At 60.1% G+C, this 51188-nt stretch overlaps 5 protein-coding genes, 1 long non-coding RNA gene and 4 other non-coding genes across 14 annotated transcripts; 2 read left to right on the top strand and 8 right to left on the bottom strand.

The window, feature by feature from the left end:
* Window positions 1-350: 350 nt before the first annotated feature.
* On the bottom strand, window positions 351-6381 carry LOC131574332 (actin nucleation-promoting factor WAS-like). The gene is given in 9 exon segments (XM_058828771.1): window positions 351-396; window positions 753-952; window positions 2159-2196; window positions 2851-2889; window positions 3294-3390; window positions 4345-4394; window positions 4397-4430; window positions 4986-5165; window positions 6231-6381. Coding segments are annotated over 9 exon segments (786 nt in total). The 5' UTR covers window positions 6333-6381.
* A 4691-nt stretch (window positions 6382-11072) lies between these two features.
* LOC131574334 (TBC1 domain family member 25-like) lies at window positions 11073-18202 on the bottom strand. Its single transcript, XM_058828774.1, has 8 exons — window positions 17893-18202; window positions 17455-17564; window positions 17221-17372; window positions 15903-16024; window positions 15603-15812; window positions 12515-13637; window positions 11931-12403; window positions 11073-11786 (listed from the first exon to the last, which is right to left on the bottom strand). The coding sequence occupies exons 1-8, from the start codon at window positions 17977-17979 to the stop codon at window positions 11073-11075; spliced, it is 2991 nt and encodes a 996-aa protein (XP_058684757.1). The 5' UTR covers window positions 17980-18202.
* Window positions 18203-18322: 120 nt separating this feature from the next.
* On the bottom strand, window positions 18323-33298 carry LOC131574335 (GRIP1-associated protein 1-like). The gene is made up of 22 exons (XM_058828775.1): window positions 33233-33298; window positions 32383-32449; window positions 32223-32284; window positions 31292-31318; window positions 30658-30765; window positions 28642-28813; window positions 27914-27987; window positions 27054-27089; window positions 26448-26479; window positions 26271-26318; window positions 25384-25483; window positions 24521-24613; window positions 24067-24126; window positions 23926-23970; window positions 23194-23280; window positions 22192-22248; window positions 21971-22070; window positions 21020-21129; window positions 20107-20241; window positions 19935-20028; window positions 19067-19200; window positions 18323-18725 (listed from the first exon to the last, which is right to left on the bottom strand). Exons 1-22 carry the CDS (start codon window positions 33272-33274, stop codon window positions 18654-18656), a joined length of 1755 nt encoding a protein of 584 aa, XP_058684758.1. The 5' UTR covers window positions 33275-33298; the 3' UTR covers window positions 18323-18653.
* Window positions 33299-34188: 890 nt separating this feature from the next.
* On the top strand, window positions 34189-34379 carry LOC131574339 (U2 spliceosomal RNA). Its single transcript, XR_009276472.1, has one exon. It is a non-coding gene; the product is annotated as a U2 spliceosomal RNA (small nuclear RNA).
* Window positions 34380-36391: 2012 nt separating this feature from the next.
* On the bottom strand, window positions 36392-36582 carry LOC131574338 (U2 spliceosomal RNA). The gene has a single exon (XR_009276471.1). It is a non-coding gene; the product is annotated as a U2 spliceosomal RNA (small nuclear RNA).
* A 731-nt stretch (window positions 36583-37313) lies between these two features.
* LOC131574336 (uncharacterized) lies at window positions 37314-40376 on the bottom strand. 5 transcript variants are annotated; one of them, XR_009276468.1, is made up of 9 exons: window positions 40356-40376; window positions 39946-39979; window positions 39489-39530; window positions 39101-39169; window positions 38877-38908; window positions 38527-38612; window positions 37873-37904; window positions 37635-37659; window positions 37314-37384 (listed from the first exon to the last, which is right to left on the bottom strand). It is a non-coding gene; the product is annotated as an uncharacterized LOC131574336 (long non-coding RNA). The 5 variants fall into 5 exon arrangements; XR_009276467.1 differs by having other exon boundaries at window positions 40336-40367; XR_009276470.1 differs by lacking the exon at window positions 39489-39530 and having other exon boundaries at window positions 40356-40369.
* On the bottom strand, window positions 38698-38823 carry LOC131574341 (small nucleolar RNA SNORD22). Its single transcript, XR_009276474.1, has one exon. It is a non-coding gene; the product is annotated as a small nucleolar RNA SNORD22 (small nucleolar RNA).
* Window positions 39805-39880, bottom strand: LOC131574340 (small nucleolar RNA SNORD26). Its single transcript, XR_009276473.1, has one exon. It is a non-coding gene; the product is annotated as a small nucleolar RNA SNORD26 (small nucleolar RNA).
* A 668-nt stretch (window positions 40377-41044) lies between the features above and the next one.
* Window positions 41045-42402, bottom strand: LOC131574333 (ubiquitin-like FUBI-ribosomal protein eS30 fusion protein). The gene is made up of 5 exons (XM_058828772.1): window positions 42355-42402; window positions 41680-41762; window positions 41451-41595; window positions 41310-41365; window positions 41045-41205 (listed from the first exon to the last, which is right to left on the bottom strand). Exons 2-5 carry the CDS (start codon window positions 41752-41754, stop codon window positions 41080-41082), a joined length of 402 nt encoding a protein of 133 aa, XP_058684755.1. The 5' UTR covers window positions 41755-41762; window positions 42355-42402; the 3' UTR covers window positions 41045-41079.
* Window positions 42403-42535: 133 nt separating this feature from the next.
* On the top strand, window positions 42536-50105 carry LOC131574337 (Bardet-Biedl syndrome 1 protein homolog). Its single transcript, XM_058828776.1, has 14 exons — window positions 42536-42599; window positions 42696-42763; window positions 43178-43212; window positions 43870-44163; window positions 44291-44337; window positions 44676-44714; window positions 45307-45379; window positions 45882-46010; window positions 47037-47143; window positions 47961-48081; window positions 48164-48335; window positions 49361-49429; window positions 49934-49993; window positions 50086-50105. Exons 1-14 carry the CDS (start codon window positions 42580-42582, stop codon window positions 50103-50105), a joined length of 1254 nt encoding a protein of 417 aa, XP_058684759.1. The 5' UTR covers window positions 42536-42579.
* Window positions 50106-51188: the final 1083 nt, after the last annotated feature.

The raw sequence follows: 51188 nt of genomic DNA, 5'->3' as shown, positions 1-51188 counted from the left end.
CACTGGGGTCACTCTGGGGTCACTCTGGGGTCACTGAGGGTCACACCGGGGTCACTGAGGTCACTCTGGGGTCCCTCTGGTCACTCAGGGTCACTCTGGGGTCACTCTGGGGTCACTCTGGGGTCACTCTGGGGTCACTGAGGTCACTCTGGAATCACTCTGGGGTCACTCGGGTCACTCTGGGGTCACTCTATGGGGTCAGGGGTCACTGTCACTCTATGGGGTCACTCTGGGGTCACTCTATGGGGTCAGGGGTCACTGTCACTCTATGGGGTCACACTGGGGTCACTCTGGGGCCCCTCCCCCACACTGGGGTCACTCTGGGGGGGTCTCAGTGGGGGAGGGGTCACCTACATCAAATCCCCCGTTGGGGTCCCACCGATGTGCCCGACGTGCCTGGGGGGAGGGGAGAGAGATGAGACCCCCCCCAGACCCCCCCCGAGACCCCCCCGACACCCCCGTGACCCCCCCAGACCCCCCCAGCCCCACAGACCCCAAACCCCCCGGAGACCCCCAAAAAACCCCCAAAAAAAACCCCCAAATTCCCTCCCCACTCCCCAGACCCCAAAAATTTCCCCCCAGACCCAAAAAAACCTCCCAGCCCCTCCCCACTCCCCAAAATCCCCCTCAAAACCCCTCCCCACTCCCCAGACCCCAAATACCCCCCCAAAAAACCCAAAATTCCCCCAAACCCCCCCAAAAAACCCCCCCAAAATCCCCCCCAGACCCCCCAAAAATCCCCCCAGACCCACTTGAAACCGGAGGGGGCCCCAATATCGGCCTTGGAGATTTTCTTGCGCCCCCCCCCCTTTTTCTGCTCCCCCCCGGGGGGGCTCCGGCCTGGGGGGGGGTCCCCGCTGTGGGGAGGGGCCCGAGGGGGGGTTGGGCAGCCCCCGGTAGCGGCTGGGGGTGATGTCGGGGTTGGGGATGGGCACAGCCGGAATTGGGGGGCCTGGAGGGGGGAAAAATTGTTATGGGACCACGGAATTCCCACAAAGAGACCCAAAATCTTCCCTGAGAGCCAAAAATCCACCCCAAAGACCCCAAAATCCCCCCCAGAAACCCCAAATCCACCCCAAAATCCCCCCCAGAAACCCCAAATTTACCCCAAAGAGCCCCAAAATCCTCCCTGAGAGCCAAAAATCCCCCCAGAGAGCCCAAAATCTCCCCCAGAAACCCCAAATTTACCCCAAAGAGCCCCAAAATTCCCCCAAAGAGCCCCAAAATTGCCCAAAATCCTCCGAGAGCCAAAAATCCACCCAAAGACCCCAAAATCCCCCCCAGAAACCCCAAATTTACCCCAAAGAGCCCCGAAATGCTCCCTGAAAGCCAAAAATCCCCCCCAGAGACCCCAAAATCCCCCCCAAAGACCCCAAATTTACCCCAAAGAGCCCGAAATGCTCCCTGAGAGCCAAAAATCCCCCCCAGAGACCCCAAAATCTCCCCCAGAAACCCCAAATTTACCCCAAAGAGCCCCAAAATTCCCCCAAAGAGCCCCAAAATTGCCCCAAAATCCTCCGAGAGCCAAAAATCCACCCAAAGACCCCAAAATCCCCCCCAGAAACCCCAAATTTACCCCAAAGAGCCCCAAAATGCTCCCTGAGAGCCAAAAATCCCCCCAGAGACCCCAAAATCCTTCCCAGAAACCCCAAATTTACCCAGAAGAGCCCTGAAATGCTCCCTGAGCCAAAAATCCCCCCCAGAGACCCAAAATCCCCCCCAGAAACCCCAAATTTACCCCAAGGAGCCCCGAAATTCCCCCAAAGAGCCCCAAAATCGCCCCAAAATCCTCCCTGAGAGCCAAAATCCCCCCAGAGAGCCCAAAATCCCCCAGAGGCCCCAAAATTATCCTGAAGAGCCCCAAAATCCTCTCTGAGAGCCCAAAATCATCCCAGGGAGCCCAAAATACCCCAAAGAGCCCCAAAATGCTCCCTGAGAGCCAAAAATCCCCCCCAGAGACCCCAAAATCCTCCCCAGAAACGCCAAAATCTCCCCAGAGACCCCAAAATTATCCGAAGACCCCAAAATTCCCCCCAGAGACCCAAAATTGCCCCAAAGAGCCCCAAAATTCCCCCAGAGACCCCAAAATCCTCCCCAATTCCTTTCTGGGACCCTCCCAAGCCCCCCCAAAATGGGGCAGGACCCCTCCCCCACTCACCATCAGGGTTGGGGGTCCTGGGAGGCTCCCCCGACGCTCTGGGGGGGCACAGGGAGGGTCAGGGGGGTGAGGACCCCCCCGTGACCCCAAAATTCCCCCAAAATCCTCCCCAGTGACCCCAAAATCCCCCCAAAACCCTCCCCAGTGACCCCAAAATTCTCCCCAGGGAGCTCAGAATTCCCCCAGAGACCCCAAAATCCCCCCAAATCCCCCCAGTGACCCCAAAATCCCCCCAAAATCCCCCCAGTGACCCCAAAATTCCCCCAAATCCCCCCAGTGACCCCAATATCCCCCCCCAGTGACCCCCAAATCCCCCCAAAATCCCTCCCAGTGACCCCAAAATCCTCCCCAGTGACCCCAAAATCCCCCAAAATCCCCCCAGTGACCCCAAAATCCCCCCAGTGACCCCAAAATTCTCCCCAGGGAGCTCAAAATCCCCCCAGTGACCCCAAAATCCCCCCCAGTGACCCCAAAATCCCCCAAATCCTCCCAAAATCCCCCCAAAATCCCCCCAGTGACCCCAAAATCCTCCCAGAGACCCCAAAATCCCCCCCAGTGACCCCAAAATCCCCCAAAATCCTCCCATGACCCCAAAATCCCCCCAAAATCCCCCCAGTGACCCCAAAATCCCCCCAGTGACCCCAAAATCCCCCAAATCCCCCCAAAATCCCGGGGGGGGGGTCAGGACTCACCGTGACCGGGGGGTGGGGGAGGGGGCAGCAGCTGCTTCTCTGTTGGGGGGGAAAAATGGGGGGAGGGGTCAGTGGGGGAGGGGCTGGGGAGGATTTTGGGGTCCCCAAAGGATTTTTTGGGGGATTCCCGGTGGATTTTGGGGATTCCAAGGGGATTTGGGAGGGTTCTGATGGATTTTTGGGGTCCCAGGTGCATTTTGGGGGGTCCCAGGTGCATTTCGGGGGTCCCAGGTGCATTTTGGGGTTCCCAGGTGCATTTTGGGGGTTCCCAGGTGCATTTTGGGGTCTCCCAGGTCCATTTTGGGGGGTTCCAGGTCCATTTAGGGGGTTCCCATGTGCATTTCGGGGTTCCCAGGTCCATTTTGGGGCTCCCAGGTGCATTTTGGGGCTCCCAGGTGCATTTTGGGGGTTCCCCAGGTGCATTTTGGGGAGGGGTCTCTCACCCCCCCGCTGCTGTCGCCGCCGCAGCCGCTCCTGGAGCCGCCCCTCAAACGTCGCCGCCTCGGCCTCGGACGCGAAGTTCAGCCCCGCCCACCCCTCCTGAGCCAATCAGGAGCGGCCGTGGGCAGCCTGACCACGCCCACTTACCCAAACCACGCCCACTTTCCCTTATATGGCATTGCCCCATTGATGATAACCACGCCCACTTTCCCTTATATGGCATTGGCCCACCCATTGATAACCACGCCCACTTTCCCTTATATGGCATTGCCCCATTGATAACCACGCCCACTTTCCCTTATATGGCATTGCCCCACCCATTGATAACCACGCCCACTTTCCCTTATATGGCATTGGCCCACCCATTGATAACCACGCCCACTTTCCCTTATATGGCATTGGCCCATCCATTGATTATTGCCACGCCCACTTTCCCTTATATGGCATTGGCCCATTGATGATAACCACGCCCACTTTCCCTTATATGGCATTGCCCCATTGATAACCACACCCACTTTCCCTTATATGGTCATGTCCTGATTAACAAAGGCCACGCCCACTGCCACGCCCATTCCCTTATATGGTTATGACGTTAATACAAAGGCCACACCCATTCCCTTATATGGTCATGTCCTCATTAACAAATGCCACACCCGCTGCCACACCCATGCCCTTATATGGTCATGCCCTGACTAGAGGCCACACCCACTGCCATGCCCATGCCCTTATATGGTTATGCTCTGATTAACAAAGGCCACGCCCACTGCCACGCCCATTTTCTTATATGGTTATGCTCTGATTAACAAAGGCCACGCCCACTGCCACGCCCATTTTCTTATATGGTCATGCCCTGATTAAGAGGCCACGCCCACTGCCACACCCATGCCCTTATATGGTCATGCACCATCAAGCACAGGCCACACCCACACAAAGTGACCACGCCCATTCGCTCTGGCCACGCCCACTCAATTAAACCACGCCCAAAATTGGCCCTGCCCATATCCCCGTTGGCCACGCCCCCTCTTGGCCACGCCCCCGGCCCCGCCCACTCACGTGGCTGATGAAGGTGTGGAAAAAGGGGGTGGGGGTCTTGTAGCCCATCCCCCCTGCAGCTCCTGCTCCCACCAGAGCTCCCCAGCCTGGGGGGGAGGGGGGATTTGGGGTCAGGGACCCCCCAAAACCCCCAAAAACCCCCCCAGGACCCCCCAAAACCCCCCCCAGGACCCCCCAAAACCACCAAAAACCCCCCAGGACCCCCAAAACCCTCCCCAGGACCCCCCAAAAACCCCCCCAGGACCCTCCAAAACCCTCCCCAGGACCCCCTAAAACCCCCCAGGACCCCCCAAAACCCCTCCCAACCCCAAACCCCTCCTCCATCCCAGGATTTTGGGGATTCCCCCAGAATTTTGGGGACTTCTCCAAATTTTGGGGGTCCCCACTTGGATTTGCGATCCCCCCACAGGATTTGGGGACCCCCCCAATTTTAGGACCCCCTCCCAAAATTTTGGGGACCCCTCCGTGATTTTGGGACCCCCCAGAATTTGGGACCCTCCTCAAATAAGAAAATGACAAAACGGAAGCACCGGGGGCTGTCCTGGACCCACCCCCCTGAATTTTAGGGACCCCCCCAGGATTTTGGGGACCCTCCAGGTTTAGGGGACCCCTCCCAAGTTTTGGGGACCCCCAGAACTCACGGGCAGGCGGAAGATGCGGATGAAGTAGGAGCGGCGGGGGCTGTCCCGAACCAGGCAGGCGACGCCGCAGCCCCGAAGGGTCCAGGAGCCCCCCGGGACCCCCCCGGGACCCCCCGGGACCCCCCCGGGGACCCCCCCGGGCTCGGCCACCAGCAGCTGGACCACGGCTGTCACCAGGGTCTGTGGGGACATGGAGGGGTGGGACCCCCGGCACCCCAAAATCCATCCTGGAGACCCCAAAATCCCCCCAAAATCCATCCCGGGGACACCAAAATCTCCCAAGATTGACCCAAAATCCATCCCAGGAACCCCAAAATCCATCCCAGGGATCCCAAAATCCATCCTGGAGACCCCAAAATCCATCCCAGGGACCCAAAATCCATCCAGGGATCCCAAAATCCCTCCCAGGGATCCCAAAATCCATCCCAGGGACACCAAAATCCATCCCAGGGACCCCAAAATCCATCCCAGGAACCCCAAAATCCCCCAAGATTGACCCAAAATCCATCCTGGAGACCCCAAAATCCCCCAAATCCATCCCAGGGACACCAAAATCCATCCCAGGGACACCAAAATCCCCCCAAAATCCATCCCGGGGACACCAAAATCCATCCCAGTCCATCCCAGTTCCTCCAGTCCTCCCAGTTCCCCTCACAGTCCCCCTCAGTCCCTCCCAGTCCATCCCAGTTCCTCCCAGTCCTCCCAGTTCCCCTCCCAGTCCCCCTCAGTCCCTCCCAGTGCTCCCCAGTTCCCTCCAGTCCCTCCCAGTCCCCCCCAGTGCCCCCCCAGTCCCTCCCAGTGCCCCCCAAGCCCCTCTGAGTTCCCCCCCAGTTCCCCCCCAGTCCCTCCCAGTTCCCTCTCACCCCTCCCAGTGCTCCCCAGTGCCCCCAGTCCCTCCCAGTCCCCTCCCAGTGCTCCCCAGTGCCCTCCCAGTGCTCCCCAGTGCCCCCCCAGTCCCTCCCAGTTCCTCCCAGTGCCCCCCAAGCCCCTGAGTTCCCCCCCAGTCCCTCCCAGTGCTCCCCAGTCCCCTCCAGTGCTCCCCAGTGCCCCCCAGTCCCCCCCAGTCCCTCCCAGTCCCCTCCCAATGCTCCCCAGTCCCCTCCCAGTGCTCCCCAGTCCCTCCCAGTCCCTCCCAGTCCCCTCCAGTCCCCTCCCAGTGCTCCCCAGTCCCCTCCCAGTGCTCCCCAGTGCTCCCCAGTCCCTCCCAGTTCCCCCCAGTCCGTCCCAGTTCCCCCAGTTCCTCACCACGCATTTCCTGCCCAGCAGCTCGAAGATCCTCAGGTTCTCCTGCTGCTCCAGCAGCTCCGAGGGGACGTTGTCCCCCCCCTGCCGCCCCCCCCGGCTCATCCCCAATTCCAGGGGGACCCCAAAAATCCCCAAAAACCCCCAAAAAAACCCAAAAAACAACCCCAAAAAAATACAAAAAAATCCCACTCAAAAATACCAAAAAATAACCAAAAAACCCCAAAAAAACCCTAAAAAACACCCCAAGAAAATACCAAGAAAACCCCAAAAAATTACAAACAACCCAAAAACAAAACCCAAAAAAAATTCCAAAAAATTCCCCAAAAATACCAAAAAATAACAAAAAAAAACCCAAAAAACACTAAAAAAACACCCCAAGAAAATCCCAAAGAAATACAAAAAAATACAAAAAAACCCAAAAAAAACTCGCTCAAAAATACCAAAAAATAACCAAAAAACCCCCAAAAACCCCTAAAAAAAACCCCCAAAAAACCACAAAGAAATATTAAAAAAATCTAAAAAAAATCTAAAAAAACCCCAAGAAAATACAAAAAAAAAACCAAAAAAACCCAAAAATGTCCCCAAAAAACTCAAAAAAATAAACCCTAAAAAAACCCAGAAAACCAAAAAAAAACCACCCCAAAAATACAAAAAACCACCAAAAAAAAAGCCCTAAAAAAACCCCAAGAAAATAAAAACTCCAAAAAACACCCCCCTAAAAAATCCCAAGAAACCCAAAAAAACGAACAGGAAAAACCTCCAAAAAATAACCAAAAAAACACCAAAAACCCTAAAAAATAAAACCCCAAGAAAATACAAAAAAAACCCCAAAAAAAACCAAAAACCCTAAAAAAAAACCCCAAGAAAATACAAAAAAAAACCCAAAAAACCCCCAAAAAAACCTAAAAACAAACCCCCAAAAAAACCTCCAAAAATACCAAAAGCACCCAAAAAAACCTAAAAAAAAACCCCCGAAATACAAAAAAAACCCCGAAAAACACAAAAAAACTCCAAAATAACCCAAAATACCCCAAAACACCAAAAAAAACCCACAAAAAAGCCAAAAAAAACCCCAAAATAAAACCCCAAAAGGCCCCAAAAGCTCCGGGGGCCCCGAGGTCTCTTCCGGGTGGAAGCGCCCAAAGGTGGTGGGGACGTCACCTCCGGACTGGGAGGAACTGGGGGAACTGGGAGGGACTGGGGGGCACTGGGAGGGACTGGGAGGGACTGGGGGGCACTGGGAGGGGAACTGGGAGGGACTGGGGGAACTGGGAGGGACTGGGGGGCACTGGGAGGGACTGGGGGGCACTGGGAGGGACTGGGGGGCACTGGGAGGGACTGGGAAGGGGAACTGGGAGGGACTGGGGGGCACTGGGAGGGGAACTGGGGGAACTGGGAGGGACTGGGGGGCACTGGGAGGGACTGGGGGAACTGGGAGGGACTGGGGGGCACTGGGGGGCACTGGGAGGGACTGGGGGAACTGGGAGGGACTGGGGGGCACTGGGAGGGACTGGGAAGGGGAACTGGGGGAACTGGGAGGGACTGGGAGGGACTGGGAGGGCACTGGGGGGCACTGGGAGGGGAACTGGGGGAACTGGGAGGGACTGGGAAGGGGAACTGGGGGAACTGGGAGGGACTGGGGGGCACTGGGAGGGGAACTGGGGGAACTGGGAGGGACTGGGGGGCACTGGGAGGGACTGGGGGGCACTGGGAGGGGAACTGGGAGGGACTGGGGGGCACTGGGAGGGACTGGAAAGGGGAACTGGGAGGGCACTGAGGGACTGGGGGGATTGGAGAGGGAAACTGGGGGAACTGGGAGGGACTGGGGGGCACTGGGAGGGGAACTGGGAGGGACTGGGGGGTACTGGGAGGGGAACTGGGAGGGACTGGGGGGCACTGGGAGGGACTGGGGGGCACTGGGGGGCACTGGGAGGGGAACTGGGAGGGACTGGGGGGCACTGGGAGGGGAACTGGGAGGAACTGGGAGGGACTGGGGGGCACTGGGAGGGACTGGGGGGCACTGGGAGGGGAACTGGGGGAACTGGGAGGGACTGGGGGGCACTGGGAGGGGAACTGGGAGGGACTGGGGGGCACTGGGAGGGACTGGGGGGCACTGGGAGGGGAACTGGGGGAACTGGGAGCACCCTCAGCCAGCAACAGGAGCCAAACTGGGAACACTGGGGAAATCCCAGTCCCGGCCCCGCCCCTGCCCACACCCTCCCAGTTCATACTGGGAACTCCCCAGTCCATACTGGGAACGGCAAATCACTTCCCAGTCCATACTGGGATCCCCCAATTCCTTCCCAGTCCATACTGGGAGGCCCAAAACCCTTCCCAGTTCATACTGGGAGCCCCCAAACCCCTCCCAGTCCATACTGGGAGCCCCAAAACCCTTCCCAGTCCCTCCCAGTCCCCACCGGGAGCTTCCAATTCCTTCCCAGTCCATACTGGGAGCCTCCAGTTCATTCCCAGTCCATACTGGGATCCCAAACTCCTTCCCAGCTGATACTGGGAGCCCCCAAACCCCTCCCAGTCCATCCCAGTCCATACTGGGAGCCTCCAGTTCACTCCCAGTCCATACTGGGAGCCCCCAAATCCTTCCCAGTCCATACTGGGATCCCCCATTTCATTCCCAGTCCATACTGGGAGCCCTCAAACCCCTCCCAGTCCATACTGGGAGCCTCCAGTTCATTCCCAGTCCATACTGGGAGCCTCCAGTTCATTCCCAGTCCATACTGGGAGCCTCCATTTCATTCCCAGTCCACACTGGGAGCTCCCAGCCCCCTCCCAGTCCATACTGGGAGCCCCCAAACCCCTCCCAGTCCATACTGGGAGCCTCCAGTTCATTCCCAGTCCATACTGGGAGCCTCCAGTTCATTCCCAGTCCATACTGGGAGCCCCCAGCCCCCTCCCAGTCCATACTGGGAGCCCCCAAACCCCTCCCAGTCCGTCCCAGTCCATACTGGGAGCCACACCAGTACCAGGCATCGTTTATTGGCGCTTCCGGCACCTCCGGGACCCCCCCGGGACCCCCCCGGGCTGGGGGGGGAGGGGCAATAAATAAAGGGGGGGGAGGGGAGAAGGCACCCAGGGTGGGGGGAGGGGAGGGGCAGGAACTGGTTTGTACTGGTCCATACTGGGAGAAGGCCTATGGGCATCAACGCAGCAGTGGGGACACCCTACCGGTCCATACTGGTCTGTACTGGTCCGTACTGGGAGGACGCAAGGCCACGCGGGTGAAGAGATCCTGGGCGAGCTCCGGACTGGTTTGAACTGGTTTGAACTGGTTTGTACTGGTTTGTACTGGTTTGTACTGGGAGGACGCAAGGCCACGCCGGTGAAGAGCTCCCAGTTTGGCTGCCGGACTGGTCCGTACTGGCCCGTACTGGTCCGTACTGGTGCGTGCTGGGATGGCTGAAGGCCACGGCAAGGCACTGGTCCATACTGGTCCATACTGGTCCATACTGGTCCGTACTGGTCCGTACCGGTCCGGCACAAAGCGACGCGTGTGGGGCTCCCAGTTGGGCTCCCAGCCCCATACTGGTCCATACTGGTCCATACTGGTCCGGCCCAAGGCCACGCAGCTGCTGAAGCTCCCGGCCGGGATGCCGCGCTGCTCCGTACTGGTTTATACTGGTTCATACTGGGATGGCCCATGGTGGTGCAGAACCCAGCAGGGAGGCACTGGGCTGTACTGGTTTATACTGGGAGGGGTCGTGGGGAGGTCTGGGGGTCCCTGCTGACCCCAGGGTGGCCCTGGGGACCCTGAGGTGGCCCTGGGGACCTCGTGGTGGCCCTGGGGACCCTGAGGTGGCCTTGGGGACCCTGAGGTGGCCTTGGGGACCTCGTGGTGGCCCTGGGGACCCTGAGGTGGCCTTGGGGACCCTGAGGTGGCCCTGGGGACCTCGTGGTGGCCTTGGGGTCCCCAAAAGGACCCCCCTGACCCCAGGTGGGGTCCCCACAGTGTCCTACAGACCCTGACAGTGACCAAAGGGTCCTCAAGGTGACCTCAGGACCTCTCTGAGATGTTTCATGGGGTCTCCACCTTGTCCTACAAACCTCCAGTGATTTTAGAGCCTCTCACAACAACCTCAAGACCCCTTCGAGATGTTCCATGGGTTCTCCATGCTGTCCTACAAACCCCCAGTGACTTTGGGGACCCTCAAGATGACCTCAGGACTTCTCTGAGATGTTTCATGGGGTCTCCACCTTGTCCTACAAGCCCCCAGTGACTTTGGACAACTTCAGGACCTCTTTGAGACGTTTTATGGAGTCTCCACCTTGTCCTACAGACCCCCAGTGACTTTGGAGACCCTCACAACCACCTCAGGACTTCTCTGAGATGTTTTATGGGATCTCCACTTTGTCCTACAAACCTCCAGTGATCTTGGAGACCCTCAAGATGACCTCAGGACTTCTCTGAGATGTTTTATGGGGTCTCCACCTTGTCCTACAAACCTCCAGTGACTTTGGGGACCCTCAAGATGACCTCAAGGCCTCTCTGAGATGTTTTATGGGGTCACCATACTGTCCTACAGCTCTCCAGTAACTCTGGAGCCTCTCACAACCATCTCAAGACCCCTTTGAGACGTTTTATGGAGTCTCCACCTCGTCCTACAGCTCTCCAGTAACTCTGGAGCTTCTCATGATGATCTCAAGCCCTCTCTGAGATGTTTTATGGGGTCACCATACTGTCCTACAGCTCTCCAGTGACTCTGGAGCCTCTCACAACCACCTCAAGACCCCTTTGAGATGTTCCATGAACCCACCACCCACCAACACCCCCCCTCCCCATCCCCCACCCCCACCAAAGACCCCAAACACACCCTCCCCCACCCCCCATTACCCCGATGGAGACCCCAGCTGCTCTCCCCCGGGCGCGGACCCTCCCCACCCCTCCAGGTACCTGGCGAAGAGCCCCTTGGCGCGGCGCAGGACGCGGGGCAGGTGGTGGCGCCGCACCAGGCGGTCGAAGTGCATGGCCACCTCGTTGTAGTCGCCGGCGCGCGCCATGACGGCGTCGCGCTGCTCCAGCAGCATGGCGAGGCAGACGAAGAGCAGGAAGGGGTTCCCCTGGCCCAGCTCTTCTGGCGGTGGCAGAGGAGCTCCGTCGTCCTCCACCGTCACCTCCTCGTCCGAGGAGGAGGAGCCTGAGGAGCACGAGGAGGAGGAGGAGGAGGAGGAGGAGGAGGAAGGCTCTTCCCAAGCCCAACGGCCGCCCCAAGGGTCTTCGGGGGTGGTGGGGTTGGTTTTGGGGTGGTGGTGGTCGTCCTTGAGGTCGTGGTGGTCGTGTGTGGGGTCGTCGTGGTCTTCCTTGGGGTTGTGGTGGTCATCCTTGGGGTTGTGGTCATCCCTGGGGTCATGGTAGTCATCCCTGGGGTCATGGTGGCCATCTCTGGGGTTGTGGTGGTCATCCTTGGGGTCATGGTGGTGATTCTTGGAGTTGTGGTCACCCCTGGGGTCATGGTGGCCATCCTTAGGGTCATGGTGGCCATCCTTGAAGTCATGGTGGCCATCTTTGGGGTCATGGTGGCCATCCCTGGGGTCATGGTGGCCATCCTTGAAGCCATGGTGGCCATCTTTGGGGTCATGGTGGTCATCCCTGGGGTCATGGTGGCCATCTTTGGGGTTCTGGTGGTCATCCTTGGACTTGTGGTCATCCTTGGAGATGTTGTGGCCATCCCTGGGGTCGTGGTGGCCTTCTCCAAAGCTGTGTCCATCTCCAAGGTCACCCTGAACCTCTCTGAGGTCACCTCGTCCTCCTCTGGGGTCACCTCGTCCACCTCTGGGGTCACCTCGTCCTCCTCTGGGGTCACCTCGTCCTCCTCTGGGGTCACCTCGTCCTTCTCCTGGCCCATGGCCCTCTCTGTGGTCACCGTGTCCTCTCCTGGGGTCACCCCCAGCCCCCCAGCAGAGGCTCTGGGGTCTCTGCTCCATCTCCAGGGCGTCCGTGGCCTCCTCCACCCTCCTGGGGCCACCCCAGGAGTCCTCGGGGGCTTCTCCACCATCCCTGGGGGGTCTCCCCTGGACCTTCCTGGAGCTCTCGGAACCTTCCTGAACCTTCTTCAAGCTCCTGGGACCCTCCTGGCTGTCCCCGGCACCACCGGGGACGTCGCTGGAGCTCTTGGAGTCATCTCTGGAGCTCCTGGAACCTTCCTGGATGCTCTTGGAACCTTCTAGAAGATCGCTGGAGCTCTTGGGACTCCTGAGAACATCACTGGAGCTCTTGGGACCTCCTTGGATGCTCTTAGAACCTTCTAGAACATCATTGGAGCTCTTGGAACCTTCTAGAACATCACTGGAGCTCTTGGGACTCTTGAGGACATCACTGGAGCTCTTGGGACTTTCCTGGATGCTCTTAGAACCTTCCAGAACATCATTGGAGCTCTTGGGACCTTCCTGGATGCTCTTAGAACCTTCCAGAACATCACTGGAGCTCTTGGGACCTTCCTGGATGCTCTTAGAACCTTCCAGAACATCGCTGGAGCTCTTGGGACCTTCCTGGATGCTCTTAGAACCTTCCAGAACATCGCTGGAGCTCTTGGAACCACTGGCAACATCTCCAGAACCCTCCAAACCACCCCCAGAACCCTTCAAACCCCCAAACCCAGCTCCAGAACCTTCCGTCACCCCACCACCACCAGCACCATCCTCCTCCTCCACCGCCACCTTCCTCCTCCTCCTCCTCCTCCTGGGCGGCCGCGGCCGCAGCCCCCTCCTCTCCCTCCACCCCCTGCCCGCCCTGCGCGCCCCCAGGGGCGCCCCCAGCAGCGGCACCCCGGGGCGCGGCGGCGCCGGCGCCGGCGGCAGCGAGCTCCAGGTGATCTCCAACACCTTCAGGGCGTCCTCGAAGGCGAACTCCCGCTTGAGCTCCAGCAACAACCAGCGGTAGCAGAAGAGCAGGTCGTGAGCGCCGCGCGCCGCCAGGAACGCCCAGAAGGCCGGGTCGGCGCGGCGCAGGAGCCGCCGCAGGTGAGCGAACGCCCGCGAGAGGCCGCGGCCGCCGGGGCGGAAGCGCGGCGCGAGGCGGCGCATCAGGGAGCAGAAGCACAGGTAAGCTTGGGCTTCGTCGTCCAGCACGGCCAAGAGCGGCGCGGCCACGTCCGACATGCCCTGGCAGTAGGACAGGCGCGGGTGGCCCAGGGCGAAGGTGGTCAGCAGGGCCTGGAGGGCGGCCAGGTGAGGGTGACCCTCCTCGGGGCCGCCGAAGTAAGGGTGGGCGCGGTCGGTGCGCACCACGTCCTTGCGGACGGCGGCGGCCACCTGGGCCAGCTCGGCCGGCGGCGTGCGGGTGGCCAGGGCCACCTTCAGAGAGGAGTACTCGGCCGCCTTCAGGCGCAGGTGGGACAGGCGCTCCTGGCCCGTGAGGCCCGAGGGGAAAACGTTCAGCAGGTAACGCCAGACCACCTGCAGAGGGGGAGGGGACAGGTGAGAGGGGGAGGGGACAGGTGAGAGAGGGGAAACGTTCAGCAGGTAACACCAGACCACCTGGAGAGGGGGATGGGACAGGTGAGAGGGGGGAAACGTTCAGCAGGTAACACCAGACCACCTGGAGAGGGGGAGGGGACAGGTGAGAACACCTGGAGAGGGGGAGGGGACAGGTGAGACCACCTGGAGAGGGGATGGGACAGGTGAGACCACCTGGAGAGGGGGAGGGGACAGGTGAGATGGGAATGGGACAGGTGAGAACACCTGGAGAGGGGGAGGGGACAGGTGAGACCACCTGGAGAGGGGGAGGGGGACAGGTGAGATGGGAATAGGACAGGTGAGGACACCTGGAGAGGGGGATGGGACAGGTGAGAGAGGGGAAAACGTTCAGCAGGTAACGCCAGACCACCTGGAGAGGGGGAGGGGACAGGTGAGACCACCTGGAGAGGGAGAGGGGACAGGTGAGATGGGAATGGGACAGGTGAGAACACCTGGAGAGGGGGAGGGGACAGGTGAGAACACCTGGAGAGGGGGAGGGGACAGGTGAGACCACCTGGAGAGGGGGATGGGACAAGTGAGGACACCTGGAGAGGGAGATGGGACAGGTGACAATGGGAAAACGTTCAGCAGGTAACACCAGAGCACCTGGAGAGGGGGAGGGGACAGGTGAGATGGGAATGAGACAGGTGAGAACAGCTGGAGAGGGAAATGGGACAGGTGAGAACACCTGGATGGGGGGAATGGGACAGGTGAGAGCAGAACCATGTCCAGCAGGTAACACCAGAACACCTGTCCAAGGGACACTGAGGCTCAGAGAGGCTCAAAGGTGACCCCAGGTGGAATCAGGGAACTCTCAGGTGTCGCTCAGGATGGACCTGAGGATCCCCAGGTGTGACATCAGATCCCCAACTGTGATTCAGGTGACACCAGAACACCCCAGGTGTGACTCAGGTGACACCAGAACACCCCAGGTGTGGCTCAGGTGACAGCAGAACACCCCAGGTGTGATTCAGGTGACAGCAGAACACCCCAGGTGTGATTCAGGTGACACCAGAACACCCCAGGTGTGACTCACGTGACACCAGAACACTCCAGGTGTGTCCCAGGTGTGCCCACAACCCCTCCAGGTGTGCCCCAGGTGCAATCAGGACCCTCCCAGGTGCGTCTGACTGTACCCCTGCCCCCCCAGGTGTGATCAGGAACCCCCCAGGTGTTCCCCAGGTGTGATCATGACCCCCTCCAGGTGTATCTGACTGTACCCCTGCCCCCGCAGGTGTGATCAGGACCCCCCAGGTGTGATCAGGACCCCCCCAGGTGTGATCAGAACCCCCCCAGGTGTGATCAGAACCCCCCCAGGTGTGATGAGGACCCCCCCAGGTGTATCTGACTATACCCCTGCCCCCCCAGGTGTGATCAGAACCCCCCCAGGTGTGATCAGGACACCCCCAGGTGTGATCAGAACCCCTCCAGGTGTGTCTGACTGTACCTACACCCCTCCAGGTGTGATCAGGACCCCCCCAGGTGTGATCAGGAACCCCCCAGGTGTGTCTGACTGTACCCACACCCCTCCAGGTGTGATCAGGACCCTCCCAGGTGTGTCTGACTGTACCCCTGCCCCCCCAGGTGTGACCAGGACCCTCCCAGGTGTGATCAGAACCCCCCCAGGTGTGATCAGGACCCCCCCAGGTGTGATCAGAACCCCCCCAGGTGTGATCAGAACCCTCCCAGGTGTGACCAGGACCCCCCCAGGTGTGATCAGGACCCCCCCAGGTGTGACCAGGACCCCCCCAGGTGTGATCAGAACCCCCCAGGTGTGATCAGAACCCCCCCAGGTCTGATCAGAACCCCCCAGGTGTGATCAGGACCCCCCCAGGTGTACCCCAGGTGTACCCCAGGTACAATCCCACCCCCAGGTGCACCCCAGGAGCTTTTCCCGTGTCTCACCTTGCGCAGGCCGGGCTCGACGCCGCCGTGGAAGACGTGCAGCCGCAGCTCCTGGGGCCGCAGCAGGCGCCCACCTGGGCCCAGGTACGACCTCAGGTCGGCGTCGCTCAGGGGGGCGCAGGGCGGGGGAGGGGGAGGGGGCGGCGACACCGCCGGGGTCCCCTCGGGCCACGCCAGGGCCGCCTGCGCCCGCGCCAGCGTCCGGCCCACCTGCGGGGAACGGCACAGGTGCGCTGGGACGGCGCCGGAAGCTTCTGGAGGGGGCGGGGAGAAGCTTCACCTGTGGCCAGGTGTGCTCACCTGTGCCAGCAGCGCCTGGGTGAAGGGCAGGGCGGCCGCCAGCAGCGAGCGGCGCTCGGGGAGAGGCTCGGCCGCCGCCACCTCCCGCGGGCTGATGATGTCCCAGTCCTCCAGCAGCGGACCTGGGGATGGCACACCTGAGCTACAGGTAACTGAGAGACCTGGGAGCTCTGCCTGACATACCTGAGAGACCTGGGAACCCCGCCTGACACACCTGAGCTACAGGTAACTGAGGGACCTGGGAGCTCCACCTGACACACCTGAGCTACAGGTAACTGAGAGACCTGGGAGCTCCACCTGACACACCTGAGCTACAGGTGTAGAGACCTGGGAACTCTGCCTGACACACCTGAGCTACAGGTAACTGAGAGACCTGGGAACCCCACCTGACACACCTGAGCTACAGGTGTAGAGACCTGGGAGCTCTGCCTGACACACCTGAGCTACAGGTAACTGAGAGACCTGGGAACCCCACCTGACACACCTGAGCCCCGCCCTGGGACCCTCCCCCTGGCACTCAGCACCGCCTGACACCCAAACAAAAGCACCTGAGTGTCCCAGGGGTGGGTCCTCAGGTGTGTCCCCACTCTCCCAGGTGTGTCCCCACTCTCCCAGGTGTGTCCCCATTCTCCCAGGTGTGTCCCCTTGTGCCCAAGTGTGTCCCAGCTATGTCTGTGACTATCCCAGGTGTACCTCAGGTGTGTTTTCCCTTTCTAGGTGTATTCCAGGCGTGTCCCCTTGTGCCCAGGTGTGCCTGTGAATGCCCCAGCTACATCCCAGGTGTGTCTCCCACCACCCAGGTGTACCACAGGTGTGTCCCAGCTATGTCTGTGACTATCCCAGGTGTATCTCAGGTGTGTTTTCTCTTTCCAGGTGTATTCCAGGTGTGTCCCTTTGTGTCCAACTGTACCACAGGTGCGTCCCAGACTATTTCTCCCACCCAGGTGCGTTTGTGAGTGTCCCAGGTGTATCCCAGGTGTGTCCCCCACCACCCAGGTGTACCACAGGCGTGTCCCAGATGATTTCTCTTACCCATGTGCGTTTGTGAGTATCCCAAGTACATCCCAGGTGTATCTCCACCCACCCCATGATGTCCCAGGTGTATCCCAGATGACTTCTCCCACCCAGGTGCGTTTGTGAGTGTCCCAGGTGCATCCCAGGTGTGTCTCCACCCAGCCCATCATGTCCCAGGTGTATCCCAGATTATTTCTCCCACCCAGGTGCGTTTGTGAGTGTCCCAGGTGCATCCCAGGTGTGTCTCCACCCACCCCATCATGTCCCAGGTGTGTCCCAGGTGTGTCCCAGGTGTGTCACTCACTGTCGGGGGGGTTCCTGACGTCCAGGCGCAGCCTCAGGGTGGGCCGGGCGCAGGTGAAGGCGTTGGCCAGGTCACCATCGCTCAGCAGAGGCACAAAGGTGTCCTGGCCCTGCCCATCCCGCGCCGCAAAGCTCAGCACGAAGCTTTTCTTCCTGAAAGAGCGACAGGTGAGGTCACCTGGCTGTTCCAGGGGGGTCCCAGGTGGGGTTTTGGGGGAGGAAGGGTCGCGCTCACCCCTGCAGGTCGAAGGCTCGGGCCAGGATGTGCTGCAGCACATCCAGCGAGGTGATCTGCGGGTCCACGGCGAACGAGCGGAACTCGGGGGGCTGCTGCCCCTCGCTCTTCTGCGGGAGGAGCGTCAGGAAGTCCCGGAGGGTCCCGGGAGGTCCCGCAGGGGTCCCGGAGGGTCCCGGAGCCCCCCGGCCCCTCACGGCGACCCAACATGGCGGCGCTCTCCCCTCACCGCGACAACGCGAAGCGCCTCCCGCGCCGCTGATTGGCTGTCGGGCCCTCACGTGACCCGAGAGGCGGGAAAATTTCCCGCCGGCGCCACACCCGCCTCGCCGAGCTGATTGGCTGCCCGAGCCCACGTGACCCCACCCTTAACTCCGCCCACAAATTAGCATAATGACCGCGCCCGCGCGAGGCCCCGCCCATAACCACGCCCCTTACCTTGACGCGCACGCGCACAACCTCGCACTCCTCCTCCAGCGAGGCTCCGCCCCCCGGCGAGACCCCGCCCCCCGCCGCCGCCGCCATGTTGGGGCGGGGTCTCGGGGGGGATCGGGGGTTTTGGGGGGGTTTCGCCGCCGCCGCCGCCCCCCCCGAACCGGGGAAGGGGGGGGGGCTGCTGTTACATCACCGTGCTGACGTCACGCCGCGCCCCCCCCTCCCCCGGCCGCTCGGAGGGCGGTTGTGAACGGGGAGGATCCGGAGCCGCGCCCGCGCCCGTGCCCGTCCTGCGGCCGCGGCCGTAGCAACAACATCCGGGGCAGCGCGCGGAAATGACGTCACGGGGCAGGCTCCGCCGAGGCGGCTCCTCCGATGACGTCACCGAGCCCGCCCACTCTCCTCGCAACGCAGCGAAATGACGTCACAGACAGCGATTCACATCGGGTTTATTGGGGTGGGGGGGAAAGAGGGGGGCGCATGCGGGACCCCCTTAAACGGGCAACGCCAGAGTGGGGACCACCTCCTCCTTAAAGGGGCAACGCCGCGGCGGAGACCGCCCCCGGTCTTAAAGGGGCAACGCCCTCCTGAGCAACACCCCCCCCCCCCTTAAAGGGGCAACGCCACGGAAGTGTTCCGCCTTAAAGGGGCAATGCCAGGGAGGCCCAGCGCTTCCTTAAAGGGGCAACGCAGCAGCGGCCCGGCCGGGGGGCGGAGCCTGCGGGGGGGAAACAGGCCCCGCCCACAAGGAGAGGCCCCGCCCCTCACGGGGGTCCCGGGGGGGTCGCTTGTTCCTTCCTGAGCTGCGCCAGCTCCTGGGACAGCGACTCCAGGTCCTGGAAAAGGCAGAATGGGGAGGGGGAACAGACCACGCCCACTGCGAGGCCACGCCCTTGCCATGGCCACGCCCACATCTTAAAGCCCCACCCCCACTTTAAGCTGTTTTTTTGTGCCCGTAAATGCAGTGATGTCATAGATTATGTCACACCCCCAAATTTAAAACCACGCCCCTTTAAGAGCCACACCCCCTTCCCCAACAGCCACACCCCCATAAGCCACACCCACCCTTCAGCCACACCCATTTGAGACCACGCCCATCTCAAACCACACCCATGGGCTCCGCCCTGGAAAGCCACACCCCGATAGGCCACGCCCCGCTCTGGCCCCACCCCCTCACCTGGGCCAGGTGCAGGTTCTTGGTCAGCTGCTCTTCCAGAAGGTTCTGCAGCTTCTTGTTCATCTCCCGCAGCCCCTCCTCACCTGGCCCCGCCCCCGCCCCGCGCCGGGGGGGCCCCGCGGGACCTGCGGCCTCTGGGGACACACGGACAGGTGAGACAGGGGGACAGGGAGGGGACAGGGGGACAGGTGAGACAGCGGGACAGGGGGACAGGTGAAACTGGGACAGGTGGAACTGGGACAGGTGGAACTGGGACAGGTGAGACAGGGGGACAGGGAGGGGACAGGTGAGAAGGGACAGGTGAGACAGGGGGACAGGTGAGACAGGTGAGACGGGGACAGGTGGAACTGGGACAGGTGAGACAGGGGGACAGGTGAGAAAGGACAGGTGAGACCAGCCAGGTGAGAGGGGACAGGTGAGACCAGCCAGGTGAGACCAGCCAGGTGAGAGGGGACAGGTGAGACCAGCCAGGTGAGACCAGCCAGGTGAGAGGGGACAGGTGAGGGAACAGGTGAGACCAGCCAGGTGAGACCAGCCAGGTGAGAAGGGACAGGTGAGGGAACAGGTGAGACCAGCCAGGTGAGACCAGCCAGGTGAGACCAGCACAGGTGAGACCAGGACAGGTGAGACCAGCCAGGGGAGACCAGCCAGGTGAGAAGGGACAGGTGAGGGAACAGGTGAGAGGGGACAGGTGAGACCAGGACAGGTGAGAGGGGACAGGTGAGACCAGCACAGGTGAGACCAGCCAGGTGAGACCAGGACAGGTGAGACCAGCCAGGTGAGACCAGCCAGGTGAGCAGGACCAGCCGTGCGTGAAGATCCGCGTGCGGCGCCAGGTGAGTCCCAGGTGTCCCCGCGGGCGCCTCACCTGTGCGGCTGTCGCGCACGAAGCTCTGGATGATGGCGCTCTTCCTGCACAGATCCTCCGCCATGGACGCGCTCGACACCTCCAGGTGCCTCACCTGCCCGGGTAAAGCCAGGTGAGCCGTGCCAGGAGCCCCTCCCAGCCCCTCCCAGTCCCTCCCAGTGCTCCCAGTTACCTTCTCCTCCAGCAGCCAGCGCTCCTGCTGGCTCTGGGCCAGCCGCTGGAACAGCTCGGCCACCTCTGCCGGGGACAGGCCCCCCCCGCCCGGGACCCCCCCGGCGCTGCCGCCCCCGGGGCTGCCCGAGCCCGACTGGGCCAGGGGGGCGTGGTCAGGGGGCGGGGTCACACCCTGGCCACGCCCCCTCCCCGTGGGTTACACAATAAGCCACGCCCACAATGCCACGCCCATCTAAGCCACGCCCCCCAAAGTGGCCACGCCCACCAAACCACACCCATCTAAGCCACACCCACCAAATCATACCCCAATTAAATTTTTACACCCTAATTAATCCACGCCCACCAAACCACACCCTTTGTGGCCACGCCCACACACAAAACAAACCCCAATTAAATTTTTACACCCCAATTAAGCCATGCCCTAATTAGCCACGTCCACCAAGCCACACCCATCTAAGCCACGCCCACCAAATCACACCCCAATTAAATTTTTACATCCCAATTAAGCCACGCCCAAATTAGCCACGCCCACCAAGCCACACCCTTTGAAGCCACGCCCACACACAAAACACCCCAATTAAATTTTTACACCCCAATTAAATTTTTACACCCCAATTAAGCCATGCCCCAAAGTAGCCACGCCCACCAAGCCACACCCATCTAAGCCACACCCACCAAATCACATCCCAATTAAATTTTTACACCCCAATTAAGCCACGCCCCCAATAAACCACACCCTCTTAAGCCACGCCCCCGGGTTAATACCAAGCTCAGCTGTTAAGCCACGCCCACAGAGCCACACCCACGTGACCCCACCCATATAAACCACGCCCATTCCCAGGCCCCGCCCCCTTTTAATAAGCCACGCCCAGTTTTTCTAAGCCACGCCCCCGCGCCGAGGCCACGCCCACCTTGGTGCTGCCGGGGGCGGAGCCATCGCGGCCCAGCGAGGACACGGAGCTGCTGTCACCGCCCGGGCCCCGCCCCGGGGAGCCCCCGTCCAAACCCAGCTCCTCCAGCCCTGGGGGACCCCAAAATCTCGTCAGGGAACCCCGAAATGTCATCGGGGGATCCCAAAATCTCGTCAGGGAACCCCGAAATGGCATCAGGGAACCCTAAAATGTCATCAGGGATCCCCAAAATCTCGTCAGAGAACCCCGAAATGTCATCGGGGACCCCAAAATCTCATCAGGGAACCCCAAAATCTCGTCAGGGAACCCCGAAATGTCATCAGGGGATCCCAAAATGTCATCGGGGACCCCAAAATCTCGTCAGAGAACCCCGAAATGTCATTGGGGACCCCAAAATCTCATCAGGGAACCCCGAAATCTCGTCAGAGAACCCCTAAATGTCATCGGGGACCCCAAAATGTCATCGGGGACCCCAAAATGTCATCGGGGATCCCCAAAATCTCGTCAGAGAACCCCGAAATGTCATTGGGGATCCCAAAATGTCATCGGGGACCCCAAAATGTCATCGGGGACCCCAAAATGTCATCGGGGATCCCAAAATCTTATCAGAGAACCCCAAAATCTTATCAGGGTCCCCAAAATCTTATCAGGGACCCCAAAATCTTATCAGAGAACCCCAAAATCTCATCAGGGAACCCCAAAATCTCATCAGGGACCCCAAAATCTTATCAGGGTCCCCAAAATCTCATCAGGGAACCCCAAAATCTCCTCAAAACCCTCCCAGGATTTGAAAGTCCCCTCCAAAAACTCCCCTGAGACCTCCCCAAATCCCTTTGTAACCCCTCCAAATCTCACTCAGGACCCCTCAAAATCCCTCAGGACCCCCCAAAATCCCTTCAGGACCCCCAAAATCCCCCCAGGACCCCCCAAATTTTGGGGTTCCCCCCTGACCCGAGCGGGTCCTGCTGGGCACCAGCAGCTCCTGCAGCCGCTCCTGCAGCCGCTCCCCCCGGCGCCGCTCCAGCTGCAGCTGCCTCCTCAGGTCCTTCAGCTGTTTTGGGGGGGGAAGATTTTGGGGGGGGGTTTTAGGGGGTGTTTGGGGGTCCCCCAAATCTCTGGGGGGGTCCCCAAAAGTTTTAGGGGGTCCCCAAAGCCCCCCCGGGGTCACTCACGGCGGCGCTGCCTTTCTTCTCCAGGATGCGCTGCCCGTCCCGCACGTCCTTCAGCTCCTGCGGGGTTTGAGGGTTTGGGGGATTTTTGGGGGGTCCTGAGGGGTTTTGGGGGGTCCTGGGAGGGTTTTGGGGGTCCTGGGAGGGTTTTGGGGGACCTGAGGGGATTTTGGGGGACCTGAGTGGGATGTGGAGGGGTTACAAAGGGATTTGGGGGGGTCTCAGGGGAGTTTTTGAAGGGGACTTTCAGCTCCTGGGAGAGTTTTGAGGGGATTTGTGGGGTCCTGGGAGGTTTTGGGGGGTCCTGAGGGGATTTTGGGGGGTCCTGGGAGGGTTTTGGGGGACCTGAGGGGATTTTGGGGGGTCCTGAGTGGGATGTGGAGGGGTCACAAAGGGATTTGGGGGGGTCTCAGGGGAGTTTTTGGAGGGGACTTTCGGCTCCTGGGAGGGGTTTTAGGAGATTTTGGGGGTCCTGGAAAGGTTTTGGGGGGTCCTGGGAGGGTTTTGGGGGGTCCTGGGTGGATTTTGGGGGTCCTGAGGGATTTTGAGGGGTCCTGAGTGGGATTTGGAGGGGTCACAAAGGGATTTGGGGTGATTTGTGGGGGTCTCAAGGGGTTTTGGGGGAGTTTCTGGAGGGGACTTTCAGCTCCTGGGAGAGTTTTTAGGGGATTTTGGGGGTCCTGGGGGGTTTTGGGGGGTCTAGGGAGGGTTTGGGGGGTCCTGGGGGGATTTTGGGGTGTTCTGAGACAGTTTTGGGGTTTTGGGGCTGTTCTGTGGTGGTTTTGGGCTGTTTTGGGGAGATTTTGGGGCTGTTTTGAGCTGTTTTGGGGCTGTTCTGGAGGAATTTTGGGGCTGTTTTGAGGCTGTTTTGGGGGAATTTGGGGGTGTTTTGGGGGTATTTGGGGGTATTTGGGGTTATTTGGGGGTGTTTTGGGGGGTATTTGGGGGTGTTTTGGGGTATTTGGGGGTGTTTTGGGGCTGTTTTGGGGTGTTTTGGGGTCACACCTGTCTCAGGGCACGTCCCTCGGCCTCGTGCAGCTCCCGCTGCCGCTGCTCCTCCCCCAGCGCCGCCCGCAGCTGCCCCAGCTCCTCCTGCAGGGGAAAATCACCCAAAATTTACCCAAAATCACCCAAAATCCCCTCAAAATTACCCAAAATCCCCTCAAAATCACCCAAAATCCCCTCAAAATTACCCAAAATCTCCCAAAATTTACTCACAATTTACCCAAATCCTCCAAATCCCAAAGAAATTCCTCCAAAATCCACCAAAGTCCCTCCAAAATCCCCCAAAATTTACCCAGAATCTCCCAAATTTACCCAAAATCCCCCAAAATCTACATAAAATTTCCCAAAATTTACCCAAAATCCAAAAAAATTCCCCAAATCCCAAAAAATCCCTCCGAAATTTAACCAAAATTGCCCAAATCCTCCAAAGTCCCTCCAAGATTTACCCAGAATCTCAAGATTTACCCAAAATCCCCAAAATTTACCCAAAATCTCCCCATAACCTCCCAAAATCCCCTAGAATTTACTCAAAATCCCTCAAAATTTACCCAAAATCCCCCCAAATTTACCCAAAATCTCCCCATAACCTCCCAAAATTTACCCAAAATCCCACAAAATTTATGCAAAATCCCCCAAATTTTATCCCAAATCCCCCCAAATTTATCCCAAATTCCCCAAATTTACCCCAAAACCCCCCAAATTTATCCCAAATCCCCCCAAATTCCCACTGACCTCGAGCTGCCCCCGCTGCTGCTCCTGCTCCTCCCGCAGCCGCTCCTGGGGGGGCACGGGGGGGGTTTTTGGGGGGTCCCTGATGCCCAGGGGGGACCCCCAAAAGTGGGGAGGGGTCCCTGGGGGGTCTCTGGGGCTCACCTGGGCGGCCTCGGCCTCGTGCAGGCGCTGGCGCAGCTGATCCCGCTCACCTGAGCACACCTGGGGACCCCAAAATCTCCTTGGGGACCCCAAAAAACCTTCCCAGGACCCCAAAATCCTTCCCAGGACCCCAAAATCTCCTTGGGAACCCCAAAATCCCTCCCAGGACCCCCCAAACCCCTCCAGGACCCCCCCAAACTCCCAAAATCACCCAATACAGACCCCCCAAACCCCCCCAGGACCCCCAAAACCCCTCCAGGACCCCCCCAATCCCCCCCAGGACCCCCCAAACCCCTCCAGAACCTTCTCAAACCCCCCCAGGACCTCCCCAATCCCCCCAGGACCCCCCAAACCCCCAAAATCCCCCAATACAGACCCCCCAAACCTCTCCAGGACCCCCCAGGACCCCCAAAATCCCCCCCAAACCCCCCCAGGACCCCCCAATCCCCCCCACCTGCAGCTGTGTCTCCAGGCTCTGCCTCTGGCTCCGGCTGTCCCGCAGCTCCCGGGCCTGGGCCTCGCTCAGCTCCCGCAGCCCCCCCTGGGCCTGCCACAAACACGGGGGGCTCTGGGGGGCTCTGGGGGGCTCTGGGGGTGCTGGGGGGTTCTATGGAGTCTCTATGGGGTCTCTTTGGGGTGCTATGGGGTGCTGAGGGGTCTCTGGGGGGTTCTATGGGGTTTCTGGGGGTCTCTGGGGTCTCTATGGGGTGCTGGGGAGTCTCTGGGGGGTTCTATGGGGTCTCTATGGGGTCTCTGTGAGGTTCTATGGGGTCACTATGGGGGGCTGGGGGTCTCTGGGGGTTCTATGGGGTCTCTGGGGGGTATCGGGGGTTCTATGGGGTCTCTTTCAGTCCCTATGGGTCGCTATGGTCTCCATGGGTCACTATGGGGTCCCTATGGGATCTATGGGATCTATGGGTCACTATGGGGTCTCAATAGGATCTATGGGGTCTCTATAGGATCTATAGGGTCTCTATAAGATCTAAGGGTCCCTATGGGATCTATGGGGTCCCTATGGGATCTATGGGGTCCCTATGGGATCTATGGGATCTATGGGTCACTATGGGGTCTCAATAGGATCTATGGGGTCTCTATAGGATCTATAGGGTCTCTATAAGATCTAAGGGTCCCTATGGGATCTATGGGGTCCCAATGGGATCTATGGGGTCCCTATGGGATCTATGGGGTCCCTGGGGTCCCTATGGGATCTATGGGGTCCCTGGGGTCTCTATAGGATCTATGGGGTCCCTATGGGATCTATGGGGTCCCTATGGGGTCCCTGGGGTCCCTATGGGGTCTATGGGGTCCCTGCCCCACCTGTGTGGCCGCCTCCAGCTCCTGCTGCAGCCTCCGGCCCCGCGCCCGCAGCTCCCGCGCCTCCGAATCCCAGCGGGCCCTGAGCGCCTCGGCCTCGGCCCTGGGGGGCACAGCTGGGACCCCCGAACTGGGGACACCCCAAAACCCCCCGGGACCCCCCCCAGGACACCCCAAAACCCCCCCGGGACCCCCCGAACTGGGGACACCCCAAAACCCCCCGGGACCCCCCCCAGGACACCCCAAAACCCCCCCGGGACCCCCCGGGGACCCCCAAACTGGGGACACCCCAAAACCCCCTGGGACCCCCCCCCAGGACACCCCAAAACCCCCCCGGGACCCCACCCAGGACACCCCAAAACCCCTCTGGGACCCCCAAACTGGGGACACCCCAAAACCCCCCGGGGACCCCCCCAGGACACCCCAAAACCCCCCCGGGACCCCACCCAGGACACCCCAAAACCCCCACTGGGACCCCCGAACTGGGGACACCCCAAAACCCCCCCGGGACCCCCCCAGGACACCCCAAAATTCCCCCAAAATTGCCGCAAAATTCCCCCCAAATTCCCCCCAAATTCTTCCAAAATTCCCCCAAAAATGCCCCAAAAATGCCCAAAAATTCCCCCAAAATTCCCCCCAAATTCTTCCAAAAATGTTCCAAAATGCCCAAAAATTCCCCCAAAAATGCCCCAAATTTCCCAAAAAATGACCCAAAATTCTCCCCAAATTCTTCCAATATTCCCCCAAAAATGCCCAAAAATTCCCCCAAAATTCACCCCAAATTCTTCCAAAATTCCCCCCAAAAATGCCCCAAAATTCCCCCCAAATTCTCCCAAAAATGCCCCAAATTTCCCCAAAATTCACAGAAATTTCCCCCAAAATTCCCCCACCGGCTCTCCTGGAGCAGCGCCTCCTTCTCCTCCTGCAGCCGGAGAAAACTGGGGAAAAAACAGGGAAAAATGGGCAAAAAAAAATGGGAAAAATGGACAAAAATGGGGGGAAAGGAGGAAAAAAAATAGGCAAAAAAATGCTGGGAAATCCCCCCAAAATGTTCCCAAAATTCTCACCTTTCCCGCTGTTCCCGCAGCTCCTCGGTCAGCTGCGAAATTTGGGGTGGGGGACACAAAATTGGGGAGGGGGAAAAGCTTGGACCCCCCTAAATCCCAAAATTTTTCCCCCCCAGGACCAAAATCTTCCCCAAATTCCCCCTTGGAGCCCCCAAAATCCCCCCCAGGAGATCCCAAATCCTTCTGGGACTTAAATCTTAAAAAATTTTTATGTTCAGGAGGCTCCAAAAAACTCAAATCCCACCCAAATTTTCCCCAAGTTTCCTAAAATCATCTCAGATTATCTGAAAAAAAAACAAATTTCCCTTCAGAGCTCCCCAAAAAACTCAAATCTCACCCAAAGAACCACAAATCGCCCTCAGAAGCCTCAAAAAACCTCAAATCCCACCTAAAAAAACCCAAATCTCCCTCAAATCCCCCCAAAAAACCTCAAATCCCACCCAAAAAACCCCAAATCCCCCTCAAGAGACCCCAAAAAACCTCAAATTCCACCCAAATCCCACCCAAAAAACCCCAAATCCTCCCAAAAAAACCCAAAATTCCCCCCAAAAAACCCCAAATCTCCCCAAATTTCCCCCAAATCTCCCCAAATTTCCCCCCCCTCACCTTGGCCACCTCCTCCTGCAGCTGGGCCAGCTCTGCCTGCAAGAGACCCCTGTGAGACCCCTCCCCAAATTCCATCTCCCCCCTCCCCAAATCCCCCCCAAAAATCCCATTTGTATTTTATTTTTATCTTATTTTTATTATTTTTATTTTATTTTATTTTATTTTATTTTTATTTTATTTTAATTTTATTTTATTTTTTATTTCATTTTTATTTCTTTTTTTATTTTTTCATCATTATCTTATATTTTTATTTTATTTTTATTATTATTTTTATTTTATTTTTTACTTTATTTATATTTTACTTTTATTTTATTTTATTCTTATTTCTTTTTATTTTATTTTAATTTTATTTTTATCATTATTTTTTATTTTTATTTTATTTTTGTTACTTTTATTTTTTATTTTATTTATATATTACTTTATTTCTATTTTATTTTATTTATTTCTATTTTATTTTCATTTTAATTAATTTTATTTTCATTTCATTTTTATTTCTTTATTTTTATTTTATTTTTATCATTATTATAATTATTTTCTATTTTTTATTCTATTATTATTATTATATTTTATTTTATTTTACTTCAGTTTTATTTTATTTTTATTTTTATTTTTATTTTTATTTTTATTTTTATTTTTATTTTTTATCCCACCCCCAAGCCCCCTCCCCAATTTATTCCCCCCTCCCAAAAATTCACCCCCAGACCCTTTTTAACCCCCCCAAAAAACCCCCAAAACCCCCCCAAATTCTTGATCCCTTCAAATCCCAAATTTTCCTCCTCAGAACCCCAAAAATGACCCAAATCCCCCCAAAAAAAGCCCCCAGACCCATTTCCCCCCCCCCCAAAAAAATCCCCCCCTACCTGAGCTGGAGGCTCCTTGGGGGGGGCGTCCCCCCCTCCCCCCTCCTCCGGTTTTTGGGGGGGCTCTGGGGGGGCTGTGAGGGGGGAGGGGTGTCAGAGACCCCCCCCCAAAATTCCTGGCACCCCAAAACCCCCCCCCAAATTTTTGGGACCCCAAATTTTCCAAAATCCCCCCCCCAGACCCCCCCAAATTCTGGGATTCTCCCCCCAAAACCCCTCAAGGACCCCCCCCAAATTCTCAAAACCCCCCCAAAATCCCCCAAATTATCAAGACCCCCCCCAAAACCTCTCCAGACCCCCCCAAATTCTTATGACCCCCCAAAACCTCTCCAGACCCCCCCCCAAAATTCTTATGACTCCCCAAAACCTCTCCAGATCCCCCCCAAAATTCTCATGACCCCCCAAAACCTCTCCAGACCCCCCCCAAATTCTCATGACCCCCCCAAAACCTCTCCAGGACCCCCCCAAAATTCTCATGACCCCCCCAAAACCTCTCCAGACCCCCCCAAATTCTCATGACCCCCCCAAAACCTCTCCAGGACCCCCCCAAAATTCTCATGACCCCCCCAAAACCTCTCCAGACCCCCCCAAAATTCTTATGACCCCCCAAAACCTCTGCAGGACCCCCCCAAAATTCTCATGACCCCCCAAAACCTCTCCAGGACCCCCCCAGACCTCTGAGACCCCCCCCAAATTCCCCTGGGACCCCCCCAAATCCTCCCCCTCACCTTTGGGGGGCTCCTCATCCCCCTGGGCTCCATCCTGGGGGGGCTGGGCTGAATTTGGGGGGGTCCCTGGGGGGTCCTGGGGGGCCCCGGGGGGGTCTCGGGGGGCTCCCCCTGCCCCCCCCTCCTGCAGCCGCCGGTTCTCCTCCTCGAGCCCCTCGATCTGGGCACAGAGCTGGGACCCCCCCCCAGGTCAGAGACCCCCGAAATCCACCCCAAAATACCCCTGGGACCCCCAAAATCCACCCCAAAAACACCCCTGGGTCAGGGACCCCCAAAATCCACCCCAAAAAAACCTCTGGGACCCCCAAAATCCACCCCAAAAACACCCCTGGGTCAGGGACCCCCGAAATCCACCCCAAAAACACCCCTGGGACCCCCAAAATCCACCCCAAAAACACCCCTGGGTCAGAGACCCCCAAAATCCACCCCAAAATCAGCCCTGGGACCCCCAAAATCAGCCCTGGGTCAGGGACCCCCAAAATCAACTCCGGGACCCCCAAAATCCACCCCAAAATCATCCCTGGGACCCCCAAAATCCACCCCAAAAACACCCCTGGGTCAGAGACCCCTGAAATCCACCCCAAAAAAATCTCTGGGACCCCCAAAATCCACCCCAAAAACACCCCTGGGTCAGGGACCCCCAAAATCCACCCCAAAAAAACCTCTGGGACCCCCAAAATCCACCCCAAAATCGCCCTGGGACCCCCAAAATCCACCCCAAAAACACCCCTGGGTCAGGGACCCCCAAAATCCACCCCAAAATCACCCCTGGGACCCCCAAAATCCACCCCAAAAACACCCCTGGGTCAGGGACCCCCAAAATCCACCCCAAAATCACCCTGGGACCCCCAAAATCCACCCGAAAATCACCCTGGGACCCCCAAAATCCACTCCAAAAATACCCCTGGGACCCCCAAAATCCACCCCAAAAACACCCCTGGGTCAGGGACCCCCAAAATCAGCCCTGGGACCCCCAAAATCCACCCCAAAAACACCCCTGGGTCAGGGACCCCCAAAATCAGCCCTGGGACCCCCAAAATCCACCCCAAAAACACCCCTGGGTCAGAGACCCCCAAAACCCACCCCAAAATACCCCTGGGACCCCTGAAATCCACCCCAAAAACAGCCCTGGGACCCCCAAAATCCACCCCAAAAACACCCCTGGGTCAGGGACCCCCAAAATCCACCCCAAAATACCCCTGGGACCCCCAAAATCCACCCCAAAATCACCCTGGGACCCCCAAAATCGACCCCAAAATCATCCCTGGGACCCCCAAAATCCACCCCAAAAACACCCCTGGGACCCCCAAAATCCACCCCAAAAACACCCCTGGGTCAGGGACCCCCAAAATCCACCCCAAAATCATCCCTGGGACCCCCAAAATCCACCCCAAAACCACCCCTGGGTCAGGGACCCCCAAAATCAACTCTGGGACCCCCAAAATCCACCCCAAAAACACCCCTGGGACCCCCAAAATCAGCCCTGGGTCAGGGACCCCCAAAACCCACCCCAAAATAGCCCTGGGACCCTCCCCTTGGGTCAGAGACCCCCGAAATCCACCCCAAAACCAGCCCTGGGACCCCCAAAATCCACCCCTGGGACCCCCAAAACAACCCTGGGACCCACCCAGGTTCAGAGACCCCAAAAACCACCCCAAAAAACAACCCCAGGATGCCCAAAATGAACCTTGGGACCCCCAAAATTCACCCCAAAATCAGCCCTGGGACCCTCAAAACACCCCTGGGATCTGCCCTGGATCAGGGACCCCCAAAATCCACCCCAAAATCAGCCCTGGGACCCCCAAAATCACACCTGGGACCCCCAAAACGACCCCAAGACCTTCCAAAACAACCTCAGAGACCCCCCAAGACCCCCCCAAAAACACCCCTGGGAGGCTGCAGGTGACCCAAAATGAGACCCCCTGCGGGTTGGGGGTCCCAGGAGGGATTTTGGGGGGATTTGGGGGGGATTTGGGGGGATTTTGGGGGGATTTTGGGGGATTTTGGGGGTCCCACCTTGGCCAGTTCCCGGAGCAAGGTGCTGTTCTGGAGACGGAAATCGTCCTCTTGACTCTGCAGCTTCCCCTGGAGCATCCTGGTCTCACCCAGCAGCGCCTCCACCTCCTGGGGACCCCCAAAAATGAACTCAGACACCCCAAAAATGAACTCAGGCACCCCAAAAATGGGTTCAGACACCCCAAAAATGGGATGGGAACCCTCAAAATACCCCCAAACCCACCCAGTAAAGTCCCAAGGAGACCCTAAAAACCCTCCTGGAACATCCTGGTCTCACCCAGCAGCGCCTCCACCTCCTGAGGACCCCCAAAAATGAACTCAGACACCCCAAAAATGAACTCAGGCACCCCAAAAATGGGTTCAGACACCCCAAAAACGGGATGGGAACCCCCAAAAATGGGACAGAACCCTCAAAAATTAACCCAGAGACCCCAAAAATGAAGGCAGAGAATCCAAAAATGGGATAGAACCCCCCAGAAATGAACCCTAGACCCCCCCCAAAACACCCCTGAACCCCCCCAGAGACCCCAAAATGAACCCAGAGACCCCAAAATGAACCCAGAGACCCCAAAACACCTCAAAATTCCCCAAAATCCCCCCGGGACCCCCCCCAAATTCCCCCCCCAGGACCCACCTGGGCCTTCTTGCTCTTACTGAGGGCCTGGAAAAGAAGGGGAGGGGTCACAGGGGGAATTTGGGGATCCCAGAAGGGTCCTGGGGGGATTTTTGGGGTCCCAGAAGGGTCCTGGGGGGATTTTTGGGGTCACAGGAAGATCCTGGGGGTGTCTTGAAGGGAATTTGGGGGGAATTTGGGGGGGTTTAGGGGTCATGGGGGGAATTTGAGGAGTCCTGAGGGGAATTTGGGGGTCCCAGAAGGGTCCTGGGGGGATTTTGGGGGTCACAAGAGGATCCTGGGGGTGTCTTGGGGGGAATTTGGGGGATTTTAGGGGTCACAGGAGAGTCCTGGGGGAAATTTGGGTGATCCTGGGGGGATTTTTGGGGTCACAGGAAGATCCTGGGGGCTCCTGGAGGGAATCTGGGGGGAATTTGGGGGATTTTAGGGGTCACAGGAGGGTCCTGGGGGGATTTTGGGGATCCCAGAAGGGTCCTGGGGGGATTTTTGGGGTCACAAGAAGATCCTGGGGGTGTCTTGGGGGAAATTTGGGGGGAATTTGTGGGATTTTAGGGGTCACAGGAGGGTCCTGGGGGCTCCTGGGGGGGAATTTGTGGGATTTTAGGGGTCTCAGAGGGTCCTGAGGGGATTTTGGGGATCCCAGAAGGGTCCTGGGGGGATTTTTGGGGTCACAGGAAGATCCTGGGGGTGTCTTGGAGGGAATTTGGGGGGAATTTGTGGGATTTTAGGGGTCACAGGAGGGTCCTGGGGGCTCCTGGGGGGGAATTTGTGGGATTTTAGGGGTCTCAGGAGGGTCCTGGGGGGGAATTTGTGGGATTTTAGGGGTCTCAGAAGGTCCTGAGGGGGATTTTGGGGGTCCCAGGAGTGTCCTGATGTGGGGAGGGGTCACAAAAAGAATTTGGGATTATTTTGGGGACGTCTCCACCCTCACCTTGTTTGCCTTGGCCAAATCCCTGTCCAGCGTCTGCACCCTCTGCCGCAGCCCCGACAGCTCTGGAGGGGTCACAGAAATGAGGAGGGGGCTTCCAGGACCCCCCAAAACCCCCCAAAAACCCCCCAAAACCCCCCAAAACCCCCCAAAACCCCCGTACCGGCGCCGTTCTTGCGCAGCTCATCCGACAGCCGGTAATTCTCGGTGCGCAGCTCCAGCAGCTGCGCCTGGGGGGGCAACGGGAGGGGATTTGGGGAGGGGGCAAAGAGACCCCCGGGACCCCCCCCCAAAATACCCTCGGTTTCTGTGAGACCCCCAAAACCCCCTCAGGTTTTTGTGGAGGACCACCAGGAACCCCCCGAGCCCCTCAGGAACCTCAAAACCTCCCGAAAATCCACCCCGAGACCCCCAAAACCCCCTCAGGCCATTCTGGAGCTCCACCAGGAACCCCCCGAGCCCCTCAGGAACCTCAAAACCTCCCTAAAATCCACCCCGAGACCCCCAAAAAGCCCCCCAAAACCCCCTCAGGCTTTTCTGGAGGACCACCAGGAACTCTGAGCCCCTCAGGAACCTCAAAACCTCCCTAAAATCCACCCTGAGACCCCCAAAACCCCTCCAGAGACCCCCCAAAACCCCTCAGGCTTTTCTGGAGCTCCCCCAGGATCCCCCGAGCTCCTCAGGAGCTTCCAAACCTCCCTAAAATCCATCCCAAGACCCCCAAAACCCCCCTGAAACCCCCGGTCCTGACACACCCAAGGACCCCCAGAGCAGCCCCCAGGACCCCCTCAGTCCTCCCAAAGCCCCGGGACCCCCCAAGACCCCCCCGAGCCCCCTCAGGACCCCTCACGACCTCCCCGAGCCCCACCGGGCTCCCCAGAATCCCCCCAAAAGCCCCTCCAGGACCCTTTATAACCCCTCCATGACACTTCCGCCACCCGTCTCAGGACACCCAGACCCCTGGGAGCCCCCCCAGGAACCCCCCGAGCCCCCCCGGGACCCCCGGCCCGCACCTGCATCCTTTGGAACTCCTCGGCCGACAGGGCCTGCGCCATCTTGGCGCGCGGGACCCCCCCCCCCTCCCGGCAGGAGGGGACGGAAGTGGCCGCTCTACCCCAGCGCGGGGTCATAGAGACGACAGAGCACGGCCATAAACGGGATCATAAAGTTCGGTCCTCCATTCGGTCAGAGCGGCTCAGAGAACCCTGAAATTAAGTCCTCCAAAGAGGCCAGAGCGGCCGGGGGGGATCATAGAGCTCAGTCCTCCAAGCCGGGACCATAGAGAGCATCCAGGCCGCGCAGAGAGCCCTCAGGGCAATACAAATCTCCCTCCGCCTGTTTTTGGGGGGTCCTGGGGGTCCTGGGGGGGTTTGGGGTTGTGTCCCCCCATTCCAGAGGGAGCACGGGACCCCCTGAGCCTCAGCACCGATGCGGGATCCCCGTTGTGGGGGATGTAGGGCGCCCTCTGTTAGTGGAGGTCTCCAGGGACGCCCCCTCCCCAAAATCTCCGGCGCCCCTCAGGGAACGCCCCCCACCCTTGAACCCCCCCCCACCCCGGGTGCCACAGGGAGCCGGCAGCGCCTGGAGCGATATTTTGGGGAAAACTGGAAATTCTGGGGCTCAGCGGAGGCGAAAGGCGAGAGAAAATCGCGGGATGGGCTGGAAAATGAGAAGAGGAAACGGGGAACGGCTGAGGGGAGGCAGGACGGGGGGGGAGTTATGTAGATTAAATAGGCGGGGTTATTCAAATTAAAGATAAAGCAGCCACCAAAGGCATCACGGGAACAAAATTGGGTCAGAATTCGGGGGTTTCGGGGCTCGGCCCGAGCGGAGCGCGGGAGCGAAGCGCGGAGCGGCTGCGGAAAAGCTCCCGGAGCGGCTCGGGGCGGCTGCGGGGGCGGCGCGGGGGTGACCGTGAGGTTCGGGCGGGCCGAGCGGGGCCGGCTGCGGGGCGCGGAATGAGGCCAGCATCGCTTCTCGGCCTTTTGGCTAAGATCAAGTGTAGTATCTGTTCTTATCAGTTTAATATCTGATACGTCCTCGACGAGAGGACTTCATATTAAACGGATTTTTGGGCTCGGGAGTTGGACCCGGAGCTTGCTCCCTCCGCTCCGCGCATCGTCCCGGTATTGCAGTGCCTCCGGGAACGGTGCACCCCGCTCGGGGTCATTTTACTGGTTAAAAACAGGTTCAATTTCTTCACTTCGATCGCGATATTCCTGCGTTTCAGTCTTCAACCCTTCTCCATCGCGATATCCCCGAGTTGCTCCTCACACCCGGACCCTTCTCTCCCCCTCCCGCTGCCGCTGTCCCCGCACCGGCCCCGCCGCGCTCCGAGCGACCGCCCGTGGCCATCGAGCGCCGATCTATGGTGGTTCTATCACCGATCTATCGTGGTTCTATCACCGATCTATCGTGGTTCTATCACCGATCTATGGTGGTTCTATCACGGATTTATCACCGTTCTATCGCAGTTCTACTGCCGATCTATCGCGGTTCTATCGCCGATCCATCGTGGTTCTATCACCGATTTATCACCGTTCTATCGCAGCTCCACTGCCGCTCTAACGCGGTTCTGTGGCGCTCACAGCTCCGCCATCGCCGCCCGGCCTCGCTCCCGCCGTGTCCCGCGGCTCCCGCTGCGCTCCCGGGGGTTTATCCCGAACAGATCGACCCCGTCCCGCTCCCGATCGCCTTCGCTCCTCGGAGCGGCCCCGAACGCGGTGCCGGGAGCGGCTCCCGCTGCAGCGGAGCCGCCCCTCGGGAGCTGCCGCTTTCCCCCATCCCCTCACCAGGCTCCGGGAAACGGCGCCGGCTTCTCCCCGCTCCCGCCGCGGGCTGAGGGCCCGGCATTCAGCGGCTGAGGGGTATCGTGTGTCTGTCGCGACTCCCGACACGGCTCTGGGCCCAAATGGCGCCGTTGTCCCCTCAGGTCCCGGGGCTCCCCTCACGCGCTTTCCCGCCCGCCGCCATTTTCATCCCCCACCTCAGGGGGACAGCAGAGAATCCCGGCAGAGAAACGACTGAAAAACGGTAAAAATACCTAAAAATAATAATAAAATAAGTACATTTAATAAATAAAACACGTTCCGTTTTAAATGTCGCACTTTCCCCCTCAGGTCCCGGTGCCCGGGGCTCCCCTCACGCGCTTTCCCGCCCGCGGCCACTTTGATCCCCGACCTCAGGGGGACAGCAGAGAATCCCGGCTGAGAAACGACAGAAAAACGGTAAAAATACCTAAAAATAATAATAAAATAAATACATTTAATAAATAAAATCCGTTCCGTTTTAAAATGTCGCATTTTCCCCCTCAGATCCCCGGGCTCCCCTCACGCGCTTTCCCGCCCGCGGCCACTTTGATCCCCGACCTCAGGGGGACAGCAGAGAATCCCGGCAGAGAAACGACCAAAAAACTGTAAAAATACCTAAAAATAATAATAAAATAAATACATTTAATAAATAAAACACGTAGCGTTTTAAATGTCGCATTTTCCCCCTCAGGTCCTGGTGCCCGTGGCTCCCCTCACGCGCTTTCCCGCCCGCGGCCACTTTGATCCCCGACCTCAGGGCGACAGCAGAGAATCCCGGCAAAGAAACGACTGAAAAAAGATAAAAATACCTAATAATAATAATAAAATAAATACATTTAATAAATAAAACACGTAGCGTTTTAAATGTCGCCGTTTTCCCCCTCAGGTCCTGGTGCCCGGGGCTCCCCTCACGCGCTTTCCCGCCCGCCGCCGTTTTTTTCCCCGGCCTCAGGGCGACAGCAGAGAATCCCAGCAAACGACCAAAAAAAGGTAAAAATACCTAAAAGTAATAACTTTAAAAACACATTTAATAAGTAAAACACTTTGGCTCGCCTCACAGACCCATTTATTGAAACATTCCCGCTCCCCTCTGTCCCATTTTAGAACGGAACACATCCGATATAAATGCGCATTACATTATCGGCTTTTTGCAAACATAAAAACAAATATTAAATGTAAAATGTTTGTGAGCGCGGCGGGGCCGGTGCGGGGACAGCGGCAGCGGGAGGGGGAGAGAAGGGTCCGGGTGTGAGGCGCAAGTCGGGGATATCGCGGTAGAGAAGGGTTGAAGATTGAAGCTGGGGAATATCGCGATCGAGGTGAAGAAATTGAATCTGTTTTTAACCAGTAAAATGACCCCGAGCGGGGTGCACCGTTCCCGGAGGCACTGCAATACCGGGACGATGCGCGGAGCGGAGGGAGCAAGCTCCGGGTCCAACTCCCGAGCCCAAAAATCCGTTTAATATGAAGTCCTCTCATCGAGGACGTATCAGATATTAAACTGATAAGAACAGATACTACACTTGATCTTAGCCAAAAGGCCGAGAAGCGATGCTGGGCTCCTTCCGCGCCCCGCAGCCGGCCCCGCTCGGCCCGCCCGAACCTCACGGTCACCCCCGCGCCGCCCCCGCAGCCGCCCCGAGCCGCTCCGGGAGCTTTTCCGCAACAGCTCCGCGCTTCGCTCCCGCGCTCCGCCCGCGCCGAGCCCCGAAACCCCCGAATTCTGCCCCAATTTTGCTCCCGTGATGCCCTTGGTGGCCGCTTTATCTTTATTTTGAATAACCCCGCCTGTTTAATCTGCATAGCCCCGCCCCTCACACGGCCCCGCGCTTAGAGGCCACGCCCCTCATTTCTCCGCTCCTGATTGGATGATCGAACGCTCATTTGCATTCGCCACGCCCCTTAAAGCACGAAACCGCACTCATTAGCATAACCGCGAATAAATAATTACATCATTAAATATCTATCAAATAATCCATTTCGCAGTGCTCGATTAGCATAACTAAATATTAATTTGCATATCCACGGCCGCATTCCGGGTTTGGGGGGACTTTGGGGCGTTTCTCTCTTTCTTGGGAATTTTGGGGGGGGGGGGTCAGGAGGGATCTGGGCAGGGCCAAAATCCTTCAAAGGTTCCAAAATTGGTTTTTTAACCCAAAATTTGGGGTCCTGGGCTGAGTTTTGTCCCCAGGCAAGGACGCTGGAGGGGCTCAGGGGAATGGGACCCCCCACCCCGACCCCATCTGTGGGCTCCCCCCTCCCCAAATAAAAAACAAACGCAAGGTTTTTAACAAAAATAGCGATTTTTATTTATATTGATGAGAAGTTCTTTGATTTGCATCGATGATCCAAGAGCTGCAAAAAAAAATAGTAATTTCAGGGGTTAAAAGTTTTAAAATTGAATTAAATTTAAAATTTAAAACCCTTTTTAAATTGTTTCACAACCCAAGACCCCCCTCAAATCCCAGAGACCCCCCAAAGCCCCCCCCCAGCCTCAGGAGGAACCGCTCATCACAGGGCTCAGTCTGGGGCGGTATCGCCTCATCCTCGGCAGGGGGGGACCCCAAAAAAGCTCCCAAAGCCCCCCCAAAAGCGCTGAACTCACCTGAGCCCCCCGAGAGCTGCAGCACCTGCGGGGCAGCAGAGAGGGGAGGGGGTCAGGGGGTCCCCTCACCCCCAGGACCCCCCCAGGGAACCCCCTCCCCAATTTTTCAGGTGTTCGGGTGTTTTCAGGGGGGTCAAAGTGAGCTAGTGACATCATCACCAAAACTGGGGGGCACTGCGTGGGGGGTGACATCACTGATGATGTCACCAGTTAGGTCATGCCCCGCTCATTTGCATACCTGGCTCCAGGTGTGTCCGAGGTTGATGCCACCTGCAAGGGGAGGGGGGTACAAAGGGGGGGGGGGGTCAGGGGGATCCTGGGAGAATTTGGGGACCCCAAAAAGGGGTCAGGACCCCCTGGGTCAGTCCTTGTGTCCTCAGCAGCAGCCTCAGCCGAACGAGATTCGTGAGGTCATCACCCCCGGGGGGGCCCCAAAACACCCCAGGACCCCCAAAACACCCCAGGACCCTCAAAACACCCCAGGACCCCCAAAACCCAACCATGGGACCCCCAAAACCCAACCATGAGACTCCCAAAACCCAACCATGGGACCCCCAAAACCCAACCATGAGACTCCCAAAACCCGGCCATGGGACCCCCTTCAGACCCCCAAAACCCGGTCATGGGACCCCCCTGAGACCCCCAAAACCCAGCCATGGGACCCCTCTGAGACCTCCAAAACCTGGCCATGAGACCCCCTGAGACCCCCAAAAACCAGCCATGGGACCCCTCTGAGACCTCCAAAACCTGGCCATGAGACCCCCAAAACCCAGCCACGGGACCCCTGTATTGACCCCCAAAACTCAGCCATGGGACCCCCCCAAGACCCCCAAACCTCACCCAGGGTGAACAATTCCCCCCTCAGGACCCCCAGGAGGAGAAGAGGGGTTACCTTGTGCCCCCCAAAGTCACGAGCTGGCCTCGGGACCCCCGGCTCTGCCCCATGGGGAAAGGGGCTCACCCCAACGGGATTGAATCCTGGAATGGAAATAGAGGAGGGGTCACTGTGTGCCCTGGACACCCCAAAATCCCCCCCAGGACCCCCCAAAGAGCCCCTCCGAGGCCCCCTCAGACCGTCCCCGCTGGGACTGCTCGTCCTCTCTTCCCCCCGGGGGCTCCAGGGGGTTCCACCTTTGCAGGTCCTGGGCCCGCCGGGGGGGTCAGACGGGTGGGGGTTTCCTCATGGGGGGCCTGGGACCCCCAAACCCCAAAACCTCCAGCCCAGGGACCCCCAGAACTCACCAGGGGGCTCAGGGGATCCTCAGCTCCCGCGGCTGTGGAGGAAATCGGGGGTTCAGAGGAGCCCAGAGCCCTGTGGGAGGGGGTGTAGCCCCCTCCCCAAATCCGATCAGGGCTTTGGTAACTCGGAGCTGCCATCGGACGCGTCCTCCAGCCCGGGGTGTCATCGCTTCGGACTGGGGGGGCTTGGGGGGACATTTTGGGGGGGTTTAGGGGGCGGCACTGACCTGAGCTCGGGTCATTGTGGTCACTTCAGGGTGCCCTGAAGCTCACCCCGGGCTGAGGTTTCCCCCACGCTACAAAATACAAATAATTTACTTATTATTGTATATAATTAGCACACAATTAACAATATATTATGTAGAATTTATTGTAGGAATTATTAACTATTAATTAGTTAATTGTGGGTCCCCTCCCAGCTGCTCTCAGCGCTCACGTGGCATCAGGGACCCTCAGCCATATGCTTGTCATTGTCACTCCTCACCGAACAGCGAGAAAAGAGGGGCGGACACCCCAAAATCTGCACCCCTGGGGTGGCTTTAGGGGGGAATTCCAAGAGAAAATCCCGTGTTTTTCCCAGGAATAAAAAAAAAGTGTCATAAAGAGCAGGCTCACCTGGGGAGGGGCCACAGGGAACCCGCGGATGAGGATTCCATGCTTTGAAAATAAGGGAAAAAAGGGTTAAAATGGCGATTTATGGACAAACCTGGTACTTCAAACACTTTAAGTGCCACGAGGGTTTAAAATCTCGTGGGTCTCGCACGGATCTGAACTCTACACGTGGTTTAAGCCTCCCCAAAAAGGGTTAATCCCGTTTTTACCCCCGCAAAAGGGAGTTAAACCCGGTTTTAACCCCCCAATGTGGGTCTGATCCTTTCCAAAAAGGTTTCAAATCCTCCCACAGGGATCTGAACCCCCCTCGTGGGTCAGTGCCACTCAGAACTTGTTCCAGAAGCTTCTCCACTGACCCATCAGCAAGAGAGAGTTCGGAGTGATCATCCCCGCAGCACTGCTGCCCAATCTGCCCTAAAATCCACCTTTCTAAACCCAAAAAGGCTGGTTGAAGACTCACCTCCGAGAGAAGCATTGTTTTTCGGGCTTGAATACTAAAAAAGAAACAAAAAATAAAAGGCGTTAGAGACAAAGATGTGACCATCATGGTGCAGCCAACCCCCAGGCCGGAGCAGGACTAGCCCTCAGAGAACTCCAAATTCTTCACCGCGCCATCAGCACAGGTCTGTGAGAGATTCATCCCCGAGCAGGCCCCTGGGGAAGGCGCTGACCCCTCCCGGAACTCCTCAGGGACGCACAGAGCGGCTGCGCCGTGAGGGGAACGGCGCCGCAGGAAGAGCTCCGGGCCGCTCCCCGTTAGCCCGGGGAGAGGGGAATCGGTTATCGAGGCCGCCCCACCCCCCTGAAACCCTCTTGAAATCCCCTCAGAGCCTCCCCTCAGGCCACGGACCGAACAGAATCGCAACCAACCTTTCCCTCTCGCTGCTGGGACAAAATGGCCGCCTCGCTGCCTCACGGGCGCTTAAATAGCGCGCGGGGCATGCCGGGAAGGGGGCGGGGCGCGAGCCCTGAGGGGGGCGGGAAAGGCGGGAAAAGACGTGAGGGGTGTGAGGCGCCCCCTGGCGGGTGAGGCCGTGAGGGGGAGCCCCGGGGGGTTTTGGGGGTGCTTCGGCTCCCCTCAGTCTCGGCAGTTTCCGGCACCGCTCGGAAGCGTTCGGAGCGATCAATTAAATCTCTTGATCGCTTTTCAGCCGCCTCCTCCGCCCGTTGGGTGTTTCAGGCTCTCTCCGAGTCCCTCGGCACAATTCGGGGATTTCCGTCACCGTTCGGCTCCCTCCGCCGCGTCCCTCGGCACAGTTCGGAGATTTCCGGTCACTCTCTGATCCCTCAGCCCCGCCCCCCCGCTGCACTCGGGTATTTCCGGCGGCGCTCGGCTCTTTCCGCCACCCCCACAGAGACTCATTCTCCTCAGCGTCTCCTCATTAGCACTCTGCAAATTAACGCTTCCCTCTAATTAACCTCCCGTCAGCTCTCGGGGACCCGATTACCCCCTCTCGGCCGGTTTCACCCCAAACCACTTTGAACGTTCCATAAACAACTTTAAAAGAAACTTAGAGAACGCAAGGAGAGCGCCAAGAAAAGCTCAGAGAGCCCCAAAATGCTGGGAATTGAGCCCAAATTCCTTTATTGGGGTTCAGGAGTTGGCGTTGGGGCCCTTCTTCTTGCCGAAGGTGGGCACGACGTTGACGAAGCGCCGGTTGTACTGCATGCGCCGCTTGGCCCGCCCCGTCTTCTTCTTCTTCTTCTCCTGCTTGGCCACCTGATCAAAAAACGGGGGGTCAGGGGGGGTCCCCAAAATCCTGGCAGGGTCCCCAAGCCCCGTGGGGGTCCCCTAAAGGCGGGGGGAGCCCCCTCAGCGCTCACCTTGGGGGTCTGGCCCCTCACTTTGCCGGCGCGGGCGAGGGAGCCGTGGACCTTACCTGGGTGGAGGAAGGAAATGGGGGAGTTACGGGGGTTCGTTTTGTTAATTAACACCCCGCTAATTAGCGGCCCCCCCGGAATTACCGCCCAGCAGGCGCGTGGAGAGGTCCAGGGTGGTGAATTCGGGGAGGGGGCTCTGCCCCAGCACAGCCTCATCGTCCAGGGGGGTCCCGGCGTGGAGCAGCACTTGGTCCTTGGGGGGGATCCCCGAAAGCTCGGCCACCCTCTCCTGGGGAGGGGGGACAAACAGGGGGGTCAGCACCCCAAAATCGGGGGGACTGGGGAGGGGGACACCCCGAATTTGGGGGCTCACCTTGATCTGGGCGAGGGTCTCGGAGCCGGAGAGCTCGAGGGTGAGGAGGGTCTGGCCGCGGATGAAGAGCTGCATGGTGGCGGCTGGGGGGAGATTTGGGGGGGCTTAGGGGGGGTCCCCACATCCCTCAGATAAAGGGGAGACCCTCAGGGGTTTGGGGGAGGGGCTGGTACTGCTCCCCCCACCACGGGAAAACTCGGGTGGAATTTGGGGGTCCCCAGACCCTCCTGTCTCTATTTTGGGGGGTAAAACCCCCCTGATTTACCTTCTCCCCCCGCAAACCTTCCCTGTCCCCCACCTGAGGGTCCCCCCAAGGACTCCTGGCCCCCCAAATCTTTTCCAAAGCCCTCATGGACCCCCCCCAAATAACCCTGACCCTCCCCAAGGCCTCACAGCCCCCTCAGGACCCCTCCATAACGCCTCAGCCCCCTCTGATCCCCAAATAACCCCTGGGCCCCCCAGAAAATCTCAGAGACCCCCCAAGCCCCTCACAATCTCACCCAAGAACCCCCAGGCTCGTCAAAACCTTCCCAGCGCAGCCCCCCCACTCCCAACCCGCCTCATCACCCTTCCCCAGCCCCTTCCCCCCCCAAATCCCCCTCAAAAACTCCCAAATCCCCCTCAAAAACCCCCAAAAACCCCAAATTCCCCCGAATCCCCCGAGCGCGGCCGCACCGCGGCGTCTCCAAGGCGGAAAGGGGCAGCGCGCAGGCGCGGCGCGGTGACGTCACCCGTGCGTGTGCCGTGCGTGGCGAAGCCGCAAGCCGCGGAACTACAAAAATGGCGGAGTCCTGGCAAGGGGCGTGGCCACGAAGATCTCGGTGCTCATTGGTCTGTAGCGCTGGAGGGAGGGATGCGTCATTTCCGGGCGGCAAATCCCCGCGTTGCCGTGGCAACGCGATGGCGGCGGCTGAGGAGAGGTGGGGGAGGGGCGGCGTTCGGGCAGTTTTGGGGGGTTTTGGGGGGGTCCCGGTGTCGGGATTCGCCCCCCCCTTAACGCTTGGACCCCCCCGCAGCGCTTCGTTATGGCTGGAGGCTCACGAGGACCCCCTGGCCGGGCTGTGCAGCTTCCCGGGGTGCATGGGTGAGGGGGGGATCGTGAGGGGGGGATCGTGAGGGGGGGCTTTGGGGGGGGGCTCATGAGGGGGGGGCTCTGGGTGGGGCAGGGATCCTGAGGGGGGGACTCATGAGGGGGGGCTGTGGGTGAGGGGGGATTTTGGGGGGTCTCGGTGTGAGGGGGGATTTTGGGGTGTCTCGGTGTGAGGGGGGATTTTGGGGGGTCTCGGTGTGAGGGGGGATTTTGGGGGCTCTCGGTGTGAGGGGGGATTTTGGGGGGTCTCGGGGTGAGGGGGGATTTTGGGGGCTCTCGGGGTGAGGGGGATTTTGGGGGGTCTCGGGGTGAGGGGGGGAGGAGCGGGGGTTTCCCCCTGGGTGAGGGATGGGGGAGGGGTCCCGGACCCCCGGGGGTCCCCCCTAAGCCCCCTCCCCCCTTTTCCAGCTCTGGTTGATCTCCATGGAGACGGCGACCACAAGGTGATTTTGGGGGGGGGTCCCTGGGGGGTCTCTGGGGGGTCTCTGGGGGGTCTTTGGGGGTCTCCAGCCCCTGACCCCCCCATGTCCCCCCCAGGTGGTGGTGGGGGGTCTCTGGGGGTCTCTGGGGGGTCACTGGGGGGGTCTCTGGGGGGTCTCTGGGGGGTCTCTGGGGGTCTCCAGCCCCTGACCCCCCGTGTCCCCCCCCAGCTGGTGGTGGGGGGATCCCTGGGGGTCTCTGGGGGTCCATGGGGGGGTCTCTGGGGTCTCTGGGGGGTCACTGGGGGGGTCTCTGGGGGGTCTCTGGGGGGTCTCTGGGGGTCTCCAGCCCCTGACCCCCCGTGTCCCCCCCCAGCTGGTGGTGGGGGGTTCCCTGGGGGTCTCTGGGGGTCACTGGGGGGGTCTCTGGGTGTCTCCAGTCCCTGACCCCCCCATGTCCCCCCCAGCTGGTGGTACGGGTCCCTGGTGGGGGTCTCTGGGGGGGTCTCTGGGGGTCTCCAGCCCCTGACCCCCCGTGTCCCCCCCCAGCTGGTGGTGGGGGTCTCTGGGGGGTCCCTGGGGGTCACTGGGGGGTTCCCTGGGGGTCTCTGGGGGGTCTCTGGGGGTCTCGGGGGGGTCTCTGGGGGTCTCCAGCCCCTGACCCCCCGTGTCCCCCCCCAGCTGGTGGTGGGGGTCCCGCGGGATCCGGGGGGTCCCCGCCTGGCCGTGGTGAGGGGCGCGGGCTCCATCACCAGCCTGGCTCTGCCCGAGGCTCCGGCGGGGGTGGGGGCTTTCGGCCCCGCTTTTTTAGGGTCGGGGGGCTCCGGGGGGGGGCCCGGGGGGGGCCCCGCGGTGGTCGTGGCCGCCGGCCCCGCCCTCTACGTCTACAGGAACCTGCGACCCTTCTTCAAATTCTCGCTGCCCCCCCGGCCCCCCGACCCCCTCGAGAGGGACCTGTGGCTCCAGGCTGAGCAGGTGAGGGGGGGGCGGGGGTTTGGGGGGACCCCCTCCCCAAATTGGGGCACTCTCTACTCTCCCAGGGGGGGTTTCAGCCATCCTGAAGTTTAATTTTATTTTTTTTGGGGGGTGGGGGTTTCTGTAGGATCAGATCGACCCCCTGATGCTGAAGGAGATGTTGGAGGATTTGAGGTGCAGGGTTGAGGGGGACCCCAAAATGTTTTTTTTGGGGGGGGGGGGCCCAAATACCTGGGGGGGGTCTTGGGGGGTGCCCCTAAAATCTTTGGGGGGGCAGTTTGGGTCTTTTGAGGGGGAATTTGGGGTCCCTGAGGGGCGCCCAAAAAGTCGGGATGGCTTTGGGGAGGGGTCCCAAAAACTCTGGGTGCCTTTGTTGGGGGGGGGGGGTCTGCCAGAAGACCCTTGGGGGGGGCACTTTTAGTCCCTGGGGGGGGTCCCCAAAATCCTGGGTGCCTTTTGGGGGGGGGGGGCACACCCTGAGCCTCCCCCAACCGGATTTTGGGGGGTCCCAGGGACAAGGCCGAGGTGCCCCTGACGACGCAGTCGCTGCGGTGAGTGGGGGGCTGGGGAGGATTGGGGGGATTGGGGGGGTCCTGTGGGGTTTGGGGGTGTCCTTAAGGGGTTTGGGGGGATCTTTGTGGGGTTTGGGGGGTCCTTATGGGGTTTGGGGGGGTCCTTATGGGGTTTGGGGGGGGGTCTTTGTGGGGTTTGGGGGGGTCCTTATGGGGTTTGGGAGGGGTTGGGGGGGTCCTTATGGGGTTTGGGGTGTTCTTGTGGGGTTTGGGGTGTCCTTGTGGGGTTTGGGGGATCCCTGTGGGGTTTGGGGGGGTCCTTGTGGGGTTTGGGGGGTCCTTGTGGGGCTTGGAGGACATTGGGTGACTTTGGGGGGGGGTCAGGGGGTCCTGGGGGTCATTGGGGGGTCGGGGGGGTCAGGGGGTGCAGTGGGGGGGTCAGGGGGGTCATTGGGGGGTCATTGGGGTCATTGGGGGGTCATTGGGGGGTCATTGGGGGGTCGGGGGGTGCAGTAGGGGGGTCAGGGGGGTCATTGGGGGGTCAGGGGGGTCATTGGGGGGGTCATTGGGGGGTCAGGGTGGTCATTGGGGGCTCGGGGGGTGCAATGGGTGCCCCCCCCTGCCCCCCCAGGCTGCTGGCGCTGCCCCCCCCCGAGCTGGGTCCCTTCGTGGCGCTGCACAAGGGGCGACCCCTGCAGAGACAGGTGGGTGGCACCTGTCACCTGTGTCACCTGTGTGTCACCTGTGTGTCACCTGTGTGTCACCTGTGTGTCACCTGTGTCACCTGTGTCACCTGTGTGTCACCTGTGTCACCTGTGTCACCTGTGTGTCACCTGTGTGTCACCTGTGTGTCACCTGTGTCACCTGTGTGTCACCTGTGTCACCTGTGTCACCTGTGTCACCTGTGTGTCACCTGTGTGTCATCTGTGTGTCACCTGTGTGTCACCTGTGTCACCTGTGTGTTACCTGTGTGTCACCTGTGACCCCCCCGTGTCCCCCAACCCCCCATGTGACCCCCCCACCCCGCCGTGTCCCCCCAACGATGGTGACGTGTCTGGGGGTGCCCCCACAGGGGGGTCCTGAGGTGACCCCCACATGTCCCCAGTGTCCCCAATGTCCCCCCCATGTCCCCAATGCCCCCTCAGTGTCCCCAGTGTCCCCCCCGTGTCCCCAATGTCCCCCCCCTGTCCCCAATGTCCCCCCCAGACGGTGGTGACGTGTCTGGGGGCGCTGCCGCGGGGGGGCCCCGAGGGGACCCCCGAGTGTCCCGTGCTGGGCACCGAGGCCGGGGACGTGCTGGTGCTGGACCCCGAGGCCTTCACGGTCATCTGCAAGGTGGGACCCCTGAGACCCCCCCCAAAAAAACACCCCTGGGACCCCCCAAACCCCCTGGGACCCCCAAAACCCCCTGAGACCCCCCCCAAAAACACCCCTGGGACCCCCTGAAACCCCCTGGGACCCCCCGAAAACACCCCTGGGACCCCCCAAAAAACACCCCCGGGAACCCCTGAAACCCCCTGGGAACCCCTGAGACCCCCCAAAAATACCCCTGGGACCCCCAAAACCCCCTGGGACCCCCTGAAACCCTCTGGGAAGCCCTGAAACCCCCTGGGAACCCCTGAAACCCCCTGGGACCCCCCAAAAACACCCCTGGGACCCCAAAAACACCCCTGGGACCCCCTGAGACCCCCTGGGACCCCCTGAAACCCCCCTGGGACCCCCTGAAACCCCCTGAAACCCCTTGGGACCCCCCAAAAACACCCCTGGGACCCCCAAAACCCCCAGGGAACCCCTGAAACCCCTTGGGACCCCCCCAAAACCACCCCCGGGAACCCCTGAAACCCCCTGGGACCCCCTGAAACCCCCCTGGGACTCCCTGAAACCCCTTGGGACCCCCCGAAAACACCCCTGGGACCCCCTGAAATCCCCTGGGAACCCCTGAAACCCCTTGGGACCCCTGAGACCCCCCAAAAACACTCTCGGGAGCCACTGAAACCCCCTGGGACCCCCCCAACACCCTCGAAAACCTCCCCAGGACCCCCCAAATCCTTCTTGGGACCCCTCTGGGTGCCCCTCGACCCCTTTGGGTGCCCCCCTGACCCCTTTGGGTGCCCCCTGACCCCTCTTTGTGCCCCCAGACCCCTCTGGGTGCCCCCCTGACCCCTTTGGGTACCCCCCTGACCCCTTTGGGTGCCCCCTGACCCCTTTGGGTGCCCCCTGACCCCTCTTTGTGCCCCTTGACCCCTCTGGGTGCCCCCCTGACCCCTCTGGGTGCCCCCTGACCCCTCTTTGTGCCCCTTGACCCCTCTGGGTGCCCCCTGACCCCTCTGGGTGCCCCCTGACCCCCACTTTGCCCCCCAGGGCTGGGTGCCGTCCCCCCCCGCCTTCGTGGTGCCGCGGGGTCCCGGGGACGGGCGCTGCCGGCTGGGGGTGGCCTGCAGGGACGGGACCCTGCGGGGGCTGAGCCGGTGAGGGGAGAACGGGGGGGTTTGGGGGGATTTGGGGGGCTCAGGGTGGGCTCAGGGACGGGACCCTGCGGGGACTGAGCCGGTGAGGGGAGAACAGGGGGGGGATTTGGGGGGATTTTGGGGGGCTCAGGGATGGGACCCTGCGGGGGCTGAGCCGGTGAGGGGGAAATGGGGGGGTTTGGGGGGCTTTGGGGGGGCTCAGGGGGGGATTTGGGGGGCTCAGGGAGGGCTCAGGGCCTGCAGGGACGGGACCCTGCGGGGGCTGAGCTGGTGAAGGGGAAATGGGGGGGGTTTGGGGGGCTTTGGGGGATTTGGGGGGCTCAAGGGGGGGCTTTGGGGTGCAGGGACGGGACTTGGAGAGGGCAAAAGGGGAGATTTGGAGGGATGTAGGGGGTGATTTTGGGGTTATTTTGGGGGGTTTATTATGGATTTTGGGTGCCCCCAGGTCCCGGGAGCAGGGCAGGGTTCTGGGGGTGATTTTGGGGTGATTTTGGGGTTATTTTTGGGGGGTTTATTTCTGATTTTGGGTGCCCCCAGGTCCCGAGAGCAGGCAGGATTTTGGGGGTGATTTTGGGGTTATTTTTGGGGGTGATTTTGGGGGGTTTATTATGGATTTGGGGCACCCCCAGGTCCCGGGAGCAGGGCAGGATTTTGGGGGTGCTGAGGAGGATTTTGGGGGTGATTTGGGGGTGATTTTGGGGGTTTATTTCTGATTTTGGGTGCCCCCAGGTCCCGGGAGCAGGGCAGGATTTTGGGGTGCTGAGGATGATTTTGGGGTTATTTTTGGGGGGTTATTTCTGATTTTGGGTGCCCCCAGGTCCCGGGAGCAGGGCAGGATTTTGGGGGTGCTGGGCTCGCGCCCCGCCGGGCTGATCCCACAGGACGGGGGGCTCCTGGCTGCCACCGCCGACGGGACCCTGCAGGCCTTCAGCCCCCAGGTGACCCCCAAATCCCCCCCAAACCCTTCTGGGACCCCCCAAAATCCCCCCCAGACCCCTCCTGACCCCCCATTTCCCTCAGGGCCGCCGGCTCTGGGCGCTGCGGCTGCCGGGACCCATCTCGGGGCTGGCGGGGGCGGCGCTGCCCGGGAGGGGTCTGGGGCTGCTCTGGTGGCTTTGGGGACCCCCCCGGGACCCTCGGGGAGCTGCGGCTCTACCGGGGCAGGACCTTGCTCTGCACCCTCAAAACGCAGGTGGGGACCCCCAAAATGTCTCTAAACCCACCCTGGGACCCCCAAAATGTCTCTAAACCCACCCTGGGAGCCCCAAAATGTCTCTAAACCCACCCTGGGAGCCCCAAAATGTCTCTAAACCCACCCTGGGACCCCCAAAATGTCTCTAAACTCACCCTGGGACCCCCAAAATGTCTCTAAATCCACCCTGGGAGCCCCAAAATGTCTCTAAACCCACCCAGGGACCCCCAAAATGTCTCTAAACTCACCCTGGGAGCCCAAAATGTCTCCTAAACCACCCTGGGACCCCCAAAATGTCTCTAAATCCACCCTGGGAGCCCCAAAATGTCTCTAATCCACCCTGGGAGCCCCAAAATGTCTCCTAAACCCACCCTGGGAGCCCCAAAATGTCTCTAAATCCACCCTGGGAGCCCCAAAATGTCTCCTAAACCCACCCTGGGAGCCCCAAAATGTCTCTAAACCCACCCTGGGAGCCCCAACCTTCAAAATGCAGCTGGGGACCCCCAAACTCCCCCCAAATATCCCAAAATAATCCTTAAATTACCCCCAAATATCCCTAAAATACCCAAAAAATATCCCTAAGATATCCCTGAAATACCCAAAATATCCCAATATCCATCAAATATGTCTCAAATACCCCCAAATATCCCTAAAATACCCCAAAATATCCCACAAATAGCCCCAGATATCCCTAAAACACCCCCTAATTCCACCCTGGAACCCCCAAATTTCCTGGGACTCCCAAATCCCCCATCCCAGACCCCCCCAAAATCACTGAGACCCTCCCCCAAAACCTCCTGGGACCCCCCATCCCCCTCAGCTGGGGACCCTTCCCCACCCCTGGGTGCCCCCCAAATATTTGGGTGCCCCCCACCCACCCCTGGCTGCCCCCCCCGGGTATTTGGGTGCCCCCCACCCACCCCTGGCTGCCCCCCCCGGGTATTTGGGTGCCCCCCACCCACCCCTGGGTGCCCCCCAAATATTTGGGTGCCCCCCACCCACCCCTGGGTGCCCCCCACCCACAGGAGGTGGTGACCGGGCTCTGCTTTGGGCGCTACGGGCGGAGGAGAACACCCTGCTGTGCACGACCCGAGGTGGGGAGGGGTCTCCCAGGGGTGGGGAGGGGTCTCGGAGGTGGGGAGGGGTCCCAGGGGTGGGGAGGGGTCCCGGGGGGGGCTGGGGAAGGGGTCCCGGGGGGTGGGGAGGGGTCCCAGAGGTGGGGAGGGGTCCCAAATGGAAGAGGATGGGGGAGCACCCATTTTGGGGGGGGTCCCATTTGGGGGGAGTGGTCCCATTTTCGGGGGGGGGGTCCCATTTTCGGGGGGGGGGGGTCCCAAACTGGGGGTCTGGAGGGGGCAGGGGGTCCCATGGGTGGGGAGGGGTCCCAAATGGAAGAGGATGGGGGAGCACCCATTTTGGGGAGAAGTCCCATTTGGGGGAGGGGTCCCATTTTGGGGAGGGGTCCCCATGGGTGGTGAGGTCTCAAACAGGGGAGGGGTTGGGGCATTAATTGTGGGAGGGGTCCCGAATTGTGGGTGGGGGTCCCGTGGGGGAGGGGTTGTTAAGGGTGGGGGTCTCTGAGTCCTCCCGGCCGCCAGGGGGCGCTCTGTCCATCCGGATGCTGCGGCGCCGCGCGGATTTGGGGGGGGGTCGCGGGGGTGGGGGAGGGGGCGAGACCCCCCCCGCGCCCCTCCCCCGCCTGCCCCTCCCCCCCCGCACGCGCCTCTTCGTGGATCGGGCCCTGAGGGAGCGCGAGGACGCCCCCCGTGAGTGGGGGAGGGGTCTGGGGTCCTCCTGGGTGGGGGGTGGGGGCACCCATGGGGTCACTCTGGGGGGTGGGAATTTGGGTCTGGGGTCTTCATGGGGGGAGGGGCAGGGGGAATTTGGGTCTGGGGTCCTCCTGGGGTGGGGGGTGGGGGCACCCATGGGGTCACTCTGGGGGGGTGGGAATTTGGGTCTGGGGTCTTCATGGGGGGTGGGGGGAGGGGTTTGGGACATGTGGGGGGAGGGGCGCAGCACCCTCAAGGTGGGGGGGGGGGAGGGGGGGGTCACCCCGGATTTTTGGGTGGGGGGAGGGGTCCGCAGCACCCATGGGTGCCCCCCCTGCTCCTCCCCCCCCCAGGAATGCACGGGCGCTTCCAGCAGGATTTGGGGGGGCTGCGCCTGGGGGCCGCCCGGGGCCTGGCTCGAGCCCTGGGGGGGGGGCGCTGCCCCCAAAGTGGGGGACCCCCCCCTCACCCTGACGGCAACCGTGAGTCTGGGGGGGACCCCAAAACCGGGGGGGGGCTGGGAGGGGGGAGAACCCCAAAACTGGGGCAGTTAAAACTTCCCTGGGGGGGGATTTGGGGGTCCCAGTGGGGTTTGGGGTCTCCAGAGGGGGATTTGTTGGGTTTGGGGTCTCCAGAGGGGGGATTTGGGGGTCCCTGTGGGATTTGGGGTCTCCAGAGGGGGAATTTGGGGGTCCCTGGGGAAGGATTTGGGGTCTTTGTGAGATTTTAGGGGTTCTCAGGGAGGGGTTTGGGCTCCCCGGGGTTGATTTTGGGGTCTCCAGGGGTCCCTGAAGGAATTTTGGGGTGTCAGGGGGTGATTTGGGATTTTTGGGGGATCTCAGGGGGGTTTTTGGGGTCCCTGAGCCCCCTTTTTGCCCCCCCAGGTGCAGGGGCTGGGCCCCCGCCTGCGCCTGACTTTGGGGGTGCTGCTGCCCGGGGGGGCCCCCCCCCCCCCCCCCCCCCCCCCCCCCCCCCCCCCCCCCCCCCCCCCCCCCCCCCCCCCCCCCCCCCCCCCCCCACCCCCCCCCCCCCCCCCCCCCCCCCCCCCCCCCCCCCCCCCCCCCCCCCCCCACCCCCCCCCCCC

The sequence above is a fragment of the Poecile atricapillus genome, unplaced genomic scaffold (assembly GCF_030490865.1).
Source record: "Poecile atricapillus isolate bPoeAtr1 unplaced genomic scaffold, bPoeAtr1.hap1 scaffold_253, whole genome shotgun sequence".
NCBI classification, from domain to species: Eukaryota; Metazoa; Chordata; class Aves; order Passeriformes; family Paridae; genus Poecile; species Poecile atricapillus.
This window is presented reverse-complemented; position numbering and strand designations above follow the sequence as displayed.

Coding starts and splice junctions, on each gene's coding strand:
- LOC131574334 (XM_058828774.1), bottom strand. CDS start 17,979: ATGGCGGCGGCGGCGGGGGGCGGGGTCTCGCCGGGGGGCGGAGCCTCG. Junction 15,813..15,902: donor CCCAGGCGCTGCTGGCACAG/GTGAGCACACCT, acceptor CGTTCCCCGCAG/GTGGGCCGGACGCTGGCGCG. Junction 12,404..12,514: donor CTCCAGTGATGTTCTAGAAG/GTTCCAAGAGCT, acceptor ATCTTCTAGAAG/GTTCCAAGAGCATCCAGGAA.
- LOC131574335 (XM_058828775.1), bottom strand. CDS start 33,274: ATGGCGCAGGCCCTGTCGGCCGAGGAGTTCCAAAGGATGCAG. Junction 28,814..30,657: donor TGCTCCGGGAACTGGCCAAG/GTGGGACCCCCA, acceptor GGGGGGTCCCAG/CTCTGTGCCCAGATCGAGGG. Junction 26,319..26,447: donor CTGCGGGAACAGCGGGAAAG/GTGAGAATTTTG, acceptor TTTTTTCCCCAG/TTTTCTCCGGCTGCAGGAGG.
- LOC131574333 (XM_058828772.1), bottom strand. CDS start 41,754: ATGCAGCTCTTCATCCGCGGCCAGACCCTCCTCACCCTCGAGCTCTCC. Junction 41,596..41,679: donor AGACCCTCGCCCAGATCAAG/GTGAGCCCCCAA, acceptor CCCCCTCCCCAG/GAGAGGGTGGCCGAGCTTTC. Junction 41,366..41,450: donor CTCCACGCGCCTGCTGGGCG/GTAATTCCGGGG, acceptor TCCTCCACCCAG/GTAAGGTCCACGGCTCCCTC.
- LOC131574337 (XM_058828776.1), top strand. CDS start 42,580: ATGGCGGCGGCTGAGGAGAG. Junction 42,764..43,177: donor CAGCTTCCCGGGGTGCATGG/GTGAGGGGGGGA, acceptor CCCCTTTTCCAG/CTCTGGTTGATCTCCATGGA. Junction 48,336..49,360: donor TCTGCACCCTCAAAACGCAG/GTGGGGACCCCC, acceptor CCCCACCCACAG/GAGGTGGTGACCGGGCTCTG.